This window comes from Pecten maximus, chromosome 7 (genome assembly GCF_902652985.1).
Source record: "Pecten maximus chromosome 7, xPecMax1.1, whole genome shotgun sequence".
Lineage (NCBI taxonomy): Eukaryota > Metazoa > Mollusca > Bivalvia > Pectinida > Pectinidae > Pecten > Pecten maximus.
In genome coordinates, this window is record NC_047021.1 from 9,975,095 (window position 1) to 10,036,042 (window position 60,948).

Here is a 60,948-nt window from a genome sequence, read left to right on the forward strand (position 1 = left end):
ACAAACTTTCGTCTTGAAAGTAAAATGTTCGCCTTTGAGTTATCTTCTGTCATAAAACATTCTATGCACTTATACTATATTAATCTAGTTTTATATTAATCCAGTTCCGATTGTTGTCGTACATTTCCTTCCGAACTTTACTAAGTTGTATGGTCCGTGCTATAACTTACACTCGTCAGACGGGCGTGAAACACCAGTAAGTAGTAAACTATCTAGTTTATATTGAATATTTAATATTTAGTGTGTGACTTATCTCCCCTTGTCAGTTTAGAACCGATAAACGGCGTTTAGAAGGTAGTTTATGTGATGACGTCTTCCTTTAAATTTGTTTTAGCGTCAAAAATCTACAGGCTGATTTACGTGCCGAATTATCTGTCCATGTCGATAGATTTATGAAGAAATGCATGATGGTACACTTTTGAAGTCAAAGTTTCATTGTCCATTTTGTGAGGCATTATAACGTAACATTGAAGCAGGTCTGCAAACTATCATCTTTACTCGGCAGTCAGGATAACCTGGATATAGCTGAGAGCCGACTCGATCTGATTGTGATACGAATGCTACTACAAAGGCGGACTGTTATACCGCCTACAGCTTCATTGATATTATATCCAATGCTAAATGTGGTTCTTCTCTAATCAATCGGCTTCTGTCGGCCAGACTTTCTTTTTTATCCTTCTACACGAATTTGATAATAACTTCTTTGTTTTTTTTAAGTAATCATATATTTACCGTTTGGTTATCAACTTATTCACAATTTAGCCATTTTTTCACTCAAATGAAGGAAAAGAATGCAGCCAAAAATATACAAGTTACGTTCCAGAACAATCCATCAAAAAGTTCAACCCAATTTAAAGCTCCACTTTTTTGTTACTTTTGAGAAAAACGAAACACCAATAAAAATAAAACATTTGCCGTCAAATAAGATAGTTTTTTAAATTAAAACATTTGAAGGTTTTGACTTTATTGAAATCCTGCGGAAACTTGACAGATATAGCATCTCTTTCGTTCGTCTTGAGGAACAACAGACCCCGGACCATCGGTCCCTTGGTAGCGTCACGTGACCACTTTCCGTGAGGTAGGGATGGTTCAGGCGTGCATGTCTATGGTGCATTGGTTTGTATATAAGATGGCCGCATTGTATCTATACTGTTAAGGAAGAAGGTAGAATGTAATATACAAGCAATCAGTCCAGACACAGCTTTGGTAAAGTTTTTATATCAATACTTAACAAGAGATTAAACAAGATGGCCAATGAAATCAATCTTATAACTATACTTCTATATACCACTGAGAATATTTTCATCCTAGATACCTTAACTTTTATTTTTGTTCAATGTTTTGTTCATTTATAGTTTTCAGAAAGGCGTTAGATTCAGTTTAAAAACTTGGGCTATAGAGAAATTCAGAAAATCACTATAATTGGGAAAATGTTCATTGTCAATTTGAATTTATATGTTAATACTAAATCTTGTGTCCAAAAGTTTAAATGAATTATCTGAAATGTTAACTGTAATCTCGGGGTAAAACAATGAGACAATTTATCACCGTGTTTGTCATTTATCTAAATACAGACTTTCTTGTGGAAAATAGTACTAACGGTTAACAAAAATAGAAACCTCGAGGGAAAGCATTGCAGTATAGAAAAAGCTGTTTATAATTATCCATGTAGATGATACTATTATTATGTCTGAATCGGCAGACTGGTTCCAATCTTCTCTTAATACATTTGAATTACATTGTACGGAGTCGAAGGTTGGTGTAAATACCAATAAAACCAAAATTGTTGCATTTTCAAAGAGGAAATTCTGAACAGAGCTTTCATTTAATATTTTATGACGAAATTGAAATTCCTGAATCATTTTCTGATTTTTGAAGTTACTGGAACAGTTAAAAAAAGTTATGTTTGCTGTTTTTAAGATAATAAAATAAATATGTCATTATTTGTAGACCTCATATTATAAAAAATGATTCGCCTGTGTTACCGATACCTGTTGGTACATTTAAACTACAAGTCTGCAAGTACATGTATATTAGTTATTAAAATAAGCACAACTATCTTCATGGTGTATGGAGAGATCTGGGTATTTTCTATTTATATCGAGATTTAAAGCAGATTAATTTTATTCTATCAGTATTAATTGATAACTTTTGATAGTAATAATCTGTTCGGTAATATGTATAACTTAATGGCTAATCTCCAGTCGACAAATAGAAAGACAGAGTTCACGTGGTTAAAGAATGTTCACAATATATTCACAGAAATTGAATTTACTTCAATTTTATTTGGTATCATGATAATACGTGTATGTTTAGTAATGATTACAGGATCAGTTCATACACAAACTGTTTAACAATATTGAGAGCTACTCGAGAGGATACTCTGTGATATTTTACAACCAGTTTTGAACGTAAAAGTTACCTTGCAAAACTAAAGCCAAAAGAAAGACCAAATGTAACTTAGTTCATTGTGTCAATTATACCCATAGAACCTGGAAAAAAGGTTGGAAAACCCAAGCAACATTGGGAAGTTGTAATGTTTGTGTTCACGGGAGTGGTAATGAACTGTCTGTCAAACAAATCACAAAAAAGATATTCCGAATTATGACTGTACTTACCCATGTCTTATTTAAAACGTTCTAGTATTTACTATTACTGTGACATTTAATATAAAGTAATTAACAAATATTAGCAAAATTCTAGAAAAACTTAAAAAGCTTTCAAGAGTGCATCCTTAATTAATCATGGTGTAGAATTGATTGTTGTCCGCCACGTATATAAATACTCTTATACATAATGACACTTGTAACATTAGGCATTAAAAGTAACACACAAAACAAGTTCAATAATTTTATGAAACTTGTTGTGAAACAAACATTTCTAAAATCGATGTATACAGACGGTTATTTATGAATCACTGTTTTGTTGTTGGTTCTTGGGGAGTTAATGATTTGAGTCAAAGCTACCACTACAAGTATATAAATGTAGCATTCAGTCAGACCTTTTATTAAATGTTACGTTATGATGTTAATCGTATAGAAACTCTTTCCCAACACAGCATGTGTTAAAATCACTGGATACATCCAATATGTACAACAAGATGTTTTGAGTGCAGCAGAACTTCTTTATCACAACTCAAATGTAGTTTCAATAAAGATGAACTCTTCCTCCAGACAGGCACATAAATCGGAGAGCGTAATGTTAACATCATTACCGTTACGTCTTGAAATGACAAAATCTCTGAGAGTAGAATTCCAGTATGTCATAAATCCAATTGTCCATGGATAGACGTGCACAGCACTTGCATGCTAAGACGAAATGGGAATTTTAACAATATCTAGATTTACTTTATTTCTGTACACACATGTAAACGATAATAGGAAAAGTGGCCTGTTCTTATCAACAATATACTTGGCAACCAGAACTGTTACTTAACTTCTTGGCTAATCTACAAATGGAACAACTCGCTGGGGAATCGCAATTTTCTCGAATAAAAAGGAATTTACAAAGTACCAGCGTCTTTTATTGTGCTTTATTATATCAACACGAAAGCCGTTAAAAGTGCAAATAAAATTACAACAATTATTTCAAAAGTTTTCATAATTTTAATAGATTAAACAGTAAATGTGGAGTCCTTTATGGGTAGTTTTACTGAGAGTGTATGGATGATGATTATTTCTGATGCCTGAATAAAGTTCCTTGAGGAAAACCTTGCTATAAACATTGTTAAAATACCTCTAACTCGGAGACTAGTATATTATAGAGAGCTGCTGACGTCAGCATTTGTACAGTATGTGGTTTATTTAATTCTGTACAGGAACTTTATAGCTGGTAGGAACATGTCCCTGGTAGATCCAGTCATGACGATGGTGTCACAAATGTATGTCAATGACATTAGGCTTCCGTATATTACTGATGTACACCATACTTTATCACAGTGAGTATTCCATTAAAGACCTTATTGTCGCAGGACTGGGGGGAACTAGGACTTGGACGTGATTAGATCAGTCTGGTATGGTCATGCTGGGACTCAATCAAGGCTGTATTCTATAAGAAGAACATTCTTAAAAAACTTTTATTGAATCATTTCTACCTTCTTGGATAAGACTGTCGGTAATAAGGAAGCTCTCCGACACCTTTGTGACGTGTAGATAGGGGTGAATCGCGTCCTGTTAATGCATTATGCCATATTGTAGTACCTGTAGATCTATTCGAGACCTCATTTACGTGTCAGTAGACAGAGAGAGATGACAGTGTACATTTCAGTGATATCACACTATAAAATGACATCCAAGGGGACACCGGACCTTAAATTGCCCGATAGTGTGTTGATAGGACATCGACCAAACACACTACAGCTGTACTTTAAACGAATATTTATATGAACCATTCCATTGTTCTTCTGAAATGTTGTAATTTAAGATGGAACAGTCGGTATTTTCGGGGTCAGTACTATCCAGTTTGTTTATGAAGTTATTGCGAAACCAAAACAAATCTGACAGACATCTTTGTACGGAATCATATAAAATATTGTCGATAAATTAATTGTTATGTACTGGAGGACAGACTGACTCTAGTGTTATACATGTAGACACAGTACGGGAGGACAGACTGACTCTAGTGTTATACATGTAGACACATTACTGGAGGACAGACTGACTCTAGTGTTATACATGTAGACACAGTACTGGAGGACAGACTGACTCTAGTGTTATACATGTAGACACAGTACTGGAGGACAGACTGACTCTAGTGTTATACATGTAGACACAGTACTGGAGGACAGACTGACTCTAGTGTTATACATGTAGACACATCACTGGAGGACAGACTGACTCTAGTGTTATACATGTAGACACAGTACTGGAGGACAGACTGACTCTAGTGTTAGACATGTAGACACGGTACTGGAGGACAGACTGACTCTAGTGTTAGACATGTAGACACATCACTGGAGGACAGACTGACTCTAGTGTTATACATGTAGACACATCACTGGAGGACAGACTGACTCTAGTGTTATACATGTAGACACATTACTGGAGGACAGACTGACTCTAGTGTTAGACATGTAGACACATTACTGGAGGACAGACTGACTCTAGTGTTAGACATGTAGACACGGTACTGGAGGACAGACTGACTCTAGTGTTATACATGTAGACACATCACTGGAGGACAGACTGACTCTAGTGTTATACATGTAGACACAGTACTGGAGGACAGACTGACTCTAGTGTTATACATGTAGACACATTACTGGAGGACAGACTGACTCTAGTGTTAGACATGTAGACACGGTACTGGAGGACAGACTGACTCTAGTGTTATACATGTAGACACATCACTGGAGGACAGACTGACTCTAGTGTTATACATGTAGACACAGTACTGGAGGACAGACTGACTCTAGTGTTATACATGTAGACACGGTACTGGAGGACAGACTGACTCTAGTGTTAGACATGTAGACACAGTACTGGAGGACAGACTGACTCTAGTGTTATACATGTAGACACAGTACTGGAGGACAGACTGACTCTAGTGTTATACATGTAGACACGGTACTGGAGGACAGACTGACTCTAGTGTTATACATGTAGACACGGTACTGGAGGACAGACTGACTCTAGTGTTATACATGTAGACACATTACTGGAGGACAGACTGACTCTAGTGTTATACATGTAGACATGGTACTGGAGGACAGACTGACTCTAGTGTTACACATGTAGACACGGTACTGGAGGACAGACTGACTCTAGTGTTATACATGTAGACACAGTACTGGAGGACAGACTGACTCTAGTGTTATACATGTAGACACAGTACTGGAGGACAGACTGACTCTAGTGTTAGACATGTAGACACATTACTGGAGGACAGAATGACTCTAGTGTTATACATGTAGACACATCACTGGAGGACAGACTGACTCTAGTGTTATACATGTAGACACATCACTGGAGGACAGACTGACTCTAGTGTTATACATGTAGACACATCACTGGAGGACAGACTGACTCTAGTGTTAGACATGTAGACACAGTACTGGAGGACAGACTGACTCCAGTGTTATACATGTAGACACATCACTGGAGGACAGACTGACTCTAGTGTTATACATGTAGACACATCACTGGAGGACAGACTGACTCTAGTGTTATACATGTAGACACATGACTTGAGGACAGACTGACTCTAGTGTTATACATGTAGACACATCACTGGAGGACAGACTGACTCTAGTGTTATACATGTAGACACGGTACTGGAGGACAGACTGACTCTAGTGTTATACATGTAGACACATTACTGGAGGACAGACTGACTCTAGTGTTATACATGTAGACACAGTACTGGAGGACAGACTGACTCTAGTGTTATACATGTAGACACAGTACTGGAGGACAGACTGACTCTAGTGTTATACATGTAGATACAGTACTGGAGAACAGACTGACTCTAGTGTTATACATGTAGACACATTACTGGAGGACAGACTGACTCTAGTGTTAGACATGTAGACATGGTACTGGGGGACAGACTGACTCTAGTGTTATACATGTAGACACATTACTGGAGGACAGACTGACTCTAGTGTTATACATGTAGACACAGTACTGGAGGACAGACTGACTCTAGTGTTATACATGTAGACACAGTACTGGAGGACAGACTGACTCTAGTGTTAGACATGTAGACACATCACTGGAGGACAGACTGACTCTAGTGTTAGACATGTAGACACAGTACTGGAGGACAGACTGACTCTAGTGTTATACATGTAGACACATTACTGGAGGACAGACTGACTCTAGTGTTATACATGTAGACACAGTACTGGAGGACAGACTGACTCTAGTGTTATACATGTAGACACATTACTGGAGGACAGACTGACTCTAGTGTTAGACATGTAGACACAATACTGGAGGACAGACTGCCTCTAGTGTTATACATGTAGACACATTACTGGAGGACAGACTGACTCTAGTGTTATACATGTAGACACAGTACTGGAGGACAGACTGACTCTAGTGTTATACATGTAGACACATTACTGGAGGACAGACTGACTCTAGTGTTATACATGTAGACACAGTACTGGAGGACAGACTGACTCTAGTGTTATACATGTAGACACATCACTGGAGGACAGACTGACTCTAGTGTTATACATGTAGACACAGTACTGGAGGACAGACTGACTCTAGTGTTATACATGTAGACACAGTACTGGAGGACAGACTGACTCTAGTGTTATACATGTAGACACAGTACTGGAGGACAGACTGACTCTAGTGTTATACATGTAGACACATCACTGGAGGACAGACTGACTCTAGTGTTATACATGTAGACACATGACTTGAGGACAGACTGACTCTAGTGTTATACATGTAGACACATCACTGGAGGACAGACTGACTCTAGTGTTATACATGTAGACACGGTACTGGAGGACAGACTGACTCTAGTGTTATACATGTAGACACATTACTGGAGGACAGACTGACTCTAGTGTTATACATGTAGACACAGTACTGGAGGACAGACTGACTCTAGTGTTATACATGTAGACACAGTACTGGAGGACAGACTGACTCTAGTGTTATACATGTAGATACAGTACTGGAGAACAGACTGACTCTAGTGTTATACATGTAGACACATTACTGGAGGACAGACTGACTCTAGTGTTAGACATGTAGACATGGTACTGGGGGACAGACTGACTCTAGTGTTATACATGTAGACACATTACTGGAGGACAGACTGACTCTAGTGTTATACATGTAGACACAGTACTGGAGGACAGACTGACTCTAGTGTTATACATGTAGACACAGTACTGGAGGACAGACTGACTCTAGTGTTAGACATGTAGACACATCACTGGAGGACAGACTGACTCTAGTGTTAGACATGTAGACACAGTACTGGAGGACAGACTGACTCTAGTGTTATACATGTAGACACATTACTGGAGGACAGACTGACTCTAGTGTTATACATGTAGACACAGTACTGGAGGACAGACTGACTCTAGTGTTATACATGTAGACACATTACTGGAGGACAGACTGACTCTAGTGTTAGACATGTAGACACAATACTGGAGGACAGACTGCCTCTAGTGTTATACATGTAGACACATTACTGGAGGACAGACTGACTCTAGTGTTATACATGTAGACACAGTACTGGAGGACAGACTGACTCTAGTGTTATACATGTAGACACATTACTGGAGGACAGACTGACTCTAGTGTTATACATGTAGACACAGTACTGGAGGACAGACTGACTCTAGTGTTATACATGTAGACACATCACTGGAGGACAGACTGACTCTAGTGTTATACATGTAGACACAGTACTGGAGGACAGACTGACTCTAGTGTTATACATGTAGACACAGTACTGGAGGACAGACTGACTCTAGTGTTATACATGTAGACACAGTACTGGAGGACAGACTGACTCTAGTGTTATACATGTAGACACAGTACTGGAGGACAGACTGACTCTAGTGTTACACATGTAGACACGGTACTGGAGGACAGACTGACTCTAGTGTTATACATGTAGACATGGTACTGGAGGACAGACTGACTCTAGTGTTACACATGTAGACACGGTACTGGAGGACAGACTGACTCTAGTGTTATACATGTAGACACAGTACTGGAGGACAGACTGACTCTAGTGTTATACATGTAGACACAGTACTGGAGGACAGACTGACTCTAGTGTTATACATGTAGACACAGTACTGGAGGACAGACTGACTCTAGTGTTATACATGCAGACATAGTATTGGTAGGGTCATACATGTTAAAGCCCCGTATTTTCTGAGATCACGCTACGGAAGCTTGTCATTTTAATATGAAAACAAATTAATCTACAGCAATAAAGAAATAAAATCAGTATACGTCGTGTACTTTACTTACACAATATAATAAAACAAATTGAATACACAGATGTCAATCAAACAGGCCTGTTTTATTTAGAAAGCGAAGGAAAAACAAAAGTGTACACAATCAAATTAATATAATTCGTTTACAGCAAATGGCATGTATTGAACGAGAGATATTTAATTCACTGTCCATTTTCGTGTCAATTATCCTGTCGATCAGCCTCTGTATCTCTGGTCTGCTTTCATTTTCCTTGTTTAAGAGTACTCCAATGCTGACATTTGAAAGCTAAGGGTTTTTAAATGAAAAATGACCGATCTGGTCAGAGATAGGGACAGAAAAGACTTGGTTTCTATATCATTACTCTTCCTTCTCAGACGGAAGTTTACATTAACTACCTTGCCGTGGAGCTACAAGGTTTTGTAGTCTGAAATCAAAATCAATCACCCGAAAAAAAAATAATGTTTTTAATTGGATATGTTTTGTTTTTCACGTAATCAACACCAACTGATTTAAATGTGTATAAATTTTGAGGTCATCGGAACATGTACATGTAATGTAGTGTTCTAAATTAACAGAACCGACTGTTTATGGGCTGGACAGACGTGGTAGAAGCCAATTACTGGGGAGCCTAGCACGCGCCATCTGTGGTACTAATATCAAATATTAATGTTTATATTTTGCATGCAACAAGCTGGTGTGTTTTACGGACAGGGGGCGTTAAATACCACAGAAACTGTTTAAACCGTTTTGTGTTTGCCCATTAGTTAGGTGTGAGAATTCTTATCTGTTTTCTCGCTTTTACACAAAAGTACCCTGACACCTTCCTGATCGTACCGACAGATATTTTGTATGGTTAAAAAATAACTTATGTATATAACACATTATTCTGGGAACAAAGAAAGCTTGTCCACATAATACAGGATTATTATTAACCTACGTGTGAAAATCCCACAATTGTTTATGACTCAAACATTTCATATATGGATCAGCTATAGTATACCGGGTGTGTAGTGGAGTGGTATTAAAGCCGTCGTTCTGCCTAGTGGTCCCGCTATCTTAGTGTTAGGCGGGTGTGACCGTGTACAACATACCGGCTTCTCTCAGTGTCGTGTGAGGCAGCGAAAGTACAACACCGGTGTTCAGAGCTCGTGTGTAAAAAATACCAACAATATTAACTAGGAATGTTTTGACTGAACAAGGACCTAATCGGCTTCGGTCTATATATATACTGTGTATATTTTAAACGTCTATGTATTTATAAAGGGACTGTGGCAGTATAAGGTATTACTGTATACACCCGCTGAGGACCTCACTATTGGGCTTTAAATTATTTCTTAAAAACCTTTGCAGTGTGTACTTAATCAGAGGAGTACATTCGCGTGTCAGTTAGGACTCAGTTAGAACTGAGCTCCGGTTGGGGACAGATCGGAGGATACTAAAAACAGAGGATGTCTTCAATACCGACCTGCCCCCGGGATGATAACCGTAAGTACAGTTTCCCCTACCCCGAGGATAGTGAACTCACATTTATGTCACTGTTCTCGATTGTCATGGCAATTATAGCTGTGATTTAAATAGTATTTTAATGTGTATATTTCTTTGTCTAAATTCCTGTTTAATGTACGTTTACAGACCTCTCGAGTCTGCTTAGTGTCGCCTTTTGTATGGGTAGGAATTCCCTGTTAAAACGGTCCCATTGTACAGACTTGACTCCCCTGTTCTACTACTAATATCCCTTTGTACAGATCGGAACCACATTTTCCACTTCCCCATTCCCTATTTTAGTTGTTTTGAAAGTATTGTACTTGGACAACGAGTTCAGCATCCTTATCGGGATATACATGGGATAAAGGGACGCTACTTCCCGTATACCCGGGGAAGGGACCAAGTACAGCCCCTGGGTACGGGCATGCGTTTTTCGTCCCTCATCCCCGATTTGTTTGGCATGCGTTGTGCACACACAGTTTAACCCGATCAAGTGTCAAAGCTGTGGTCGTCCATTGTCAAATGTTGACTCTTCTTTGTACTGCTGTCAGTGACGACCAGAATATGACACAACCATTTGCTAACTCTGTACACAACTCCACCTGAATGTGTGTCTTATATTTAGACGTTGTACTGGCTACATTACTGGAGTTAACAGACTGTCTTCCAGACGTCTTTGTGTGTTATAGTGATGTGATGAGGCGCTCGATCAATGATTCCAATGGGATAATGTTTCTCCGTACTTACTCCCGGCGGATGTTATTAAGTACTAAAGAGATCCGTAAATGTATTTTTCCCACTCATGAGACTATATCTCACCTGTAATAGAAGCCGATGATTGCAATTTTATGTAAATCAGGAATAACGGTAATATACCGCGTAGAATGTTCTGGCTCGATAAACTACGGTATACGGCCTCTCAATCCATTTACCTGTTAAATAATTTACCTTTTATTTCTACCTGTTCTGCTGATTTACTATTCTGTTAACGAGAAAACTAAAAGGGCATTGCGACAGCCTCATCAGGCATCTTTCCACTTACTCGAGTTGTTTATCAGCTGTACGTACCAAGGCCTGACTCGCACGAAACAAGGTTGGAGGCAATTTCTCTATTTACTTTTCTTAATTAAAGTCTGTTCTTCATGTCAGACTGACAAAATTATGTAAAAATATACATTCCTTCAGGCAAAACACGTTATCGACAATATCTTTATTTTTTATCGGGTGTATATTGTGTGGTTGTCCCTATATCTCCTCGGATATCGTCATATAAAATGTTTATTTATAGAAACTTATAAAATAATGACGTTCATGCAGGTATACCTGTAACAAGAAGATTTCGTACACCGCCTGTCTATATTTCCAGCATTTCATAAAATTGTCTTGTTTTACATTTCACTTAAAGATTTTCATAGTACACTGTAGTTTGCTCACAGAATTGTATCCCATTTATATAATTCAATTCAACTTTATTTCATTTTACATCCAAATAGGACACATTATGGATCGAACTGCAAACAATGTAACCAAAAAGACAAACAAATATAATACATTAGGGATGTATATTTGACATCATTGAATATACATACATTTTAAAGACTGAACATATATATTTCTTATATCTTTTCTCACGCAGAATTAATTGCACATGCTAGATTTCTCACTGACATAATTGTACCTCATTAAGACATATTTTTCATCGATAAGGGACATGTGATTATGTACTTCTCCACACTAAAACAGACCGCCACTGTACAGCTATATGTGTAGTGTTTTAGTCTCACCTTTTATAATGTATAAACCACACAGTCGTGTAACGACAGAATAAATGCCGGAAGCCTGTTCTCAGATACCATGATTACTGTGATTAATATTATACAATAAAATACATTTGGTCGAGTTAAAACAGAATCGGCCCGATATGAACACACAGAAACAATTATCCTTCAACACTAATTGTCCAATTACAAATGACAGCATGAGAGTACATTGAAGGTCATGACCTTGATGCGTAAGATAAGCCCTATTACGGGATTTGACACTCTCGACGAGTTTCGTTATAACAAATACACGTGTAAAGATTGACAGCTTCATGCAATGGTTTTACAGCCAATGTTATATACATTGTGTCATGACCTGTATACACGGGACAAAACACGTGACGTATCGCCGGGATTAAATTCACAAGTATCATAGGTTTTAGGCAATATTGTTTACGCGGCATGAATATACAGTATGATCGCACGACAACAAATATAGAGGCGTGAATCTCAGCATAGTTTATAAGTAAACTTTATATGAAAGAGAAATTGGAAAAAACGTTTTCTGTATTTCTCGAAATAAAAAAGGCAGTCGTGATTGTTAGCCCTGTAATGCCTGTATCGTACAACCGGTCAATATTGAAGACGTTGACCTGATTGACGTAATACTCAACAGTTTTCATTTGGGTTTTTACAATGTGTAATCCTGACTCCTGGGTTTTAAAGGCAAACTGGTGATATAACCCAGAGCAGATCTCTGGGGCACTATCAGTGCTTTATGTGTGATATCTGATCGTGGAAACCTCTCGGGGGACAGGCATGTAGCTAATTTACCACGCCGACTGTCACACGACGTGTAGAGAGAAAGGCTGACCCCACTAACGAGCAGTTTAACATCGGTCACCCGATATCCCCATGTTATTGTTCTAAGGCACACATTAACCTGCTGTAATAACAACATGTCCGATGTTTACTAATTGGATTAACTCCCCTCCAGACACGTGGAACGATTAAGGAGGGGGATCTTGGACAGAAATGGGGTTTCGTGTGAGGGCCGACCGGCTTACCAGTGTTTATAAAGGCCCGGTGACACGGCTGATCATTTTACATGTGTTTTCAGCGTTTTCAGATGTATTTAGGATTTTTGTAGATTTCAGATAAACCTTTGACAGATTCGTATCACGGTTTATGTTGGCCCGAATACTCCCTGGCTAATCCTGATATATCTTGTTCTGTTTTTGGTAGGTCTTATCAGATTCATTCTCAGCATTTCTCTGTAGCAAGTTGAGTATGTGAGTGACAGTGTTTAACAGTTCCGTGTATACTGATGTGTCCGTAATGGGACCTAATGCTCGCTAATAGCACACTCTTCATTAACTCCGAATACATTGGTTATTGTGTAGTTTCAGAAACACAAAACCGTACATTGTATGGTTTCTAGACGCTACAATGATTTGCAATAGTTTTTAAACATTCCAATTCCAGTTTGAGAAACGTTTTTCCAGTACATAATACCGAAACCAAAAGTTGCGGTAAAAATCGAGATAAAAAATAGAAAAGAAAACATATTTTATTTTAAAAAACCACTGAGGCACTTAAAAACTCGTGTAAATGCAAAATAAATCAGTGTTTGGGAGTAATGAGACGGAAAATAAACTTGGGGTATGACCCCAAGCAAGGGGAGTAAAAGGGGACGTCGGAGTGTGGGCAATGTCGACATGGTTACAGTGGAGTGTGAGATGAAATGCTGGAGGTGAGGAGGGGGATCTGAAAAAAACGTCTGAAGGGGGTCTGGCGGGGAGGGTGTGCAGTGAGGCTTGCGTAAGACGCTAATTGGAATGTTGCTTTCTATAATTGTGATGATGCCAGGAATCTTTGACTACTGGTTACGCCTTGTGAAAATGTTACGGAGCAAAGAATGCACGCTCGATGTTTGTGTTAACTTCACTTTAGAGTCGGCATCCGCTCACGGAGACATTTGTGTGGCGCGTTACGCTACCGCTTCGGAAACTATTTGTATGATAAGAACGGCGAACACATAAAGCTAGAGAAACACCACTGGATTGACACGAGATGGGCCCGAACTAGTTACAGTTATTGGACGGTAAATAAAACATGAATTCCAGTCCAACCCCAACCTTCCCTTCCCTCCCCCCTCCCTCCCCTCTTCCATATGTGTGAGGAGCATACATCTAAAACCCGCTAATGACCAAATGGCGTTACTCTTCAATGCTGTTGTGGGCCATAAATTATCTTGGAATAATATTTGATTGAGAGAAGACAGAATCTTGCTAATAATTGTTTTTAATCGACCAGTTACTATTAGGGATGAGCTATGTTTCTCTATCAATAATTCAAAAATGGTTCTTGTGCCATGTTGCCAGCGTCTGGACCCATGGAGATATGTCAAATCTTCGATCGTCCATCTATGTATCTAGTATGAATCATTTTGATTGATCTGTTGTACATACACACGGCTTAAACCATGTATCGGCAAATGGTAATATAACTGACATGGGCTGCTCGCATTAGTCCTATCAGAGCCCTCCATACCCTATCATAGCGCGGCTGATATATCATCTATGGACGTCGTATCGGGAAAATATCGAATTAGAGAATTGTGATGCCGAAACTGCATCAGATAGGTCGGGAGTTGAGATTGTATGTATATGAATAGCAATAGGCGATATGACACGATAGAAGGGGGAAAAGGTCCGTCTATCGGTTGGATATTGAAAACTTAACGACTAATGTCTAAAAATTGATCCGATAGTTTTAAGGGCAATATGTCATACATAAAGCACATATGAAAACCCTTCAACATTAGCTTTGTTCTTGAGCATTGGTATGCATCGAAAGTTTCCAATACTTTATTCCACCGAGAGACTTGCGTGGTGTAGAGTATCCCGAGTATGATAACAACCTTTTATTGACAAGTGACAGCGCATACTAATCCATCACATACATTCTAAAGCAATGCAATTCAAACAATAAAGATTAAACACTGGCAGCTGACATTCAGGTCCTATAGAGCGAACAACACGAAAATAAAATCATAAAATATTGATGTACATGTCAGTATATATCTACATCCACTGATCTGAAACAAATTGTAAATGTTCATAAGAGAAACTATTGATCATGGATTTTTTGCTACAGTATACAGTGGTCATTTTTATTTTGTGGTTGTCTCAACTTTCATGTTTACTTCGTGCTCGACCATAATTGTCTAAACAAAGAGTAAACTACAAGCTACTACAAAGACAAGATAACACGAATATTGTTAAGTGTAGCTCCAAAAGTGAAAATGGGAGATGGCCGCCATCGTATTCTTTGTATATTATTTTGAACGAGAGAGGGAGTGTAGCTCTCGTAAGAGGTCATTTTGAGACCAAGGTTATCAGTGTTTTAGCAATATGAAACGAAACGGAAATTATAAGGCTTGTTCCTGAGATTATGATATAGGAATACCTTGGCTTAGCGCCGTAATTTTACCGAGCTTTCTCTCTACAGTCCATCGATCTAGCTGACGTAGTGATATATTGAATCCAATATCATTGATGCAATAGATACCTCATCTCCGTCGAGCCACATGGTCAGCCTGGTTCTAAACCTATTGTTTGAGGTTGGAAGTTCTATACAGACATGTTCTGAATTGGAGAAGTAGCGTACAATCCAGTTAAACCCATGAAGTCGGATTCGTTTTACAAGTAAATACACTGATTAAGAGCTCGGGCGCCAGGAATTAATCGCTCGTGGTTTTATCAGAACACAAGATATAGAACTATCGTAACAATGGTATATTGTATTCCAGACAAATGTTCCGCCTTCATGAACACGTGCATTGCATTTCGATGCTTTTAATATATTTAAATGCGAATTGTGTATTGTTTATCTAGATCAGTTTACAATGCAGCTAACCTTTCTATGGGACTCCGATATCGGTGTATACCAAGGTGATATTTCCATTGCTTTTCTATACTCTCCGGGCAGCCATTAGAAAATGAGATGGTTGAGCATTGAAATATTTACGTTTTGAAATCCGTCCATTTACTCATGGGGATTTCAGCCTGATGTTTATCTTGGACTCATTAGTGGAAACTGTTTCAGGTGCTTTTAGACAGATCCGTCATTCTAAGGGATTTATCTCATTAGCAAGCCCTATTTCAAGTCTGAGCTCCCAGCGACAGAAGTTGGAACTGTAAGATTGTATCTTCTGTTTTCATGAATTGGCTGGATTGATATATCCGAGTATACATACATACTGATAGGATCTCAGCGCTCTGCTATATGTTGCCACGAGCAAACTTAAACTCGCACGGGACCAGGGGAATATAATGAAGATAATTTAATTTTACGCTGCAGAATTTTCTCTGTAACATCTTTATAATTCAGCCTATCCGTTTAACTATTTTCGCCGATATTTCCATAGGCAGGATAACCCCACGCGACATCTTTTTTATTGCATTAAATAAAACTTTATTTCCCCCGGGGTTGGGATAGCTATAAATTGCATTGCAAACAAAATTAGATTATTCAATATGTTTAGATTTACTTACAGACAAAATCAGAAGTAAACACTTTGTAAACCTCGACTGCTGGCTCCACCGGTGTCATATTACCACTTATTATGTCTTAGTACAATTTTGGTGCCACCCGGTTTTTGGGGAATACGGCGTTAGGTAATGCGCGTGCGGATAACGTGTATATGTTTTGTTGGCCGGTACATAACCTTGTATACACGAGTCTGTTTACAGGTGTTTAAGTCTTTGTCGGTATGTAAAACCCTTGATCCGGTATTAAACCAGTCTAAATAGTCCTCAACAAGTCCTAATCTCTTTTGTAACACTAAACCTGGGAGGAAAACAAAATAAGCGTCATTTAAATCACCAATGTCCAGATCTCTGCTGGTGGTGACCCTAACTTGAGGATAATCCCTATATCTATATTTCAACACCATGTCAAAGACTGGTCCTTATAATACTCAAACTTCCCGGCGAGTTGCCTTGCTTAACTTTAATATCTCCGCTCATTATTTGACACGTTGTAGATCTGGCATCTTTATCCCACCAATTATATATATAAACATACAAACGTTTAAACGGCCAGGATTACAAACAGCTGTGGTCAATAGCTTATTAGACCGGGTTTGATCGCAGTTACCAGGTCACACTCAAGCATCGACAGACACAGACAATTTTAATGTCTTCCAATTTAGTTTGTAGCATCTGGAGCCGTAAAACTCCACCAGAATATCTATATTGTGGTTTTGGTAGCGTGTCAGGGTGATATTTGGTTGAAGTGGAATTGATTTCAAACGATAACTGCGTTAGACAGTGTTAGGGCTATACCCAATCTTAACCCCGTTTTGTATTTTTATAAATTTCATTTCCGAATTTAATTCACGAGTCATTTGTTTTGAGAGTAAGGGAGAAAAGGAGGACAGAATGTCTGCTCCAGGCAAATCTATCTGACAATTTTAGGTCTGGAGTCATCACTAACATATACCTTATCATTTCTTATCAGACATGCGACTTTCATATACCAACTAATAGTATTTTCTTCCACAGCAACGACAGTTTTTTTTTTTTTTTTTTTTTTTTAATATTTACGTAAATTATTCTTTCCCACACGCTATTTTCCTTTGCTGAATGTTCGAGACGTAACAAATATGACAAAAGAGTTCTTATTTTGCAAAATCATATTACCAGGGACCGTGATACTTCCCACAGGTGGTCCTTTCTGTTCCTCAAACACCCCAAACGTCCCTGTTATATATATTACGTCCTAACGGTTACATCTTACCGGTTGTTTTCCGCCCATTTTCTACCTGGTTGGGCGCGTTAATGATTACCCTGTCTCGGTACATCGCATACCCTTGTGAATCCTAGGCTCGCTGTGACAAACACAGGCAACTCAACCTGTTCTGAAAGTCTCGTTAGCAAGTACGGAAAATATCTAAACAGAGGCCTGCGGACGTCTCTGATCTAAATTACTGAAATTTAGAATTTTGAAAAAGTTTTATTTGGTATACAAGGATGAGAAGTTTCAAGTTTTCAGATTGTACAGGAATGTGCATGTGATATAAATACAAAGTCACAACGCCACTCAACAGATACTACAACAACGGACATGTAATATAAATACAAAGTCACAACGCCACTCAACAGATACTACAACAACGGACATGTAATATAAATACAAAGTCACAACGCCACTCAACAGATACTACAACAACGGACATGTAATATAAATACAAAGTCACAACGCCACTCAACAGATACTACAACAACGGACATGTAATATAAATACAAAGTCACAACGCCACTCAACAGATACTACAACAACGGACATGTAATATAAATACAAAGTCACAACGCCACTCAACAGATACTACAACAACGGACATGTAATATAAATACAAAGTCACAACGCCACTCAACAGATACTACAACAACGGACATGTAATATAAATACAAAGTCACAACGCCACTCAACAGATACTACAACAATGGACATGTACACTCTGGAATAAAATATGAATGTTAAATAATTATTTCATTTGAAAATACACAGATAAATTGATAAGGAAAGACACCATCATAGAAAATGTCTATGGCTATTTTGATAACGGACAAAATGTGTTGAAACTACTCGCAAAGACATCCCCAGTACCCCCTCTCACCACTGGTGGGGGTTACTATCTCTACCGATCACACCCGAGTTATCACCGAGTATACATATAACGAGTATGTCTAGCGAGGGAATCAACCTAGCTGTAAACACCAGATAAAGGGGAGCCGTCGTTTGGAGATAGAGGGACAGATAATTAGTCACCCCAGATTACAGAACCCTAAGAGGCTTTCATACCTGTCTGCACACCTATTGGGGCCAGCTCATTTGTCCGACAATCCATGACTAAGTACCTACCTCAATACAACACCCATTATTCAAGGGCTCTCATCTGTTCTTTTATTTCTGGTCGCCTTGATGCTTTTCTCTCTCTCAACAAATCTGTTTTTTACCTCTTTAGTATTTTGTTTGGAGGCCGTCAAGGTACCATGCTAACACGACTGGTTTTTAAACAGTTTCTAGTTTTTTTTTTTTTTATAAAAGCGAAGATTTCACATCACGCAAAATACCGTAAACATTGAAAAAAAAACATGGATCGTTTTATCACTGGCTTTATGTCAGGAAGAACATCTCCGGTATCAATACTCAATCAGGTGGAACTGCTTAGTGAATACCCGATTTTAAGCACACAAGACAACTGTGACATGTCATGTGAATGGAAGCGGTCTTCTGGTCCTTATCTGTCACTATGTATCTAGTTCCTTTACCTCGAGCGTACTAATTACGCTCATTAGCAATCATTAACATCAGGAAGGCCTTTATTCTTTTGTGTTGGGTACTCGGGTAGAGTTATCTGCACTTGAATGCCATCGATGTGATAACGATGGCCCATTCAAGCTATCACGTGTGAACGATGTCCACCATTGTCATTTGGCTGGCGTCACGTGGAGTGATGAAACAAACTTGGGATATTTGACAGTAACCGGACTCGGACTGACCGGTGTATTACAAAACACCATCTGACCATACCTGGGGACGATAGTCGGATTACATTCCCGAGTGTCGCGACCCCTGGCGGGACCAGCCGGCTCGAGTGGTCTGTTAAGCTTGTCATCCGTTCGGTCCTTTATAAATCTGGATGTTCTCTTCAAAAACTATCCATGCATTTACGATGTAATTCCTGTTACAGACCAAATACTCACGCCTAACATGGCCATATTATCTGTTACAGAGAAAGATTTATGGCCGAGCTGCTTCGAAATCTCTCGAAATTATTTGATAGTACACAAGGGTATTTGTCCAAGTCCACAAATCATTAATATGACTAATAAGATATTCGATCGCGAACCATAGCTACCACTTGTAGATTTCCATAATTGACACCATCCCGACAATAATCAGAAATTATTAAGTGTATCAAACCTTTGAATTCAAATTATTGATCTGCGCGTGGCAGTTTTTATTTATAATTCAGACAAGTGGCATCCGGTTGTGTCATATAGGGACCCCGTGTTGATGTCTATACAGTCCCCACAGCGTGCTACTTGTCACATCCTATTCCGGAATGATGTCTAAATGTTATGTTACGGTGAGAAACTACTCCGTATTTAAAGCCATAAACACAATCCTGTTATTTCCATTACATTGTTTTCTTTTCCAATGCGCCAATAAATTGAACGGAGATTGAAATTAAATATGATTACATTATTACACAACCGAGCACCTGCTGTTATTATCAAATTGACATTCTCAGCAGAAATTATATTTCTAAGTGAAATAATCATCCGTTATTTTCAGATGAAAATTAAATTGGCACTATTTGATAACTGATGACGTCATGTATTGGCATTGTTACAGAATATGCCCATCCATTCAGAATTGTAATAACACAGAACAGGCTAGTTCACTTGAGTTCTATTTATAATTAATCCTAATTGACCATGTTAAAACTTGGCTAACTGATCTCAGCCTTTGTCTTACAGTTGATATATTGACCGACGTCCACGTTCTTCTGTTCTTAAACGATTAAGTACCTTTGTCTGGTAAGACAGGAAGCTGATAAGGACGGCGAATTTTGTTTATATTCTTGGTCTGTGAACACTGCCACACGTTCGGATCCAGTTCCAAACCCACTACCAGTACCTTAGTAAGATAAGAACTGCCTGGTTTTGGTACTGAGACCGTCCAGCCCGTGATTCTAATGGCTACTGTCATTTTGTATTTACCCGCCACATCTAATATACACAAAGTACTGAAGATAACATCACTGTCCGGGTACTGACTGTTAGGACAAGAACCCGACACAATTGGAAGTATGGCCGCCAACCAATTCTCTATCATAAAGGTGGCTAGTGTAACACTATACACAGTAGAAGTTAAAATAACATACATCAGACTAATTGATCTCATCATGTCACTTAGTGAACGTCAATCTCTTCATTCACTTGTCATGTTAGGTTTCGCCAGAAACAGTATATATCATTTATATGGGTCTCGTGTTACGGCCAACAATTCAGTTGTTAGTATTATCAACGAGATGTAGATATACACAAGTATTACCACTGACCGTCACACTATTGTAGTTGTGACAGGGTTTGTTATTCCGGAAGGGTAGGAAACCATATCATGTGTATCTGTGGTAATTTATATCTATTAGTTATTTAAATAGTTGACGTCATACTTTCGTATGTGACGTACCATCGACCATCTTTAAAATGAATATTGATAAGTCCAGATGTATCGGAATAAAACAAAGCTTAGATGATTTCTTATCAAGATTGCTATGTCCGCATCAACGGTTTTGTTTTTGCACACAGCTGAGGTCTTAGATAGTGCTGACTGCATCTTGCGTGATTCAATCTCGGCGGCGCTTCAACTTCGCCGAGCTATTCAAACGGATTGAGGCATCTATTGATTACAATGGTTCGTTAAACACACTGATTGCGATTTAACATTGGTAAAACATAAACCAAATCAATTTTAAATATGGGGATTTGGCAGTTATCTTCTGCGTATTCCAAACTATTACACTATGTATCCTTATGTTAAAATTTACAGTGTTTATTAACGTGTGTAATGTGGAGAGACTCACTAGACTAAGAGTTTTCCTTGCTCATTCCGGGAGACACTATATTAGTTGTTATTGTTGTGTTGACACCTTTTGATATTAGGATTAAGCTGTATAATGATACTATATAATCCTATACATGCTTTGTAGAATTATTACACTCGTTAGGATTAATACAAAACTGAGAATTCCTATGATGTCGTGTTTCACACGTTAATGTGACAGAGTGAAAACTAATATCTTTCTAAATCTCTCCACTTTGATACGAGACACTGCTGTGATATTTGTCCTCGATATCAAATAAAAACTTGCTTCTATGTTTGTTCTGGCGACATCTGTTTATGGGAGGAGAATATGGATAGATAAGTCAACAAAGACGATAGTGACAAAGGAGATAGACTTATGAGATGCAGTCTGCATGCAGCTATGCGAGTCGTGTGAGGAATGAAGAAGTCTTAAGACGACAGCATCTCTTGTCCTCCATGCTGACCTCATTACGTAGCCACCAGAATACAAATTATACCTGAGCTTTTATCATATAAAGCATTGTGTATCAGAAAATCGTTATTGGCGTTCAATGATTTCTATTGAAATCATTCAGCAAATATAAACATGTGCTGACTTTTGAAAAAATAGAGAGAAAGACCTACTTGGTCGAGCAATTGTCGACGAATAGAAATGAGCAATGTTGATTGGCAGTTTTAAAATAATGTTTTGAATTAAAATAAAAAATATGTCGCAGTGGATGTAAATTTGAATGGCTTTACGAAGCAGCAGGCTGTGAATCATTAGAACACGTGTAGTGATTCATGGCTGGGACTAGTTGGCCAGGATCCAGCACTTCTTACATCTATCACGACAAATCCATCCCCGACATCATACAAATATAAAGAAAACATGTAGAGCAGGTGCGTTTTAAAATTAAAGTTTATGTCTAATTGACTATCAGATTGTTAAGAAGATGATCGGATATATCCCATTTTAATCTTGATGTATTATCGATAATCTCTTTTTAAGAAGATTTGGGAACTTTGGAGAAATGGAAAGACTTATCTCAATTAGCAGATTTTCTTTTCCTAAACGGACATATCTTGAAATCAAATAGGTCACATATGGGTTTATATACCTTGATATCAAACTTAAACGGCGACGATTTGACAAAACGTCCCCGTATTAAACATTATCTGTTGCCTCCATCGGGTTTAGTGGAGTGACTTTGTGGAGAGGTGACTTTACTCGGGGAGATGGTAGCGATTAGTGGCACTACGATTATGAATATTCATAAGCCCATGGCAGGTGACACAGACATCCTGAAAAACATAAAAAAAAATGTACCCCGTGTCACTGAATTCTTAGTACAGTTTGTAGATATATTGATGGCAAGGTGAAACATTTAATCCTGTCTCTGTATTACGTTGTAAGTAACAGCATAACTATGATGGCGATGTTTACAATTTAGGTCACGTGAAGTGGTATACACTAGTTTGTGTTATATTTTTATAAAGACAGGTCATGTGTGGTGGGGAAGTAGATGGACCTCTTGAACACATTAAAGATATATCAATAACAAGTAAACAAATGTGAATTTCCAGTCTGGAAATCCACAGAATCATGCGGATATCATTGACTTGTAGGTTACACGTCCACTTCACGTGATTCTAGTTACACAGTCGCTTGCGTGGTACAAATGACCTGGGGCTAGTTTTATACTATTTCACGGAGAGTTCAAATATCTCCAACTAGAGTTTCTTAACTGTGTGAACCCGTTTGCTTATATTTGTAGCCTTTGGTAAGTCTGTAGTACCAGAGACGTATATATGTCTCTGGTAGTACTTTCCAACACAATAGAATAGGACTTAATAGCATATCCAGGGAAAGTTTTCTGACTATCGTATCCGATATAACAGTGTCGGTCGTTGACACCGTCACCAAGTACATGTCTACCACTAGTATCTTACACTATCTACGTACTTCTTATCTCGTTCTGGGAGGGAACAACTTAAGTTGATTTAGTAACACGTCTCTCACTAAACTCTTACACATCAGTTTGGATTGTGAATGTGACCAGCACCAGAGACATACCGGATAGATGTTTTCGTACACATCGACAAATTGAAAAGTCTCTCTCACCACGCCTTGAAGCGTTTAGATGATAGTGTTAACAAACGCCCAGGTGAACAAGATCAAGTGATATTTCGAGAACGCGAGTGGGCTCTTGTTATGCATGTGGGGGATATTACCAACACAAGATTGATGCGATAACGATAAATTAGATTTATTTCCAGTTACGTGAACTGCATTTTTAGAGGCAGAAACTTATCTATTTACTCACACGAACTCTTCTTTTCTTTAAAAAAAAAATCGCTTGCAACTTGAGCTCAAACATTTCACAATTACCATTTTTACGAGCTCGGAAAAGTTATCAGATCTTGGCATGACCATTACGAAAATTCTACGTAGGCTATTTGTGTTCGTTTTTAAAATTCAGTAAATTGAGAAAAGTCATTTTTGTACCTGTAATATCGTTGCATATGATAAAGTGATGAACCATGAAAATAGGTTACGAGATAAAATTCCGCACGGAATGTATAATGCATAAGTTCTTTACGTTAGTGAAACCTTAATTGTTTCGCGGAATAAAAAAAAATCGTATTTTCATAGACATTTCGGAAAAAAATTATTGTATTTTATATCGCAAATGTTAAAGTTCACTAAAAGATGATATCCATGTTATGTATAAGCATTTCGCGATTTTTCCCCCTAATGTTTCAAATTATAGAGTCGTAAATCAAACCATGTACCCAGGGAAATCACGAGCCCTTGAAGACCTATTCTGCATTGTCAAGTAAATACGATACGTTGTTGCCGCTGTAAAGCCATAAGAGTATTTACCATACGTAATTACGGTGGCCCGTGATTAATTCTAGCTACAGAAATATGCACTACGAACCAAACTCTATCCTATAGGCCACACAAAGCAAAATATCAATTAACCATGTTGTATAAAAACTCGTGAGAACCCGGATTTTTATTCTTTTACGACCAAATGATAATTATAGGTTTTCAAAAGTTGACGACTGCTTCTCTAATTGCTTCCCTTCTGCTGATTGATTTTAATTAACAGCCGCACACAACCATAGCTTCCTCAGATAACCTGTACATTACAGTCTCCAGTCAAGAATCGTTCCCTCTAATCATGTACAGTATGACTTTACAGACGTAATATCTCTATGGTAATATTTAATTTTTACCAAAGGTCTTAATTGTGTTTTCAAAATAATAGACAAAACAGAAAGTGAAACAATGAAAACACTTGACAATGAATGTGAAGACGCATTGTCACGCGTGTTTTGTTCCTCGACTTCGTCCTAATTATTTAAATATTAGGATTAAAGAACAGATGATGAAAAGTCCGGGTGAAAATCTTTTTTTTTTTGTGATAGTCTTTCTATTTCCAATTTGGACTTTCCATGAAAAATTGAAAAGGTGTTTTTTTTAACCAATTTCAGAAAACAGATAATGTTTGACGTCACAAACACACGGACAAAGATTGTATCCTCCGCCATCCCGCATCTTTTGCCGATATATAAATATTACATCCAAAACGTCCACCAGACATCTGTGTTCCTATGATGTCTGAGAAACCTTAATGATGCTGGTCGCTTCGTTAGTCTGACGAAACCTTCAGAAAGAATATAGGTGACATCTTTATATACATCCAGGCATATATTGATTGGTATTCACAAGCTTTAATTTCCGGCATGAACGCTCAAAATAGCTCCGACACTGTATCATGAAATGTCGGTAACGCTATTTGCAAGACTCCTTTCTTGCAATTAACGGCAACGTGTAGTATTGCTTTAATTGGTAAGCATTGTCCTGCCTGGACCAGCACCTGGTGATGGTAGGGACAGAAACAAAAAAACTCCTCGCTTAATTGTGTCCTACATGACAACAGTTTTTTTTCCATGGCAACAAATATGATGTCTAAAATGCTTCCTCGGCGTGGCTCTGTGAGTTGTAGCTTCCTCGGCGTGGTTCTGTGAGTTGTAGCTTCAAGCGTTTCAGAATCGGCGAACGTAAGCGAAACTCGAGAGGGTAGGAAAATACGGGTATTCACGGGTAGACTCATATATATTACTGATGCGAGATATATGGAATATGGAAGTGTTTAATATATATATATATATATGTGTTGTATATATATGTTTTTATTGTTTATCCATATTTTATTGACTATCGTCCGATACAAGAGATAGGGCGTTGGGACAGGTGCGGCTAATATTGGTTACTATGGTAGTAATATTGGTTACTATGGTAGTAAATGAACGCGTAAGTTATATTTGAATTGTCGTCTGAACATCAACCATATTTAGATTGATTAACTTCAAGAAATAAATTGCAAATATTATCGCTAATTACTGAATAAATGCCATTATTACTTGGTACAATGTAATAAATGCATGCCATTTTGAGTGATTTCGCGAGATCGTAGTGCTGCTTGTTTCAGTAGTGAGTTCAATTATTACTTAACTATTGGTTCCCAAAAATGTTGTTTTTGGTTTTATCAGTAAAATGTTGAATAGATTAACCTTTTTGATTGTACGTTTATGAAAACATTTATGTGTGATGTTGACATTCAGGAGAATTCGTTCAGACGTTATTTTACTCATGCAATGAGCTGTCCAATGTATTACCATGTGGTGATGCAGGTGATATTATTATATTTTACCCAAATTAAATATCAGACAGTATATCTGACTCTCTCAACCAAAGTCAATTATCTAGCAGACAGGACTTATTGACCTTCTAACCGCAGTCACTTTCTCAAGAGCTATCCACGGATGTAGTTGTGTCACAATTCCTGACGTGAATCGCAAATAGGTAAAACATTAGTAAGAATTTCTGCTATAAAAAGCAATGCTTTATCATAATATCGACCTCTGTAGAGTATGTTTATTACCTTTGGTACACTCCCATGTAGAGTGTATGTTTTAAACCAGGAGACCCTTTCCTTGGTCTACCGCGTGTCAACCCGTACCTTTACACTTACTCATTATACTGTAGTTTGTATTTGTCTTTGGGCGTTCGTGTGTCTGCATTTAAGTCATATGCAAATTTTAAGATTATCACAATATCTTGTGAAAACCTATTGAAAGATCCGTTTGATCAAATCATATCTGTTTGAAGTAAAAGTGAATGCCTTTAAGTTTGAAAGGAACTTTCGTTGTTTTCTTGTTGGGGTATTTTGATAAATATTTGGGAGGGAGAAACACCATTTATTCATGATCTATCATTTAGTATGTATCTTCAGAATGAACCAGCATTTCAGGATTCTTGAACCGTTTCTGAATTCTCATAAGTAGCATTTAGTTGTGCTAGCAGCAGGCGTAGATTTGGAGGTGTGAGAGGGGATGAAATCTTCCGTGTATACTTCTGACCCCCACCCTATATCTTCAACTGTGGATGTGGAAAGATTACTTCGGAATCAAAAGGATGTTTCCCTCCATTTGTGAGGATAATGATGCTTGTTTTAACAGTGATGAACGTTTATTTCATAGAGGCATAGCTTGCCAACTTTTCCCGCCTAGACATACACGGTTAATCTCCATCCAATTACCATACCCGCCTAAACTGTTTTACATATTTACCTGAGTAAACAAACGTTCCGTTGATTTTCTGTTTTAACCTGAGATATGTATATTTCCCGAGCACTGATTGCTCTCGTGTACGTACCCGCTTCCTCAAACCGTCCTGATCAATCCGTCAGACCGGACATTGTACACGCGCTGGTGACTAGTGTTATTGCGATTATTATCAGTATAATGTATAAAAAATGAACAGGGAAACCCAGCCTGTCACACGAGTCCTACATATACTATTTACTGGCCTAAGTATGATTGATTGCGTATATACTTGTAATGTCACATTTCTTTTATTCGTTAGAGCTCGCTAGAGTGATATCATCTTTTAATTTCCCAATAGGTTTCAGAAAAAGTCCAATGTACACCGTGAATCTCCGAGGCGTATCGGATTTATCATTGGATCACGACGGCTCAGAAATCCGCGTTCAGTCGAGGTACCCGGACTTCAGCCAGCTATGATAATACACGCATACCTCTTTATAGTCCCGCTGAGAACCTTTAAGCTATATACAAAGCAATTAGAATAAACTATTTTATAAGATTTTTTATTAGCGTTTCTTTTTTCTGTGACTAGTAATCACGGTATGCTGATTCGGGTGTGTTACGGTGGGAAGGTTTCCTTTAGTCCTGTACGTCCATGGTAAAAGTTTATAGGTCTTAACATGACACATACTGTGTGTTATTGGGGAAGGTGTTTACAACATATAAACACTGCTAAAATATCGCTTAGTTAAAAGCTCTGATGCAGCACAAAAAAAAGGCATTCAGTATTTACCATAAAAATTATCGTTATTGTCAGATTGATGTGAATTATATGTCCATATAGTAATAAAAACAAATACTTACCAATATACTATATGTGACAGAGTTAATGTTCCCTCACCGGGTGATAGATCACATGGGACGAAGGCCATACACTATTCATGAACCTGACACATGGAGGGAAATGGAGGTGTTAATTAACTATCGGAATAGTAGATTGGGTGGGGAGGTGGGTCAGGATGGGGTGGGGAAGGGTGTGGAAAGGTGGGGAAGGATGGGGTGGGGAAGGGTGGGGAAAGGTGGGGAAGGGTAGGGCGGGGAAAGGTGGGGAAGGGTAGGGCGGGGAAAGGTGGGGAAAGGTGGAAAGGTGGGGAAGGGTAGGGCGGGGAAGGGTGGGGAAGGGTAGGGTGGGGAAGGATGGGGTGGGGAAGGGTGGGGAAGGGTGGGGCGGGGAAAGGTGGGGAAAGGTGGGGAAGGGTGGGGCGGGGAAAGGTGGGGAAGGGTGGGGCGGGGGAAGGTGGGGAAGGTGGGGAAGGGTGGGGTGGGGAAAGTTTGGGAAGGATGAACAAATACGTGGACTGCTTTTAAGAGGGAGATGGGTGACAGATTTAAATGTTACAGTATGTTACTTCGGTACCATGGAGATAATGAGTAAACAACAGAAATGCAAACTGTTACGTTCTTCTTTGATATATAACGACTCTTACGGTTGTCATGTTAATTATCTGATGCACATGTACGAACTAATTAGACAGTACTCAAAATCCGGATATCAATAATTTAGTTAAATCCAGAAATCGATAAAGCAGTAAATCAGTAAACTAATCAATGATATTTAATTGTTCCAACAGGGTAGATTGTAGATCACGAGTACCTCAGCACTACTGAGACAGATTGTCAACACACATTTTATTGGGGGTAACTCCGGTAACGACACTCGACAGGTGATATAGGAGTTGTTAATTAATATTGATCGGATGAATTGGCCATGGTGATGGGGACAGGTGTGATGGGAACAATACCGAAAAATCCAACCGAATAACAGAATGAGAGACCGAGAAAGGGGGATGGGATGTATGAGAGAGGTATAAAGAAATACACGCAGATACGTGGAGGGCAATGACCAGTGGTTATGGGTGAGATTGGTATTGTTTCTGCAAGGTTTGTGTACGGGTAATGGGGAGAGATTGGTATTGTTTATACAGGGTTTGTGTACGGGTAATGGGGAGAGATTGGTATTGTTTATACAGGGTCCGTGTACGGGTAATGGGGAGAGATTGGTATTGTTTATACAGGGTTTGTGTACGGGTAATGGGGAGAGATTGGTATTGTTTATACAGGGTTTGTGTACGGGCAATGGGGAGAGATTGATATTGTTTATACAGGGTTTGTGTACGGGCAATGGGGAGATATTGGTATTGTTTATACAGGGTTTGTGTACGGGTAATGGGGAGAGATTTATATTGTTTATACAGGGTCCGTGTACGGGTAATGGGGAGAGATTTATATTGTTTATACAGGGTTTGTGTACGGGTAATGGGGAGAGATTTATATTGTTTATACAGGGTTTGTGTACGGGTAATGGGGAGAGATTGGTATTGTTTCTGCAAGGTTTGTGTACGGGTAATGGGGAGAGATTGATATTGTTTATACAGGGTTTGTGTACGGGTAATGGGGAGAGGTTGGTATTGTTTATACAGGGTTTGTGTACGGGTAATGGGGAGATATTGGTATTGTTTATACAGAGTTTAACATCCTCGTAGAAAACTTAATGTAGGTCATATCACCTAGAGTAAAGGACAGGTAGGGTGAAATGCTACAGGTTGTAAGAGACAGGTGTCGTGGAGAGGAATGGTCAGTAGGGAAGGGGGTGAAGTCTGATCAGGGATGTGGTAGTGAAGAGTGTGATGGGTGACAGGAGGCCATTTCGGTTGTTTTCGATTAATGAAGAGATTTTACAGAACATCTCTAATGACAGGTTTAAAAGAGTTCTTTTACCCGTGTGTTGTGTACTTTACCAGTCATAAGTGTCAGCCATGTACTGATGTTAAGTACGAAGATCCCATTAATAAACAAGGAAACTTAATAAAAAACGACAAATAGTAGAACGGGAACAGATTCAAACGCGCGTGTAGTTCGACAGTACAGTGTGGGAACACATCCGAATGCCCTGTAGTCTACAGTACAATTTGAGACGAAGCCCTCGAACGCGCCAGTTGTCCGACATTACAAGTACGATGTGTGAACACGAATGTTGTCCTATTTCCAGACTTTTGAAAACAATCGAACGTGCATGTTGTCCTACTCGACAATGTAAGTGCCAGAAGAAAGTAATAAAATATTATGTATATTTGGATAGAGTCTGGTATGATGTCGTTCGTGGTTCCGGGGGGAAACGCATCATCACGAAACAACGACAAGTCTGATTTAAATATAACCTCCTTATTGACCTTGTGGTCAACCGGGGACGGACACAGGTACGTAAGTAATCCACGGCGCGCTCGCTTCCCGGGTCAACACTTCCGGTATGTACACATCTCAACGATATAAACAAATTGTGTAGTGTACCTTCATATTTCTCCGGGTTTTTTTTGTTTTTGTTTTTTTTTGTGATGTTTTTATTTTTATTTTTTTTTAAATATTTTTTTCAAAGTATATCAACATAGTATTTATATATTTATAACAGAAGTTATAAACGCATTCAACCAATAAGCATGACCATACTTTGAAGTGGACATACACATGTAACAGTATGGCCTGCTATCAGGTATGGTTATGTTTTTTGGACAATCTAAATCAAAAATTTAAAAAAATAAACTCAAACACACATATCCTGAAGTTCATTATATTGACTTCTGGTTGGGAGCGAGTTAATCACAGATCATTAAAATGACATGGAGATAGTAATTTCTGCCGATATTTGATTACCGCTGACAGTCAATACCTCGAGTGTTCTATCCATTTACGACTGAGGTCGCCTAGTACGACCACCTCTGCCTCTGTAAGTGGGTATGATATTTCTAAACAACTTTCACCTCGGAAAAGGAAATTAATCACATTGGGTGACACAATACGTAACAGCGGGTCTCGCTATAATGAGGCGGGCCCCTTGTGTCGGGTCCGGCGCGACCCTTTGTCGGGTGTGAGGATTGGGACGAGGGTAGGGGTTAAGAGGAAATTACACTTAATTTATCCCAAAGTCGCACCCACTCCAGTGACGCCATGACAACATAACAAAAATAATTGATAAAAATACCAGGTTGTTTTCGTTTAAACTCCAATCAAAGTATAGGTGGGTAGGAATTTATCCCGTTTGACCAGCATAGATTCCGGATCGTTTTAATCATACGTTTTCATCGATCAGACGAGTGTGTTAACTCTACGTGATGGCGTTAATCCGGATTATATATCCATGTCCGATTCATGTATTATACAACATAGACAATGGCTAACCGAGTACATCGCGATTATTCCTATATTATCGACATCTTGTATCACTAATAGCCGAAGTAAATTATACACCGTCGACCCGATCATTGGAAATAAATCATGTCTTCACAAGTACGGATTCATTGATCCACCTGCATCTGTATCACCTGAAATAAAGACGCTATGAAAAATGACTACCAACGAATGGAATTATTTCCGATTATGTCTGTATAGATCCCATTTATTATACCAAGACAGCGTCAGTTTCCATAGTTACCAGAAACATGAGCGGTTTTAGCGGTATAATTTCCAGATGGATACAACTTGTATCTCGTATTATTAATATAAAAAAAACACCAAAGAGTTATCTGATCATGCGAAAAATTTTCAAGGGGTTTCAAATGATATTAATTATTTTACAACATGAAATATTAAAACATGCACGTGATATTTCTGACTGTGCAGAATTTCCATTTAACATGTGAAAGATGTATAAATACAATGGTCTATATAAACAATGTATCCAACCGCTTTCAGGTATTACTTTACTTACTTGTATCAATTATATACAAACAAGTTTTAATGACAAGAAAACCACTACCATAACATCTTATTAATTATATGGCGAAGGCGATTGGATTTGGATGATGACTTGGCGTAGTGGATAACGTTTTAGTCATTCACCAAGACGGCATTGGTTCAGTTCCCCCGTTCAGAGGTTGTATACCGTCATTTGTCTGACCACAAGGTCTTATTCTGTTTATCTCGGTAACGACTAATGGATACTTAACATCGCTATCATCTGGATTAACGACATATTCAGCAAGTGAGGATTTCATAAGATTCTTTTACTGAAAATTGCACAAAAACTTATTTTCTTAAGGAAATCGTAAGCCTCAATTTACCGTATAAACGATATAAGTATATCGATTTATAAACATTCGGGCGGCATTGATTGCTTCACAACTGGTTTGCGTTTTACTGACCGAATGGTTGGAAATAATTGTATACATTTGAAAATTGACAAAAATAAGCCTAACGTAGCAATGAAATAGCGATCCCAGTAGAAATTATAAACGAACAGCGAACACACTTGTGTGTTTACCCAATATTTCTTAAAATCTAGTGCAGCTTTATCTAATGTTGTATTGGCCGCGAGTATTCCAAGGCATTTGTTTTGTACAAATTGATCACATGAAAGATATTTTGATACTGACAATATTTTTAAAGGTCACGAAAAAGACTTTTTAAAATATAAAGAATAGCAAGCGATTTCCAAACTTGTGCGGAATTTCTTATGCGCAAATAGTTTGATTCTGTATATACAATCTACATCATGTATATGGCAAAACTTTCCAACGTCATATCCATGTTTTCTAAGAAAACAGCACTGCAACAGCTATCGATATGCAGTTTTAAAGTATACGTATACTCTTATAGTACACACAATGATTACACCCCCTCTCACCCTTCCACACTCCTCATGTGAACTTTTAAATCTACGTTTTTACCTAATAGTACACGCTATGGCGTTAACAACATTTCTCGTACTTATTTTAAGCAAAATGGCGCGTATACGATCGAGTTATCTGCCCTTTAACTGCCCCCCTCCGTATTCAAATGTCCGTCTTCGGATTCGAATGAGAAGAGAAAACCTATAATGTCGTTGTAGTGTACTGACTTGTGTCTTTAGACCTGTTGCCTGTCTGATGACACTATCGAGGTATATATCTACATCTACAGATAGATCCCTACACCTATTATCTACCGTGTCGTGTTTTAAACAGGTGTCAGCTATTACATCGCGATAACATCAACTTAATAAAAATGTCTCGTCATTGTAGGACTTTCTAATATAGAAGAGTTTCCATAAAATATGTATAAATATATATATATGTATTCTTGTAGAATTTAGTACCATTCATGTGTAAAACTGAAGTTGTAGTACATGTATGCATCATAGGTGTGTAAAACCAGATAAAATTCGATACTGTGGTGTTATTACGAAATACGACACTGAAGGCTGACATTTAATGGTGTATTTGATCGTATTTTGAATGATGACGAGGTGTTTTGCATCACACAAACCATCGCATACAGTTTGTAGTAATGACTTTTGATTCCAGACATATTGTACATTAGCTGACCTTTGGTTGACCCCAGGATAATGGACACGTGACTGTTCGGACATCTAACTTTACAAACAGACATAATAAGATACAAAAAGCTTTTAGTAGCGGTATAATGTTCTCCAGTTTTCTCGCCATTATAGCTAAATCGTCACCCATTACTTGTCTTTGTGATCAGACATTATACCTGACCTAGGTACTAATCACCTGGGGACATGACTATAGACTCGGACGGTGTTGTATTTAGTCTGTAGACTTTTCAGTAAGGGAGGGCCATAGGGCCCTACTGTAGGGTATATAGACAGGGACACAGTCCTGGAAAACAACCTTCAGTATCGGACTTCGCCATTACCAGTCGAGTTTGTTCGCTATAATGAAGCTTAAAAGCTAAAACCATTTTGTTTGAACTAGCTAAAAACCCTGTCCGATATTAATTTTCCATTCTAACTCTTTATCAGAATAACATTTGCGAACCCTCTTTTTTAATCTTCTATTATCTTCCTCTTTATAGAAATAACATTTCTAAACCTTCAGTAATTAATTGCCTTGTGCGCTATTCACCATCGGGTAAGTTAATGATGCTGATGCTGCGTTTTGCTGCTTCTACTGAGGCTAGCGGTATTGTCGTCACACGCTAGTCTTCCGTCCATTGTCTTCTGAAACGAAGCTGTATAAACAGAAAGGTTTGATTGTTCGTCTTAATATTTGACTTCAAAACAAGGAATGTTATATTCAAACGAAATTAGGAGAAATGCATGTAGTGTTATATGATTTGTACTTTACCAAAACCTGTCGATGATTACTGTTTTCACTCGTTGCCTACCATAACCAAACTTTTCACCTCGAAACAGTGAAAATGACATTCCGAAAATTTTAAAGATATTGACTTTTTTATGTCTTTCCGTGATGTTCAGACGTGCTATTAATAGCCGTGTCGACATCGACACGTCATAAGTACATTGTAAACCACTAGGTTATAAGTAATAGTGATGTGGTCGTACCCGGCTCCCGGGATCATTTTTCATTTGTGACAAGATGGCTCTAATCAGAGAGGGGTTTTCTATACATTAAAAATCCGTTTAAGTTGTTTGGACCAGAGCAGTTCTTTAAAATTAGTTGCGAGCTGGAGACTTATCGATTCCAGATGGGCCTCACTCCCAGACCGTCGAAGACATATTTATACGCCTTTGGAAACTGCCAGAAAACAGATACTAATGGAATTTAAAACCAAGAGAGATTTTCTCGGGATTACACTCTTTTGCATGTTTTTCGTTCTATGCGTTGTTTGACTGGTTCTTGTTTTGACAATGGAGTAGCCATTACCGCATGTACGCAGTATTTTTTTGTTTTCTTTCCAAATTAAATGCTGACAGGTTTATACAGGGAAATCCACAAAATGCCCAACCACGTCCGCATTACAAATCCTTCTTATGTTTTTTTTCCCGTATTGTCAGCTACAGACCTTGGAGGTCCGATATAACACAACGTATCATCGCAAAATATGGCGTAACGTGACGTTCGGTCGTTTGAAGCCGAACTCTGATTCTTTAATAGTAAGGTTTCGTGTTCCACAAGCTAGAAACAAACTATTAATGTTTATTAGTAAACATATGTGACTAAGTCTCCCCGTCAGTCCATATCAGCAGTTTTTGTTCGAGACTAGGAGCAGCTGCACGATGAAATGGAAGCTATACTCCAGACGGTTAATCTTGTGTAGAACTACTAACATTAGCTCGGGACATTCAATGTCATAGCGGAGGAGTTTTCTGTGATGTTAGTTTCCATATATCAACTTTAATTGGAAGATTGGCGTGCACGTTCTAGCAAGTCTGTACCTACCCCTGGATTAGATTCGCGCAATGCACGTGCGACGGATACGTATAACGCTGATCGATAGAGACTTAGTTTAGATGAAAGACCGAGATGCTGTTTGTGGCGTACTTTCTTTTTCTCCGCGAGAATTCCCCAAAAGATCGGCTAGTTTAGCAGGTCATTTTGAATTAAGTTGTCTTTGATTTTGTTCACTTAAAATAAAAGAACAACGAGGAAAGAAGTATACTGTAATATTGTTATGTGGGCTGGGCAGCATATTTTTACGTTATTTCTTTATTAAAATATTCGTTATAGAATCTAGTTTTGTGTAGACAAAGCTGACTCTGCTCCACCTTGGAGCAACGTCTTGCAGACATGCGCGCTGTACCGGTAGTGTCATTTATAGCGGCCTTTCAGAAAAAACACAAGAATTTACACAGAGTACAAAATATGAAAGACACGTTTTATTATATACATGTAAACTATCTTCAACCATATCCGATGTTAAATAAATGCCAATTTGATGTCCAATTTCTGAATCTGAACATAATCTAGGAATGTCTATTTATATCCAACACAAGCTGGAACATTTTTTATCGTATCAATTGATAATAAAAGCTACGAGGTGAAACTTTTATCAGAAAGGAATATTTCGCTTCCACAGAGGAAACTTGTTAGGTTATATATATCCTCCGTGTTCTGCCAGTGGGAGCCCCATTTTTAAACAATAATATGGGATGTTTAACCCTCATTGATTAAGCTACACTAATGTGGAATTCCAGGATACTAAACAATCCTATCGGCAGTTGTCATTAATATATTGAATATTTCTTTAGACCTTATGCATAATTTCACAGCACGTTAAACACGCTGTGTCTGAGGAGTAGTTATCACATCACAGGACGATGAAGTGATGGAGATGTTTTTTCAAGGCTATTTCTGATAATAATTGTAGCGGTTTTAGATGATATGGTATTGAGCCGTTTTTTACGAGTTAATCTAAAACAGGACCTCGTAAATGATAATTAGTTGTTATCATCATCCAATGCGGTTCATTCACTTGTAAACACCGTGTATGGTATTCCGGAATACACAGGCATAGGCGATTAGTTCTGCCCGCAGCATGTTACGGAAACTATCGAAAACATTGATCTCGTCTGGGATTTACAACCCGATAGGGAGTTAAACGACAAACCTAATTATATCATTAATGTGACTGTTTAAGTATGTGGGGTTTTCAGTCTTTAACTTAGTTTTGCGCATCTTACGTCTGTTAAAAGTCTGTTTTGTAAGTTGAAAATGTCGAGTTGTTTCTGATGAAAACTCCTGGATTAATTTGATAATTTCATTGATGTTACTGTTGAATGACTGTAATAGCTGCTCTATCTTGATGAAGAAACATTGTTTATGTTGTAAAACTGTAGCGATTCCCAGTTTGATTAACAGTTAAGTCTCTCCCAGTCATGACAAACCGCTGATTAAACAGTTAACTCTCTCTCACAATGCATTGCTGTCCCTGCATTTTAATTCTAGCTTGCACAAGTAGCTCCTGCACAAATGATAACCCCATTGCGGCTGTATACTAACGTGAAGGTTAACTTATAAGGACCACACTGTCCTGATGCTTGTATCTCCGTGGTGTCTTCCCTGTAAAACCCTGCACGTGCTCTGACCGGTAGTCATCTCCTCTTCACCCCTCACCCATCTCTAAATGACAGTAAATGCCGCGTCCCATTATTACACTAGTGCAATTAAATGTTTAGTTATACCTGTACAATGAACATTAACAGCAGTGGGTACTAGTAACGAGATCTTACAGCAGTGGGTACTAGTAACGAGATCTTACAGCCATGGCAATAGGTACTGACAAAAAACTCTTTACAGTAACGAGTGCTGGTAACGAGTCCTTACAGTAACGAGTGCTGGTAACGAGTCCTTACAGCAGTGGGTACTGGTAACGAGTCCTTACAGCAATAGGCTACATATGGCTGTGGCAACGACTCATTACAGCGACGCGAAGTCATTTTATTTACTTCAAACTAAACAATCTAGTCGTTGCCACCTGATTCACTTTTCTGGGCCATCACGCGATTATATCTATCGGCGGAAAGATATAAAGAAATTACGTGAATGAAATCAATAATTGGTTTATTTCCATCCTCGCGTGTTCTTGAGAGTAAGCACTGCCATTTTAATTCGGCGTCGACTGTGTATACGCGTGTGTTGGACAGACCTTTCGTCCCGGTTGTATACATCACGTGCGCGAAGGTTGTACTTGGTCACATAGCGACTGTCGTTGTGCTAAATATGCAGTAATTCGCAAATCGCATGTCGACGATTTTCACTTTAAGTCCACTTTTAACCATAAACAACCCCGTAAGGCGTATAAAAACCACTTGGTCGAGTTGGTAATATTTACATTAAATAATTGAACTAATTCCACTGTTCTTTTCTATTTCAGAACGACTCGTGTGTCGCCAACATGCCAGCACGACATGTATGTCCCTACACTACGGTCTTCACCAGGACTGTGTCATGGCCGACGGCTGGCTGACCTGCCTAGATGTGACAATGACAAGTAATAACAGAAAAGTCTGCTCCGAAAACTATGGCGTCCATAACAATTCTGTCTGGGTACAAGATGGTTGCGAGGCCAGCTTCGAGGCCTGCTATGTCACAGGTACAATGCTATTTGATTAAAAATCTCATATTTTGAGAACGGCGTGCATTTTTGTCCTTTTAAGTGTCATTTTAAAAGTCTTTATTGAGACAAGGTTTCATACCCTCACTGCAATAGCATCCGGTCAAAAAATATTTTAATAATGGAGTGAATTAAAGATTACCGAAATAAGAAGGGGAAGAGGGGCAGGTGAAGGTTCCCAGATACAGTGGCGGATAACAGATTCAGTTTAGAACCCGGATGTCTTTGGATGTCACATCAGTCGCCTCCGATGATCATGTAGTGCGGTAGTGATATGTTGTGTTGATCGAACCATACAGGGGTAATTCTGTATACAAGTCACAGACTTTTAGTCTTCACCTCGATACATTTGTATAAAGTTACGAGTATTTAATGGAAACACCGATTACTTGTAAATGTATATTCTCCTCCAAATGAGACCTCGAGATGAATTAATTAAAGCTTGAAAATTTTGAGAATTCCTATATTCGAATTGTAATTAACCTTTACATTACTGTTTGAAAATGCGATCTTAAAAAAAACGTTCACATAGTAGGCGAGATCGATTTTGTGACTTATATGGTGCTTTAGTCAGCATTGCACTGGTATGGTATAACGAGGTTACTTGCAACTAAAACTGCTCCATTTATTCTCCCGTACGATCCCTTGGCAGAAATGATTCCAGTTCCAACTAACGCGAAACCCGACAAAATAAAACGCTATCTTTAAATGGAAGATCAAAGATTGGACATTAAAACGCCGGCCTTGGAGAATAGGAACCATCTTCTAACTCCCGGAAGAAAATGAATTCGTGGGGTGGGGCGATATATAAAACAAAAATAATTAGTTTTTTCCTACATTGACTTGATTAATTTAGAAATGTTGATAGCTGCAGCTATTGGTGTACGGTAGAAGGCCATTAAACATAAGTCATTACACCTTGGAGAAACACAACCACTTGAAATATTAATCAGTGCAGCTTTAGATGCGGTGAATTCAAAGTTAGGTTTTTATGTTTGCTTAAGATTGCATTTTTGAAATGTTCCTAAATATAAAATTAACTCTGCTGGTAATCGAATGATCTGAAACGGAATCTGATGTTAGGAAACTTCGTTATGTACAATACCACGTGACTTTGGCGGTAAAATGTGTCGTAAAAAGTTGGTACATACAATACCACGTGACCTGCGCAGTGTTAGGTGTCTGGAAATGTCGGCCCATACAATTCTATATAACAAGAGCTGTGTAAGATGTCGTAAAATGTCGGTACAAGTTATTAGGTGAGCCGAATATTGTAAATTGTCGTAGAATGTAGGCGCATACAATACCACGTGACCTGAGCTGTGTAAGGTGTCTTGAAAAGTCGCTACAAGGTACCACGTGACCTGAGCATTTTTAGGTGTCGCAAAATGTTGGTAATGCAAAACCACATGACATAAGCGGTGTTAGGTACACTGAAATGTCGTTACGTACAATACACATGACTAGATCTATCTTCTTTGACGAGAAATGATGTCGGTAGAATCATTGTTACACCACTTCATATTTAATACATTTTGAAGAAACTATTGAATATTACATATCTTGTGAAGAACCTCCAACAAGGCCTCCTTGATTCCCAGCATCATAGTCTTAACATGTGTTGTACACGTGAGAATACAATGTACTATTACATCAGGGTTTAAGTGTAGCATTGATGTAGAGGCAGTGTTGATAGAGTTATTACATCAGGATAAAAACGGTTATGAATTTGGTGTGAATTAATCGCCATAGCCATTAGTCAGTTTTTGTCTCGGTATTTCCGTGATGGTGATAGCGTTGTGTTGGTGTAAAACGTTTAAAGGATCGAGACGATGCGATAGAGCTGTCTCCGAAACATCCTCTAGATCCGGATGTGAAGTAGGAATATGTAGCCGTATTTTATTTGCATTTTTATTCTATTCGGAGAAGCACACCTTTTCATTAGTTTGTTTGTTCAAAAACTCACATGATATACCGAAAAATTAAAGAATTTACAAACAATCACAATCACAACGATATACAACATAGTCGAATGCTGATCACCTGCATGATATGGTCTCATTCGCGCTGCCTTTGACGCAGGAAATTGAAACATTGCCGCTGATTGGTCACCATCAAAATTTAAAAAAAGTTCGTTGCTAAAAATAGAATATGCTTATAATTATAAGTAAATAAAAAGAAACAAACATGTCTTACTTATGGAGTTGCTGGTAACAAGATAACGTGTAAAGGATTGCTAATACGACATGGACTCGAATTTCTCGAACAAACAATGCCACTGGTTAATGAATTAATTGTATTGATGTTGACAGATATATCCGGGTCTCGCCTTCGACAGAGGACACTAGAGTGTCGGAACTTGGATGATACTTATAAAATGTGTGAGGTAGAGGGCGCTAAGCTCGTCAAGGATGTGGAATTAAAATATGAACTACCGTCTCACGGTCCGTGTTCCAAAGGAATAAGTTATGGAATATTCAACAATTCTATGTGGATCCATTCAGGGTGCAATGGGATATTTGACATTCAATATTACGAAGGTAAGACTGATGATTAGACCTTTATTCATATCAAATATATATATATATGCCATTGAATGTTTATATTTTTTTCGCAATATTTGTTTTAATATCTTCTGTAAGTATTTCATAAGTGTTTTATAACTTTGATATTTAACTGGGTACCGAATGAGGGAATTCTGGATAAAGCATGTTATGTCCTTTCTGTAAACGTCAGTGGTAAACCAAAGAACCAATGTAAACTTTATAAAATTATCTAATACAAAAGAAATGTGCCTTCTTTAATTAGGCTGTACATATTTAAAATGTTATCTTAGCCCAATTCAGCAAATTCGATCCCAAACGTTTAGAAATATGCCTTTCGCTGTAACCTATCTGACTGTATCACGTGTGAACATGCATGTGTCGTGATCAGTTTACGTAAAGATAATATTAGAGTACATCCTTGGTATCTTCTTTAAAGTGAAGGTCGCACGAGGTCTTTAAGCGATATTTAATGATAAATAATGACGGCTGGAGTAGGGATATTGTGATATTGGATACGGCGTCACGACTGTTCCCTGCCGTTTTTCACTGTTCGTGTATTCGGGTAATTATCGTCGTCAGCTAGACATTATATACCACACATGCCTAATAGCATACAATTATGGTCCTCGGATGAGGTTCACATATGATTATATAATCCTCGTTAAGATTGTTTGGAGTTATATAGCTTTACTTGTCGTAATTATAAAACGCGGAGTCTAATATCTGCCCGATAACCATACCTCGATTGTCATTGCGGACTGAAGCTATTTGTAATTGCAGATTTTTAAATTAAAAACCCTGATAACGTGGGAGTTATCATTTTATTGAAGATTTATACAGTTAATCGATTACATTGTCTGTAACCCCAACGAACTCGACGAAATTACATTACACTATTATCTGTACAGATTTCGAAGATGCGATAATTTACTGTTAACCTTTCTGTATTCTGACTGATTTTGTTGACGACTCTGTATTCTGACTGATTTTGTTTACATTTCTGTATTCTGACGGATTTTGTTGACGTTTCTGTATTCTGACAGATTTTGTTAACGTTTCTGTATTTTGACGGATTTTGTTGACGTTTCTGTATTCAGATGGATTTTGTTGACGTTTCTGTATTCTGACTGATTTCGTTGACGACTCTGTATTCTGATGGATGTTGTTAGCGTTTCTGTATTCAGATGGATTTTGTTGACGTTTCTGTATTCAGACGATTTCATTGATGCTAATTTTGTATTTGTTGATCAATTGTTTTGAGACAACTTATATATTAGCTATCAGGATATATTTACCTCTTTCTTTGCAGCAAAATCTTCGTCACCGGGTGGGACGCTCGCCCCAACCCCTGAACCCGTCCCTTCTACAACTCCTGCCCCTACACCAGCGCCAACACCAAAGCATACCACGCCTTATGTGAAGTATCCGTTTGACCCGGAAACTCCTCGGCCTCCATATCGCCCTACCCCCACTCCGGGGCTCAGTAGCACCACCCAGGCGACGGGTGCCACGCCCTTCCAGGGCCGTGACAATCTTGTTCCTATTACAGTGGCTGTATTTATGGGTATTTTTGTTGCCCTCTTGCTCATTCTGTTTGCGGTTTTGTGGATCTGTCGGCGAAATACTGTTGTGTAAGTGTACTTTTTAAATAGTGAATTAAGGGCTCAAACTAGCTTTCTAATAAGTTTATTAACCGTGAACATAGTATTTATTAATCCAGACTTATCCTGATAGTTTCGCACTTAACGAAAATGACAGATATTATATGTGCTGGATGTACAATGTCATATTTTTTTTCGAAAGGAAGAGGTAAGGAATGACATAAGTGTCATTTCTTCCACTTTTAAAATTCTTCAGTTCATAAATTGTCAAAATATATATAACTTATAATACTTATCTGATGTCTGATAGACATAGCCCTAGGAGACTCGAGTCCAATGTAGACCGAGGTCGGTTACTTGGTTTTCGGTTAGGGTGGGGGGGGGGGGGGGGGGGGGGGGGGGGGGGGCGTGCCAAATTACGGGGGGGTCCGGGGGTACTTCCCCCACGGCCCACTTAAATCCGCCATTGTAGACAGAGCATATTAACTCATTGGCAAATTAAAGTCACATGGATACATGCATATATGGTCGTGACATGGCATAAGTCACATGACATTCTCAAGTCAAATTACAAAGGCAAATAATCGAAAATACCACAATAAGGTATCCCTGTCCGATCGTAAAGATAGCGTGTCAGTTATTTAATAGTAAACTTGTCAAGATCTGTCAGTCATTGCGAGAAAATTGTGTGACGTAACCACACTCTTGGTGGGTTGTGTTACACCTACGTGTGGTATATCATGTGTTTTACATTAGATGTGCAGTCAGAACGGAATATTTAATTTGGGTACAGGTAAACACACCTTAAAATTCGGCTTCTTTTATCAGACTGTAACAACATAAAACCAACTCGAGGACACCAAACATCTTAAAATGTTACTAAGGTTTATTAAAATGGTGTGATTGCACATCAGAATCTGCTTATAATGCATGTACCCTTTTCACGTAAACCAACAACATATAACATATTATAATATTCAATTAAGCTCAACGTTATTAGCACATTTATAATTACATATTTATTTTGAAGACTAACAACTCGCAGCAAACAGGTAAACAAAGACACGATATCACAATGGACTACCATGTACATAATGTACATCATACAGAGTTAAACTGTGTACAGACCCGTCTTCCTCAGAAGTGTTACTGTCTTGTCATCGTAAATATACTGTTATAGTAAACAAGAAACCATAGTGACAATGGTAACCGTACTACTTTAGTCTAGCTATTGTACAGCGTCATATACAAAACAATGGCGATAAGAAGAAACAATATTCATCACAGAAGTCAATAAATACTCGCACAGTTCACGAGACGTGGGAACACAAAGAGAAATGAAAATTGAATATCTGGCTGTATACTCCATACGTAGTCTGTAATTTACCTCTCCCCTTACAACATTAGTTTATATTTACGGCGGATTAGGACTGTAATTCTTTTTATCAAATTAAATAGAAAACTGGAAACTGAAAAAAAGGTATAGGATCTGGAATCCGTTCGGGTTTCCTCAAGTGACATTACTCCTTACATGGCTGATTTATTTGCATGAAATCGTACACTTTCATGAATCATCTCGGCTAACTTTATGAAGCATTGCCAGCTTCAAATGTTCATCTATAATTACAGTAATGTAAATTTGTATAGAGAGAAAACGCCGATTAGCAAGAATGTATGTATGATAACACACATTGATTTTGTATACATTAATTATAAAAAATCGAACATCTGTTTGATGCTGTTGCTAAAGTGACAAAGACAAAAAGCTAACTAAGCCCCATCCGGAGGTCTGAGAGAAAGTCGGCAGCACATTTCAGGTGCACGCCTCTGCCTTAAATACGAGTCGGGTTTTTTGTTCGACTCTCCTCCGATATGAACACAGCACAAACCTATCTAGTTACCAATATTTCATGAAATTACTGTGGTCGGGGGCCACTAGGGGAAATTAATTCCACATTACAAAGAGAAGTTTGAAAATGTCAAAAATGATCTATAGTTATTTAAATGTTTACCTATCGCGCGTCTTGTTCTTATGCCATTTGCCAAGGATTTTAGAAGATTATGTCCGTTCTGTATTTTTATTGTACATATAATACACAATTCTAAGGAAATAGGATTACAGATAAAATGCAGAATAAAACAAAATTACACCATGCACAAACACCCAGGCGCTGAATTAACATCAAATATGATATAAAGTAGTCTTAACATGTATGAATGTTCTCGGAAATACATTCGTTTTTGAGTGTAAATAATACATAAACAAGAAATATCTTTAAAAAAGATAAACGGCATAGTTTTAATGCTGGTGGTTATAATGTAATACTGCTGGTGAAATAAATCAACGAACCTAATGCTTTCAGCACGGATAACAAAATTAGATCAGTTTGAATCATTTTTGGTGATAATAAGACTGCATTTGAATCGGGAATATGATTTTATTAATGTGTCATTTGAAAAGATACATCCACTTATTTAGCTTGCATTCAATCTTAACTTTGTTTCGTTTTTAACTGCATATCTGCATTTTGCATTGACCGCTACATTAACCAATCACATACTTCATCTTGACCAGCAACGCCACCTGTCGCGTCATATCCGAGGCCAAAACAAAATTAGACGGCTATGCCGAAAAATGATACAAAAATTTTAAATCTATTCTTTACATCGAAACAGAACTACAACAGAAAACAAGATAGAACAACCCATTAAAACAAAACGACAATCCATTAAACAAAACATTCCATCAAACAGAACATTTCATCAAAATAAAACGTTCCATTAAAACAGCTCAACAACCCATTAGAACAGAACCAAAACAAAACTACAACCCATTAAATCATAACAATCGTTTTAGACTAAACATCCCATAAAAAAAGCAAAACATACTAACAACCCATCAAAATAGAACTACAACCAATCAAAAACAAAACTACAACCCATCAAAATAGAACTACAATCCATTAAAACAAAATCGAAACATAACAACCCATTAAAACAAAACTACAACCCATTAAAATAAAACTACAACTCATCAAAATAGAATACAGCCCATCAAAATAGAACTACAACCCATTAAAACAAAACAACAATTCATCGGAACAAAACAACAAACCAGTGAAGACAGAAATACAGTGAATGAAAAGCGTTATAGTCAATTTAAACAGAAAGGAAACTAAAAATTCATCAACATAGAGCTTCAACTCATCCAAATGTATTGATGACCATTTCGATACAAGCTAAACCCCATCAAAATACATTTACAATCCCCAAGACAAAATTACACCCTTATCTTCGAAACAAAATCCATAAAACCAGTAGTACAATCTGTTAGAACAACACCAAAATAACGATATTGTCTCTTGCGTGAAGAAATTTGTACATTTTGTTAAAAAATCTTAAGGAAGAAAGGCTGAATTAGCTCCTAGTGGGTTTGTAGTTTAACCTGATCGAATATTTATAGCATATACCCAGTGGCGAGCTAGTCGAAAACCAGCAGGATCTCAATTCTATCAACCGTACTTCGCTTTTGAGTTTCCCCTATAGAATTTGACATCGACCTGCAAAATATTCCTTATAGCAATAATATTGTCATAACAAAGGCAATCAAAACATAGTTGGATTCGTCCGCTGCCAAATATATCCCTAGATTACGATAAGGTAGATGTGTAGTATGGGGTTTGTATTTGTTTTGTATAATTGAAATTCAACACCGACGTTATCAGGTTCCCAAACGTAATTAACGTTTTAGAGATGAAGTCAATTTGCTCCTGGGAATACTCGGAGTTCGTAATTCAAATGTTTTTGAATAATGTTTCTAAACACGAAATTTGATTAATGCGGTCCTTGTACTCATTAAAATTATGTTTTCCTGACATCAGTCTTTTTTAATTACAGTAAGCGCCATCTAGGTGACCCAGGTACCAATGAGAAATCCACACGTGACAGTGACGAACTCTCGGTAAGTCTCGCAATACCTGTCTGCCACCGTGAACGCAGAAAGAGATATCATATACGATACATTATAAGTTGGAAATTGCAATCAAATTATACCACAGTTCTCACATCCGTTTAAGATATGATCAGCATATAACCATGCATTCATATTAAAATCAATGTAGCAAGGGCTTTAATTACAGTCTTACGTAATATAATTACATTATGTTGTAATCAGCAATTTGTTCGTTTTGCAGTGTTCTTAATTAGAATTTCGGGTCATTGTTTCAATACAGGGTGTAAATTATATATTTTTGTTTTAAATGGATCTGATCTACCGTCATACTAAAAATAAGCACGTCTTCATTTTTGATCAACATCCGTTAATATTGAACATTGTTTTTTTCACTACAGTGAGATGGTAGTTTACTGGTACAAACGCTGTGTACTCCCCTTCTCTGATAACCAAACAGAGAATGGTACAAACGTTGTGTACTCCCCTTCTCTGATAACCACACAGAGAATGGTACAAACGCTGTGTACTCCCCTTCTGTGATAACCAAACAGAGAATGGTACAAACGTTGTGTACTCCCCTTCTCTGATAACCAAACAGAGAACGGTACAAACGTTGTGTACTCCCCTTCTGTGATAACCAAACAGAGAACGGTACAAACGTTGTGTACTCCCCTTCTGTGGTAACCAAACAGAGAACGGTACAAACGTTGTGTACTCCCCTTCTCTGATAACCAAACAGAGAACGGTACAAACGTTGTGTACTCCCCTTCTGTGATAACCAAACAGAGAACGGTACAAACGTTGTGTACTCCTCTTCTCTGATAACCACACAGGGAATGGTACAAACGTTGTGTACTCCACATCTCTGATAACCAAACGGAGAACGGTACAAACGCTGTGTACTCCCCTTCTCTGATAACCACACAGAGAATGGTACAAACGTTGTGTACTCCCTTCTGTGGTAACCAAACAGAGAACGGTACAAACGTTGTGTACTCCTCTTCTCTGATAACCACACAGAGAACGGTACAAACGCTGTGTACTCCCCTTCTCTGATAACCAAACAGAGAATGGTACAAACGCTGTGTACTCCCCTTCTCTGATAACCAAACAGAGAATGGTACAAACGCTGTGTACTCCCCTTCTCTGATAACCACACAGAGAACGGTACAAACGTTGTGTACTCCCCTTCTGTGATAACTAAACAGAGAACGGTACAAACGTTGTGTACTCTCCTTCTCTGATAACCAAACAGAGAACGGTACAAACGTTGTGTACTCCCCTTCTGTGATAACTAAACAGAGAACGGTACAAACGTTGTGTACTCCCCTTCTGTGATAACCAAACAGAGAACGGTACAAACGTTGTGTACTCTCCTTCTCTGATAACCAAACAGAGAATGGTACAAACGTTGTGTACTCCTCTTCTCTGATAACCAAACAGAGAACGGTACAAACGTTGTGTACTCCCTTCTGTGATAACCAAACAGAGAACGGTACAAACGTTGTGTACTCTCCTTCTCTGATAACCAAACAGAGAACGGTACAAACGCTGTGTACTCCTCTTCTCTGATAACCACACAGAGAACGGTACAAACGTTGTGTACTCCTCTTCTCTGATAACCACACAGAGAACGGTACAAACGCTGTGTACTCCCCTTCTCTGATAACCACACAGAGAATGGTACAAACGCTGTGTACTCCCCTTCTGTGATAACCACACAGAGAATGGTACAAACGCTGTGTACTCCCCTTCTGTGATAACCACACAGAGAACGGTACAAACGTTGTGTACTCCCCTTCTCTGATAACCAAACAGAGAATGGTACAAACGTTGTGTACTCCCCTTCTCTGATAACCACACAGAGAATGGTACAAACGCTGTGTACTCCCCTTCTGTGATAACTAAACAGAGAATGGTACAAACGCTGTGTACTCCCCTTCTCTGATAACCAAACAGAGAACGGTACAAACGTTGTGTACTCCCCTTCTCTGATAACCACACAGGGAATGGTACAAACGTTGTGTACTCCCCTTCTGTGATAACCAAACAGAGAATGGTACAAACGTTGTGTACTCCCCTTCTCTGATAACCAAACAGAGAACGGTACAAACGTTGTGTACTCCCCTTCTGTGATAACCAAACAGAGAATGGTACAAACGTTGTGTACTCCTCTTTTCTGATAACTAAACAGAGAACGGTACAAACGTTGTGTACTCCCCTTCTCTGATAACCACACAGAGAACGGTACAAACGTTGTGTACTCCCCTTCTCTGATAACCAAACAGAGAATGGTACAAACGCTGTGTACTCCCCTTCTCTGATAACCAAACAGAGAATGGTACAAACGCTGTGTACTCCCCTTCTCTGATAACCAAACAGAGAATGGTACAAACGCTGTGTACTCCCCTTCTCTGATAACCACACAGAGAACGGTACAAACGTTGTGTACTCCCCTTCTCTGATAACCACACAGAGAACGGTACAAACGTTGTGTACTCCCCTCTCTGATAACCACACGGAGAACGGTACAAACGCTGTGTACTCCCCTTCTCTGATAACCACACAGAGAACGGTACAAACGATGTGTACTCCCCTTCTCTGATAACCAAACAGAGAATGGTACAAACGTTGTGTACTCCCCTTCTCTGAAAACCACACAAAGAACGGTACAAACGCTGTGTACTCCTCTTCTCTGAAAACCACACAAAGAACGGTACAAACGCTGTGTACTCCTCTTCTCTGAAAACCACACAAAGAACGGTACAAACGCTGTGTACTCCCCTTCTCTGATAACCACACAGAGAACGGTACAAACGCTGTGTACTCTCCTTCTCCCCTTCTCTGATAATCAAACGGAGAATGAAATATGATACAGAAGTCCATATACACGATGTATAATTTACACCAACTTCCTAAAACACCTGCACATTCTAGCACGTGTATTTAATTATAGACTACACACACATATATATAAATATATTCCCTCTGCGACCTCAAATTTATGTTTTTGAATCATGTTTGAAGGACATTTATGAGCAATTTGATTCTCAACAGCACCGATAAACCGGAAGTTGTCTGGTGAAACGGATGTAAACAGAAAACTGATTTTCCGTCGATCTAACCTTCATATACATATCGTTAATTCTTTGAACAGGGATATATTTTAACAAAATCCATTTAAGTGCTTATCGACATTTAAAGACAAATAATCGGGTGCCTTTATGGCATTTCTCGTCAAATTAATGTTCTCACTTTGAAATGTATGCTTACTATAGTGTATGGCATTACAATAGTTGTTCCTTCTGATCAGTCTAGATATCCATTGGGTCTATAGTTTTGTAACTTCCGGTGTCTGCATCATCTGAGGTATGCCTGCCATTGTAGACCTCCGAATCTGATACAACTGATTTAAACATATTTCAATACAACAACAGGGTCGGGTACCGGTTAAAAATCCTAAAAGTTTGTTTTTCCACAACTAGAACTTAAAATATGTAAATCTCTAAACAAGATACTCCTTACATTAAATAGTATTACACGTGTCAGTGGATACCTGGATGTGGTTCAGATTCATATACCATTTTGGATAAAGAAATTCTTAAATTACTGCAGGTGGGCGATGTATCTGAAAAACATTATGCGTGCGATTTCCATAAATTAAAACGTTAAAATTCCATGGTAAAATGGTATATTCATCTGATGAATATTGATGGTCATAAGTAATATTTTCCACGTTTCTTTCACACAGAATGCCTACGAAGAAATCGCCCCTGTGTTAGAACTGTCCCGATATGAGAAGTCTAGAGAGGAGGATCCCTTCTTGGCGACAAAGTCGAACAATTTAAATATGGAACACAATAATAATCCTCCATTACCACCAAACAACTATTTTATTCTGGAGCCCCACACACCGGATCCTCCCACCCCTCGGGGATCAACTATAAGCTCGTCCAGCCATGGCTACTATAAAGTGGATCCTGGAGCCCCGCCCCTTATGGCTCCGCCCCTAACGGCCCTTTCTCAGGCTGGGGCCCCGCCTTATTATGGCGCGCCACCACTTCCGGACCCTAATGTGCAGCCATACGCTCAGACAATGCTTCAGCTGGACCACATGTCCAAGCCTTTTGTGAGAAACATACCTACAGCTCCGATAAGGACGGACGACGCAGGCTCTATACATTTTTCTTCTGGCGAAACACAATTTGTGAATTATAACACGAACCCGTCAACCTTTACCCCTATTCCACAATATCCGTCCCTCCACCGCCACAGTTCCCGGACGAGTGGTAGTACGGACAGTGGTTATGAGAAGATCGAGGATCATTGGAGTGACCCCAGGCGGTCAAGCAGTGCGGGGACACCGGACAGACTTGGACATTCGTCTACCCCGGACAGACTTTCGTCTGACCGACACAGTCACTCCACAACTCCCGATAGACTTAGCCACTCCTCCACCTTGGAGCGACATTGTCACTCCTCGACTCCGGATAGACTTTTGTTGGGTGATTCGCGACACAAACAAATTCCTGGTCCGTACACCAGTTTTGATAACCACACACACTGTTAATACTTCATCCATCACCGCCTTGTGTTATTTGATATCAATTGTGATCTGATGTGAAAATGTTATTAAATATTTTAATTATGATTACTGTTTGTATTTTGTGCCATCTCGTTGTGTACAGTTAAAGGCGGAATTTTCTAAGATCAACACTATCAGTTGTACACACATGTACTAGTAGTATATGAGATGCATTGACCTCCTATAAGTTGTTATACCTGACATAAAACGAATATAAGCGCATATTGGGTACTCGATCCGGGAGGACTACACATCACTATACATACATGTTGACATGCGTCCGTAACCTTAAGAATACAACCCTGCAGTGAAGAATTTAGTACATGTTTATGGGCTGATTTCGACTCGTTCGTATCAATAACGACATTATTGTATTTTTGAAAATAAACTTTAATATTAAGGATAGCCATCTGGCCTATAATACCAATGAAGAGTACCAATTCAGTGATGATATGTTCAGATGCATTCAGAATACACCAAGATTCCTCTTACAACCCCATAAAATGTGTTTCTAAAATTTTTGAATTGTTAAACTCAGCACATGTCTTTAAAATAAATGGGGAGGGGGATAAAATTCGTATCCAGGAAGTATCTAGTCATATGAAGAGCTGTATGAGTATATATTGTTAAAAAACAGAAATAAATGAGTTAAAGAACAAAAACATCCTACACAAGTAATATCATCTTGGGCCCTTTTTTCTGGCATAGTGCTGCATGCCGTTTTATTGTGTTTTGATGGCAAACATTTAGGCCCCCATGGGATACAGTAGTTATCCTCTGTGTTGAAAACAAATCAAACGTATAACTGTCGACTTCTGTATCGTATACCATATTCACAGCTTGTTTCCAGTTCGTGTGTATTAAACAAGAACAATTAAACGTGAACCTCACGATACACTTATCTAGACTGCGGGACCACGTGGGTATCGACTTCTATCCCTTTAGGTTTCAAAGAACCTTTCGGTTTAATTTAGCCCTTTTTAGAATAACCAACAGATAACAAGGCATATTGCGGTGGTTTTGGATTTCTTGTTAAATACTTACCGAATCAGACAATCATTGGAGGGTAGGATCCATTGTAACATGTAACAATGAGTTGATTGACAAGTGGATTTTGAAAACTGAACAACACACGCCAATACTGGCGCTCAGATATATTAAACGTACTTATTTCAACTTTCTTCTGAGGTTTTGCTTCTGTTCTGTGATTAAATTTCTAGAAATCAAGAAAAGTATTCCTCTGAAGACTATAAACATTGAAGTAATAATCATGGCATTTGGAAACGGTAGGAAAAAGCACTATTTTTTTTGCATTCCAGTAACAGCAGCAGCAGAGAAATTTTACGAGGGCGACACCACGACAGCCGTTATGTAAAGTTTAGGAGCTCGATGTTTTAACTGGGTAATGAGGAACGGCACTAACGAGCAATAACTCGCTCAGCCCTAGTCACGGAACATTAACATATTTCTTAATTAGTTTTATGGACTTGAAGGAGAAATTTTTAATCAACGTTTCAAATCCTAATAAGACACGTGGACATAAATCCAACCTACATGACAGACATTTCGAATCGTTAGAGGTTGTAAGCGTAATTTATATAGGTGTTACAGTGACGGAATACGTTACCCAAAATGTTTAATGCTCACAGAAACAAATTTAAATCTAAAGGCCACGAGGTTATAATACATTATCACTACAGAAGCACACTTTACTACAGACTTTACTGATGGTTTAATGTCAGAACTAGATCGTCAGCGTCCTCACTTACTCGGGAGTCGACAGTATAAACGTTCACGTTTCTTCAGCATACAATGACAAAGGCATCGTCAGAAAAAACACCAATGTGCACAATGTTCATCTACTACATCAATGTCAAAACACGAGATCAAGATGTATCAGAGCGGCAAAAGAGAATAAAAGCATGATGCCAAAAACACAAAGACTAAAATACGCCATTATATCAAAAAGCAATGACAAAACACACGTTATCGTCAGTAGACAGTGTTAACACACGGGTACAAAATATATCACGTCAAATCACAAGGGAAAATACACTACAGATAAAATACCAAGAATCGTATTGGAATATATATTTATGATACAGTATTTCTCATTGCTATCATCGTATCCGGGACCAAGGACGTGACAACTGCTGTTAGAACAGACCGTATCTTGTGTAGGACGACTGACTAGAGTCATTTGTCTTGCTTGTTCGCCTGGAAATTTCAATTTGTCTACGTGACAAACGAAAAACATAATATTCGTAACTTCCACACAAAACGAAACGATTGTTTTTTTTTATTTTGCCTCCTCGAAAGTCATAATTAACTTTTTCTAAGGCTAAAAGCTTCATCCGTAGTCGTGCATTAAAGGTTGATATTGTGCCATTTGGTGATAGGTGTTTTTAGACGAAAACACCTCCTGTAACTTATTTCAGTACCGCGTAACGTCGAAAAGTGTCGTACTTACATTTACCCACAAAAACGGGCAGCTCGGATATCAAATGTAAATAGGCTGCTGTTTCGATTTCAGTTCTTTTAAGAAAATTTAGAATTTTGGTCATGAATGATAACTTTATTTTACAAATCGTTTTCCTTGTCAACACCTTCAAAATCAATTATTTCACATCAGAAAGGAAATTGACTCATCCTTAGTGTATGACTACATCCTTTTTTGGAAACGGAATACATAATTTTAAACTGCACAATACTCTGAAGGGTTTTTCTTGATGATGCCGAATTTCAACGATATTAACTGTTAACCAATACTCGAGACGACGCGATTGTTTTGCCTCAGAGTGTATATTTTAGTATCATATGAAAGTCTTAAAGAAGTAGTTTTCTCCGCATCAAACGCATACTTTTGTGAAATAGTGATATAATTTGGCTTGCGGAGCTGTAGAACTTCATTGTCTTGTCCGCCATACATTTCCACCTAGAGCGACATTATACGATGTTGTTTTCTTCCCTTACTGTAATCGTATATCACCTGTTTAGAATGGCTGTCGACATCCTGTCCTTGACTGTTTTATGATTTTAATTGTAACCACAGCAGGAAGCAAACCAATAGATGTGATTTTTTTTCCGTTTTGACCCACGTTGTCAATAAGAGGTTTCAAATACATCACACGGTTTAATAACATTTTTCGTGAATCTCATTCGCCTGTCCAGTGAACTTTGTTAGATTGTAGCATATCTGACTTACTAAGATGTGTATATCCGTACCAACCCTTTTTGATTTATTGCTAGGAATATACTGACTATTGTGTGCTTTTGATCTAAACCTAGAATACTAGAATGCGCTATGAACATATGGCAAAATAGAATATTTTGTTTTTTGGACATTATATGTGAGCCAGAAAGCAGTAAGTTCACATAAGTCATTTTGGGAAAATCCATACGATTCTTTTTTCAATTCCATTTTTTTATTTTGTTACTTACTTCATTTGGGCATATTTGTAAAGTGACATTTTGATTGGAAACACATGCTGTATCAGCACTTACAACAGTAATTAAAATTAAAGATGTCCATTTTCAATCATTAGGACCCCTAATGCGTCTTTATTTGAAACTGCATTTGCATTGAGTGTGTGACTTTTTGTGTACAAATCTAGAGATGTTTATTTCTGGCCGATTCAAATGAAAGAGAATTCTTTGGACAAGTTGAAGATTTACGGACACCTGGTAGATGGTCTAATAACTTGTCAGATGCAATACCACTTGCAACAGCTTATATGATCAGAAGAGACATGAACATTTTCTAGCTAAAAAAACACCTCGCAAGCAAGCTGTTTACGGAAGGGGGAAATGTTCTGTCAAAAAGAGTGCAATCAGTCAGCTGCTCGAAATGTATATTGAAGTGCACATCGAAAATAACAGAAGAGGAATGACAGAGACTATTTGACACATACTGGTCATTAGGAGGTATGAACGCCAGGAAGATTTCCTGTAGAAATATCAACCAATAGAACCAAAAAACTCTCAACATTGGAGACCTATCTATGGAAACTACCATGCGAAACACTAAATAGGGTGTATTTAGTTTCCTTGACAAGCGAGGAAAACATCTCATCCACAAAACAAACTGCCTGATTCTGTTCCTCACAACGTAAAGGACCATATCGAATCGTTTCCAACAGTGGAGTCACAATACACAAGGAAACATTCACAGCGTTTATATCTTGAGCACGACTTAAACAACACCAAAATGTATTATTTATATAAAGAAGAGTGTCAAAAGAGAAGTACAGTAGCTGTATCGCAGTCAAAATATAGAAAGATATTTTGTGAAAATTTTAATTATGCCTTTCATAAACCTTAAAAAAAGACCAGTGCCAAACGTGTGCTATTTACCAAGATGCGAAAGTAAAAGGGACAGTAGCGACTGAAATGGATACAGAATACCATGACCATATTCGCAGGAAAGATAGAGCAAGAGAAGAATAGAAAAAAGAAAATTACCATACGGCAGTGTTTGAATTTGAAGCTGTTCTTACAGTACTATGTTCGCGTGTCTCTCAGGTGTATTACAAAATAAAATTGTGTTGCTACAATTTATCTGTGTTTTCACTACAAAATAGAAAGGTGTCGTGTAATGTTTGGAATGAAACAAATGGAAACTGTGGCTCATGTGAAATATCATCGTGCATACAGATGTACCTACAATCACTTCCGGCATGTGTGTCACGTGTCTGTCTGTTTTCAGACTCCTGTAGCGGGCAAAACAGGAACAGAATTATAGCAATATCTTTACTCAATTCTGTTAAAACAAGTGAAACAATAAACGTAATTGACCAAACATATCTGGAGACTGGCCATACACAAATGGAAGTAGATTCAGTACATGCGTCGATTGAAAGAGCAAAACAAGCGTCAATATGACACTATCATAAGAATGACAAGAGGTAAAAATCCATATACTGTGATACCAGTCAAATATGATGATTTTGTTGACTGTAAAAGCCTGTCAAACGTCATTTTGCCTGCAAGTTTACATGACAATAAGGGAAAGAAAGTTCAGTGGATGAAGCTTAAATGGATCCAGTACAGAAAGAGAGCTCCAGATACTATTTCCTTTATAATATGATCACGAAGAGTTTCGCGAAATGAAAATAAAAAAAACACGACAGTCAAGTCTTTCTGGTGATCTGAAACCTTGCTACAAAGGAAAACTTCAAAAAAGTGATGCTAAGAAGGAGGATTAGGTCTCGCTATGTAAAAAAGGAATCATACCTTCATGAAGAATTTCATAGCAATTATGAACAAATGCTATCAAAAAAGGGCACTTTATGTGAGAATGATAATGAAAGTGATAACTACGTCACAGATGAGGACTTATAGAATGAAATGAGTAAAAACAACAGTAAATATGATAATATGGTAGGTGTGAAACAACATAGAAAATATATCTGAACATTATCTAATTGGTCAAGTGACGATTTCAGGTCATTACTGTCCTTAAAAAAAACAATTCTTTGAGCATAGATTCTAAATGCCAAAATGTAGCAAATTGACTTGTATTATTTATGCACTGTTTTATAGCATTGTTTGTTGCATGCTAGAATGCTTTAACAGCACTTTAACAACATTTGAGCCAAAATGTTAAACTCATATTTTGTTATGCCAAAACGGAGTGAGTGAAATATTGATGGATTGATCAATAACCAATCAATGAAAAAACATATATATATGGTGAAATTAGAGATAGTGTTACTATGTATTTAATATATGTAGCTTATTATTTTACATTACACATATAACGTTTTATGATGAAGTGAAATCTTTAAATGCGATTTTCTCAAAATATGAAAAACTGCAGTTACGACGTTCTGGCAGTAAGCCATCGTTAGTACTGCATATCACATATATACAAACATGAGTACTCCATATCACATACATACAAACATGAGTACTCCATATCACATACATACAAACATGAGTACTCCATATCACATGCATACAAACATGAGTACTCCATATCACATGCATACAAACATGAACACTCCATATCACATACATACAAACATGAGTACTCCATATCACATGCATACAAACATGAACACTCCATATCACATGCATACAAACATGAGCACTCCATATCACATGCATACAAACATGAGTACTCCATATCACATACATACAAACATGAGTACTCCATATCACATACATACAAACATGAGTACTCCATATCACATGCATACAAACATGAGTACTCCATATCACATGCATACAAACATGAGTACTCCATATCACATGCATACAAACATGAACACTCCATATCACATGCATACAAACATGAGCACTCCATATCACATACATACAAACATGAGTACTCCATATCACATGCATACAAACATGAGTACTCCATATCACATGCATACAAACATGAGTACTACATATCACATACATACAAACATGAGTACTACATATCACATACATACAAACATGAGCACTCCATATCACATAGATACAAACATGAGTACTCCATATCACATAGATACAAACATGAGTACTCCATATCACATACATACAAACATGAGTACTCCATATCACATACATACAAACATGAGTACTCCATATCACATGCATACAAACATGAGTACTACATATCACATACATACAAACATGAGTACTCCATATCACATACATACAAACATGAGTACTACATATCACATACATACAAACATGAGTACTCCATATCACATACATACAAACATGAGTACTCCATATCACATACATACAAACATGAGTACTCCATATCACATACATACAAACATGAGCACTCCATATCACATACATACAAACATGAGTACTCCATATCACATACATACAAACATGAGCACTCCATATCACTAGATTAAAAAGATATATACATTGCATGTTTAACTGGATTTATGCTTATTGTTTAATATTGATTCAATATGATGCGCATATCATTCACAGATAATATTTTGTTCTGACCGATATATGCATTTCATATATCGCGGTTGAAGAATACATGTAGGTGTATTCAAGTCCAGATTAGTTGCTTTGGTGCGATTAAAGTGCAGACTTCCAATAGAATCTCAGTTAATATGTCTTATAACTCCCTACCGGCTTACCTTCATATAATGTCAACCGTTTTTCCCTATGTTATGCAATGCCAATAGGTGGCGCGATTTTCAAATCCTTACCGTGCGTTACCTGAAGGTGTTCGTGTCATTCAGGCGACACAGGAAGCATAAGGCAGACGCAAATTCAATTTTTAAAAAGATAAAAATTGGGAATGAGCTTAATTGAAATAATTTCGATTAATGTTATAGATGATATACATATATTGGTAATCAGTGGCATGGGGAGAAGTCTGGAAGTGGAAAAAGTTTTATGATCAATTTATTAGATGAAACCAATGGATTGTAGATGTATATATACATATTATGTCTCAAGTAAACCAGTCGCAGTGCCTCTATCGTAGTGAAATACATTTCTGTATTTTGTGTTCTTTATCCTATTGGATAATCGAATAGAGAAATGTACTTCATTTCAGTGATATACTTAGATTCTATATCTAATGATGTCTTAAACGTGTAAATCTTGTATAAAAGTCCCTTCCTTCAGCTGATCACGATGTTCTGTGTCGTTAACGTTTTGAACACTGCTGGAACTGTTTGTTTACTATTTCTCATTTGATCTTCATTTCCAGGTTTTCTAGTTTTGATCACCAATTTCTGAAAAAAAATACTTCAACTCTTTTAAAATTTCTCGCACATTTGGTGTTATGATAATAATCTATTTCTTGTTGCCAACGTGAGTTCCGTAATCATTGATGTCTGCCCGGATCCAGAAGTACATGCCATTGTCCCAAAACACAACCCAGGTTCCTCGGCGTTCTCGGATACTCAGATTGTTCTCATTCATCATACGTCTCTACGTTTCGGATACTGGTATATTCTGGCCACAGGTTTCCGCCATTTCCGGCGTTCATGATGGATTTTATTACCCTCAATCGCCGGGCGAAACATTGATGTCTCTCCTAAGTATAGAAGCAACGGTAAGTGTATCCGCTAAAGGGCCAGATCAGTATTTATTGGTTCTTAATTAATTAATTATGTGGTTTTTGTTCGGGCCTGCTACTTCATGAGGTCTCTAAAGAATACGAATGTACTTTCAATTCACAATTCCGTAATTGTAAATACATGATTTGTTATACAGACTGTACATCTGTACATAATTTACGATAGAGACTGTACATCTGTACATAGTTTACAGTAGAGACTGTACATCTGTACATAATTTACAGTAGAGACTGTACATCCGTACATAGTTTACAGTAGAGACTGTACATCTGTACATAATTTACAGTAGAGACTGTACATCTGTACATAATTTACTATAGAGACTGTACATCTGTACATAATTTACTGTAGAGACTGTACATCTGTACATAGTTTACTGTAGAGATTGTACATCTGTACATAATTTACAGTAGAGACTGTACATCTGTACATAGTTTACAGTAGAGACTGTACATCTGTACATAATTTACTGTAGAGACTGTACATCTGTACATAATTTACGATAGAGACTGTACATCTGTACATAGTTTACAGTAGAGACTGTACATCTGTACATAATTTACAGTAGAGACTGTACATCTGTACATAATTTACAGTAGAGACTATACATCTGTACATAGTTTACAATAGAGACTGTACATCTGTACATAATTTACTGTAGAGACTGTACATCTGTACATAGTTTACAGTAGAGACTGTACATCTGTACATAATTTACTATAGAGACTGTACATCTGTACATAATTTACTGTAGAGACTGTACATCTGTACATAATTTACTGTAGAGACTGTACATCTGTACATAATTTACAGTAGAGACTGTACATCTGTACATAATTTACTGTAGAGACTGTACATCTGTACATAATTTACTGTAGAGACTGTACATCTGTACATAATTTACTATAGAGACTGTACATCTGTACATAATTTACTCTAGAGACTGTACATCTGTACATAATTTACTATAGAGACTGTACATCTATACATAATTAACTATAGAGACTGTACATCTGTACATAGTTTACTATAGAGACTGTACATCTGTACATAATTTACTGTAGAGACTGTACATCTGTACATAATTTACTGTAGAGACTGTACATCTGTACGTAATTTACTGTAGAGACTGTACATCTGTACATAGTTTACAGTAGAGACTGTACATCTGTACATAATTTACTGTAGAGACTGTACATCTGTACATAATTTACTGTAGAGACTGTACATCTGTACATAATTTACTATAGAGACTGTACATCTGTACATAATTTACTGTAGAGACTGTACATCTGTACATAATTTACTATAGAGACTGTACATCTGTACATAGTTTACTGTAGAGACTGTACATCTGTACATAATTTACTATAGAGACTGTACATATGTACATAACTTACTGTAGAGACTGTACATCTGTACATAATTTACAGTAGAGACTGTACATCTGTATATAATTTACTGTAGAGAATGTACATCTGTACATAGTTTACTATAGAGACTGTACATCTGTACATAATTTACTATAGAGACTGTACATCTGTACATAATTTAAAGTAGAGACTGTACATCGGTACATAGTTTACTATAGAGACTGTACATCTGTACATAATTTACTATAGAGACTGTACATCTGTACATAATTTACAGTAGAGACTGTACATCTGTACATAATTTACTATAGAGACTGTACATCTGTACATAATTTACAGTAGAGACTGTACATCTGTACATAGTTTACTATAGAGACTGTACATCTGTACATAATTTACAGTAGAGACTGTACATCTGTACATAATTTACTATAGAGACTGTACATCTGTACATAATTTACTATAGAGACTGTACATCGGTACATAGTTTACTATAGAGACTGTACATCTGTACATAATTTACTATAGAGACTGTACATCTGTACATAAT

General features: G+C 37.9%; 1 protein-coding gene across 1 annotated transcript; it reads left to right on the top strand.

Annotated features, from left to right (window-relative positions):
• Positions 1 to 10,001: 10,001 nt before the first annotated feature.
• Positions 10,002 to 51,037, top strand: LOC117331554. Its single transcript, XM_033890312.1, has 6 exons — positions 10,002 to 10,409; positions 38,048 to 38,266; positions 40,600 to 40,827; positions 42,143 to 42,464; positions 46,332 to 46,395; positions 50,138 to 51,037. The coding sequence occupies exons 1-6, from the start codon at positions 10,373 to 10,375 to the stop codon at positions 50,954 to 50,956; spliced, it is 1,689 nt and encodes a 562-aa protein (XP_033746203.1). The 5' UTR covers positions 10,002 to 10,372; the 3' UTR covers positions 50,957 to 51,037.
• The last annotated feature ends 9,911 nt before the right edge of the window (positions 51,038 to 60,948 follow it).

What these genes read in the sequence shown, in the direction of transcription:
- LOC117331554 (XM_033890312.1), top strand. Translation starts at nt 10,373, where the DNA reads ATGTCTTCAATACCGACCTGCCCCCGGGATGATAACC. An exon ending in TGACATTCAATATTACGAAG is followed by an intron (nt 40,828 to 42,142) that starts GTAAGACTGATG and finishes CTTTCTTTGCAG; the next exon opens with CAAAATCTTCGTCACCGGGT. An exon ending in GTGACAGTGACGAACTCTCG is followed by an intron (nt 46,396 to 50,137) that starts GTAAGTCTCGCA and finishes TCTTTCACACAG; the next exon opens with AATGCCTACGAAGAAATCGC.